Source organism: Triticum urartu, chromosome 7A (assembly GCF_056163025.1).
Source record: "Triticum urartu cultivar PI428250 chromosome 7A, HENAU_Tu73, whole genome shotgun sequence".
NCBI lineage: Eukaryota > Viridiplantae > Streptophyta > Magnoliopsida > Poales > Poaceae > Triticum > Triticum urartu.
This window is the reverse complement of record NC_141879.1, coordinates 270,881,066-270,953,154: the sequence shown is the minus strand read 5'-3', so window position 1 is coordinate 270,953,154 and position 72,089 is coordinate 270,881,066. Positions and strand designations below refer to the sequence as shown.

Genomic DNA, 72,089 nt, shown 5'->3' with positions numbered 1-72,089 from the left:
TAAGTAATATGATTAATTGAACTTTATTTATCATGAACTTAGTCCTGATAGTATTTGCATATCTATGTTGTAGATCAATAGCTTGTGATGTAGCTTCCCCTTTATTTTTTTGATATGTTCCTACAGAAAAATAAATTGAAAGATGATAGTAGCAATGATGCAGACTAGGTCCGTGATCTGAGGATTATCCTCATTGCTGCACAGAATAATTATGTCCTTGATGCACCGCTAGGTGACAGAACTATTGCAGGAGCAGATGCAGACATTATGAACGTTTGGCAAGCTCGGTATGATGACTACTTGATAGTTTAGTGCACCATGCTTTACGGCTTAGAACCGGGACTTCAAAAATTGTTTTGAATGCCATGGAGAATATAAGATGTTCCAAGAGTTGAGATTGGTATTTCAGACTCATGCCGGTGTTAAGAGGTATGAGACCTCTGACAAGTAATTTGCCTACAAGATAGAGGAGAATAGCTCAACTAGTGAGCATGTGCTCAGAATATCTGAGTACTACAATCACTTGAATCAAGTGAGAGTTAATCTTCCAGATAAGATAGTGATTGACAGAGTTCTCTAGTCACTATCACCAAGTTACTAGAACTTCGTGATGAACTATAATATGCAAGGGATAACGGAAACGATTCCCAAGCTCTTCGCGATGCTGAAATTGGTGGAGGTATAAATCAAGAAGGAGTATCAAGTGTTGATGGTTAACAAGACCACTACTTTCAAGAAAAAATGGCAAAGGGAAAGAAAGAGCAATTCAAGAAGAATGGCAAGCAAGTTTCCACTCCCATGAAGAAGCCCAAAGCTAGACCTAAGCCTCAAACTGAGTGCTTCTACTGCAAAGGGATGGTCACTGGAAGCGGAACTACCCCCAAATACTTGGCGGATAAGAATGATGGCAAAGTGAACAAAGGTATATTTGATATACATGTTATTGATGTGTACTTTACTAGTGTTCATAGTAACCCCAGGGTATTTGGTACCAGTTCAGTTGCTAAGATTAGTAGCTCAAAACAGGAGTTGCAAAATGAACAGAGACTAGTTAAGGGCGAGGTGACGATGTGTGTTGGAAGTGATTTCAAGGTTGATAAGATCACCATAGCATACTCCCTCTACCTTCGGGATTAGTATTGGACCTAAATAAGTGTTATTTGGTGTTTGCGTTGAGCATGAATATGATTAGGTCATGCTTATTGCGATACGGTTATTCATTTAAGTCAAAGAATAATTGTTGTTCTATTTACATGAATAAAACCTTCTATGGTCTTACATCCAATGTAAATGGTTTACTGAATCTCGATCGCAGTGATACACATATTGATAATATTGATGCCAAAAGATACAAAGTTGATAATGATAGTGCAACATATTTATGGCACTGCCGTTTAGGTCATATTTGTATAAAGCGCATGAAGAAACTCCATGCTGATGGGCTTTGGAATCACTTGATTATGAATCACTTGATACTTGCGAACCATGCCTCATGGGCATGATGACTAAGACTCCGTACTCTAGAACAATGGAGCAAGTCACTGACTTATTGGAAATAATACATACTGATGTATGCGGTCCGATGAGTGTTGAGGCTCACAGCGGGTATCGTTATTTTCTAACCTTCATAGATGATTTGAGAAGATATGGGTATATCTACTTAATGAAACACAAGTCTGAAACATTTGAAAAGTTCAAAGAATTTCAGAGTGAAGTGGAGAATCATTTGGCCTTCATTTAAAACAATGTGGAATAGTTTCACAACTCACGCCACCTGGAACACCACAGCATAATGGTGTGTCCGAATGTCGTAACCATACTTTATTGGATATAGTGCGATCTATGATGTCTCTTAACGATTTACCACTATCGTTTTGGGGTGATGCATTAGACACAGCTGCATTCACGTTAAATAGGGCACCATCTAAATCCGTTGAGACGACACTATATGATCTATGGTTTGGCAAGAAACCTAAGCTGTCATTTCTTAAAATTTGGGGTTGAGATGCTTATGTGAAAAAGCTTCAACCTGATAAGATCGAACCCAAATCAAAGAAATGTGTCTTCATAGGATACCCAAAGGAAACTGTTGGGTACACCTTCTATCACAGATCCGAAGGCAAGACATTTGTTGCTAAGAATGGATCCTTTCTAAAGAAGGAGTTTCTCTTGAAAGAAGTGAGTGGGAGGAAAGTAGAACTTGATGAGGTAATTGTACCTTCTCCCTTATTCAAAAGTAATTCATCACAGAAATCAGTTCCAGTGATCCCTACACCAATCAGTGAGGAAGCTAATGATGATGATCACGAAACTTCTGATCAAGTTACTACCGAACTTCGTAAGTCAACTAGAGTACGATCCGCACCAGAGTGGTACGGTAATCCTATTCTGGAAGTCATGTTACTAGACCATGACGAACCTGTGAACTATGAGGAAGCGATGATGAGCCTAGATTTCGAGAAATGGCTTGAAGCCATGAAATCATAGATGGGGATCCATGTATGAGAACAAAGTATGGACTTTGATTGACTTGCCCGATGATCGGCGGGCCATTGAGAATAAATGGATCTTCAAGAGGAAGACGGACGTTGATAGTAGTGTTACTATCTACAAAGCTCGAATTGTCGCAAAAAGTTTTTGACAAGTTCAAGGTGTTGACTACGATAAGATTTTCTCACTCGTAGCAATGCTTAAGTCTGTCCGAATCATGTTAGCAATTGCCACATTTTATGAAATCTGGCAAATGGATGTGAAAACTACATTCCATAATGGATATCTTAAAGAAGAGTTGTATATGATGCAACAAGAAGGTTTTGTCCATCCTAAAGGTGCTAACAAAGTGTGCAAGCTCTAGCGATCCATCTATAGACTGGTGCAAGCGTCTCGGAGTTGGAATTTACGCTTTGATAAGGTGATCAAAGCATATGGTTTTATACAGACTTTTGGTGAAGCCTGTATTTACAAGAAAGTGAGTGGGAGCACTACAGCCTTTCTGATAAGTATATGTGAATGACATATTGTTCATCAGAAATGATGTAGAATTTTCTGGAAAGCATAAAGGAGTGTTTGAAAGGGATTTTTCAAAGAAAGACCTCAGTGAAGCTGCTTACATATTAAGCATCAAGATCTATAGAGATAGATCAAGACGCTTGATAAGTTTTTTCAATGAGTACATACCTTGACAAGATTTCGAAGTAGTTCAAAATGGAACAGTCAAAGAAGGAGTTCTTGCCTGTGTTGCAAGGTGTGAAGTTGAGTAAAGACTCAAAACCCGACCACAACAGAAAATAGAAAGAGAATGAAAATTCATTCCCTATGCCTCAGTCATAGGTTCTATAAAGTATGCTATGTTGTGTACCAGACCTATTGTTTACCTCACCATGAGTTTGGCAAGAGGGTTGTAGCGATCCGACCTCAAACGGTCAAATCTCTGTGCATAAGTGTCATCCCTGGATCGGTAATGCTGACACACATAGTACTTGAAGGATTTATAACAGAGTTTCAATCACACACTTATTACATCGAATGTCTCATAAAAGAGTACTTATTACAATAATATGGCTGAAGGCCATCTAATGAAGATAACAACTGAAGGCTTTGAAGGTAAAGAGAGTCCATCAACTCCAATGGCATAGTTGAGTGCAAGACAACGACCTAGCGCACCTTCCTATTCGTTTGAAAAGTTTGTAACATAATACGTTGCAGCCCGAAACGGGTCAGCACATGGAATATGCTGGCAAAATAACATTGTAGAGCAATGAACATGTAACAGCTACAACTATATGCATATTTGGCTGGTGGGGGCTCTATGGTTATTGTTGTAGAAAGCTAATTTTTTCCTACAACAAAGGAATAAATTTTATTTACTACAAAGTTTGTTGAAAACATTGACAAGGTTCCTCCAACTCAATCCCAAATTAATAATCATCAACCCAACAAATTAATTATTAGAGTGATGAGATCAAATTAATAATTCAAGTACCAGATACTCAAGATGTCCATAACTGGGGACATGGCTAACCATGATTTGTTTATACACTCTGCAGAGGTTTGCGCACTTTTTCCCACAAGACTTGATCTCCTCCGTTGGATTTCTCGCACTACATGGTGTTTGAGAAACGGATGACCGAGACACAGTCTTTCAGAAGCATTAACTCTTTACTCTGGGTAGACAGTACCACCTACATCCCCTACATCTACTAGCCTACCACTGAAAGAGGTCACACAACTTAGTCAACTATGCCAGAGCCCATAATGGCTTCTGGCTACACACGGAAGTTTCCAGCATGAATAATCTTATGATCCCTTTGAGCCTGGGTGGAAAACCGTAGGATGATCACACGGGTACCCCGGGATATCCCAGGACAATACTGGATTGCTCCAGGTGCCCAGACAACCACTAGGTGCTCCAGGGTGCCTCAACCAATCCATCCATATGTGTATTAAAGTAGCCACCTTAAGTTTAACCATTAATTAAAACTCTCACATCTGTCATGGATCACTCAAACCAAACCACGTCTACGAGCATAGCATAGTAATAAAAGCATAACATAGAAGGAACTCCCGAGGTTTGAAAATAAAGGCAATAGGTACTACCTCATCACTACTTCCTGGTACCCACAAGTATTCAAGTCCTAACCATGCAATGTTTGCGGATTGAGACTAATGCATAAAACTGGGTAATAAGAGGTATGATCAAAGTGTTACTTGCCTTGCTGACGATCTACAAACCCTAGAGACTCGTAGTAGCACGCTTCGCACTCCGAGAATTCTATCGCAAACAAACAATAGAATACATAAGCACTCAAGCATAGATGCAAGGGTAAAACTTAGATGAGGAAGTCCAAACTGAAAGTTCAACTGAAGAGCTTTGATTTGCAAAAAGAATCAATCAAATCGGAGCTATGAAACTCAAACTACGATCAAAAGAAGTTCGAATTCAAATCTGCTTGAAACCATTTTTTATTTGTCCAAATCATGTTCAAGTTGGTTAACTAGAAAGAGGAGTTCGAGACGAACTTTTTGGCATTGGTTTCACTAGATTTGGACGAACGGTCAAAAAGTAACGAGGGTTTGAAAATCAGGGGCTAATCTGTGATAAAAATAATCGCGGATAGGTCCCTGGCCGAAAATAAAATAAAACAGAAATAGCCTAACAAAGGAACGTTCGCTATCATATATGAATGAACGAACGCGTTCGCGAACAGATGCATTCAGGCGAACGTTCGCAAAATAGCGAAACCAAAGAAAACTGGGAAAGCCCTAACCCTAAAAATAAAACCGATCTAAAAATAAAACCGAAAAAAACCGGGGTGGTTTTTACCGGTTCACGAGAAAAACCGACGGGTTGGCGGCTCCGGTGGGTCGCGGCTCCGGCGGGTCGGGTCGGCGTGGGGCGGCGTCGTGGGCGGCGCGGCAGGCGGCGGTGATAGGCGGCGCCGAGGCACGGGGCTGCTGCTGCTGCTTGGACGGCTGCGGCGGCTGGCGGCTTGGAAGGAGAGGGGGGCGGGTGGCTCCTTATAAAGGGGGGCGAGGCAGCGGCTTGGGCGAGGGGGCATCGGCCTCGGGAGGCGTGCCCGAGTCGGACACGGCTGGTGGCGGTGAGGCGGCTCCCGCGCGGGGGAAAGACGGCGGCCTGCTGGTCCAGCTGGGCTGGGCGCGGCCCAGTTCGGTCGGCAAGAAGAGATTTAAAAAGATCCCGCAGAAGAAAAATCCTAATAAAATATAAAAAATTCTAAAAATGCCAAAAACAATTTTCACCATCTAAATAAAATATTTAGAACAAGGTGAACATTTTTCTGGCCTAAAAATGTAATTTTGAAAAAAATGCATATTTTTCTAATTCAAATAAAATAGCAATAAAATTCCAAATAAAATATTTATTTAATTTTAATATTTTTCCTCCAATATTCCCCTCTCATTTTGGAGAAGTCATTCTATCTCCTCTCATTTATTTTTAATATTGGAAATATTTCGGAGAGAAACATTATTAAAATCAAAATGATCGTCTTTCAAATTTGAGAAAATTCAAATATGAAAATAATGAAATCCCCAACTCTCTCTATGGGTCCTTGAGTTGCTTAGGATTTCTGTGATCCCAAACAAAATGCCAGAAAAATATGATATGCATATGATGACCTATGTATAACATCCAAATTTGAAAATTGGGATGTTACAAACCTAACCCCCTTAAGATGAAGCTCGCCCTCGAGATTCGGGTTGGCTAGAAAATAGGTGTGGGTGGTCTTCCCGTAGCTCTTCTTCTCGCTCCCAGGTGGCTTCATCCTCGGTATGGTGGCTCCACTGAACTTTGCAAAACTTGATAACCTTGCTGCGTGTAACTCGGCTGGCAAACTCGAGAATCTTGACAGGTTTTTCCTCGTCAAATCACTATCCAACTGAATTGCTTCCAGGGGCACTGTATCTCTTAGAGGAATATCAGCCATCTCTGCATGGCACTTCTTCAACTGGGAAACGTGAAACACATCGTGACTTCCGGACAATCCTTCGGGTAATTCAAACTTGTAGGCAACCTCTCCCATTCATTCCAAAACTCGGTACGGTCCTACAAATCTCGGGGCTAACTTTTCCTTAGCTCCAAATCGTTTAACTCCTCGCAGAGGTGACACGCGAAGATATGCTCTGTCTCCGATCTTGTAGACTACCTCCTTGCATTTGGAGTCTACATAACTCTTCTGTCTGGACTGGGCTACTTTTAGTCTGTCGCGAATCAACTTAACCTTCTCTTCAGACTCCTTGATTAGATCCGTTCCAAACAACTGGCGATCTCCAACTTCATACCACATTAATGGTGTCCTACACCTTCTTCCATACAAGGCTTCAAAAGGTGCCATCTTCAAACTAGCCTGATAACTGTTATTGTATGAGAACTCTGCGTAGGGCAAATTATCATCCCAACTAGATCCATAATATAAAGCACAAGCTCTCAACATGTCCTCCAGAATCTGATTGACTCGCTCTGTCTGTCCATCTGTCTGCGGATGAAAGGTTGTACTGAACTCTAGTCTGGTACCCAAAGTCTGGTGCAGCTGATTCCAAAACTTCGAGGTAAATTGTGTCCCTCTATCTGATACGATGGTCCTCGGAACTTCATGCAGACATAGGATCCTGGTCATATATATCTTGGCCAACTTTGCACTTGTATAAGTGGTCTTCACTGGGACAAAGTGAGCTACATTGGTCAAGCGATCAACTACTACCCAGATTGAATCATATCCCGATCGGGTCCTGGGTAGTCCGATGATGAATCCATGCCAAGCTTGTCCCACTTCCATTCGGGTATCGGCATAGGCTGCAGTAATCCTGCTGGCTTCTGATGTTCTGCCTTCACTCTCTGACATACATCACACACTGCTACGTACTCGGCAATATCCTTCTTCATACCTGTCCACCAGAAATGCTCCTTCAAATCCAAATACATCTTGGTTTTTCCGGGGTGAATCGAGTATGGCGAATCATGAGCTTCCTGAAGTATTAACTTCCCGATCTCAGCATTATTGGGCACATATATACGATCCTCAAACCATAAGGTCTCGTGCTCATCCTCACAGAAACCCTCGGCTTTTCCCTTACTCATTTTTTCCTTTATCTCAACAATTTCCTTATCATCCTTCTGAGCTTCCCGAATCTTTCCCAATAATGTAGACTGAACCTCCATTGTTGCCACAAAACCTCTTGGAACTATCTCCAAACGAAGCTCCTTGAGATTCTTGACTAACTCCCGCAGTAATCCTCCGCATACAAGGGTATTGGCATAGCTCTTTTGGCTCAAAGTGTCTGCTACGACATTGGCCTTCCCTGGATGATAATGCAACTTCACATCATAATCCTTTATGAGCTCCAACCATCTCCTCTGCCGGAGATTCAGCACCTTCTGCGTGAAAATGTACTTCAAACTCTTGTGATCCGTGTACAAATCACATCTATTTCCAATCAGAAAATTTCTCCAGGTCTTGAGCGCATGCACTACGGCTGCTAAGTCCAAATCATGGGTGGCATAGTTCAACTCATGCGGTCGAAGCTGTCGTGAGGCATATGAAACAACTCTTCCATCCTACATAAGTACTCCTCCAAGTCCTAAGCGAGAAGCGTCGCAATACACTTGGAAATCCTTGCATACTCCCTCCGTTTCTTTTTAGTCCGCATATAAGGTTTGGTCAAAGTCAAGCTTTGTAGAGTTTGACTAACTTTATATTAAAAAATATAAACATTCACAATATAAAATCAATATTATCAGATGCACCATGAAACATATTTTCATACTATATAGTTTTAGTATTGTAGATGTTCATATTTTTTATATAAATTTGGTTAAACTTTGTGTAGTTTGACTTTGACCAAATCTTATATGCAGAGTAAAAAGAAACGGAGGGAGTATATCCGGAAGAATCAGCACTGCGGCTGTAACCAAATGTTTCTTCAACTCCTGAAAACTGGCATCACATTCATCCGTCCATTTAAACTTAGTGTCCTTCTTCAACAACTCATCCATAGGCTTTGCAATCTTGGAAAAATTCTCAATGAACCTCCGATAATATCCCGCGAGTCCTAGAAAACTGCAGATCTCCCCAACTAAGGTGGGTGCCAACCACTCAGTTACAGACTGAACCTTGGTGGGGTCTACTTCTATACCTTCTCCTGATATAACATGTCCAAGAAATCCAACTTCCTTCAACCAAAACTCACATTTTCTGAACTTTGCATATAGCTGATGTTCCGTGAGCTTCTCGAGAACTAAACGCAAATGCTCCTTGTGCTCCTCTTCATTCTTCGAGTATACCAAAATATCATCAATGAACGCCACAACAAATTTATCCACGAACTCCGTGAACACTTTATTCATCATGCTCATGAAATAGGCAAGGGCATTTGTCAATCCAAATGACATGACCATGTACTCATATAGCTCGTACCTTGTGGTAAAAGCTGTCTTAGGTATATCTTGTTCCCGAATCTTCAACTGATGGTATCCTGATCGCATATCGATCTTGGAGAATACTTTAGCCCCTTGCAGCTGGTCAAACAAATCGTTGATCATCGGTAGTGAGTACTTGTTCTTGATCGTCACTTCATTCAATGCACAATAATCAACAACCATTCTCAAAGATCTGTCCTTCTTCTCTACCAAGAGCACTAGGGCTCCCCATGGTGATAAACTTCGTCGGATGAAGCCTTTCTCCAATAACTCTTTAATCTACTTCTTAATTTCCTCCAGATAATTTGCGGGCATCCGATACGGTCTCTTCGATATTGGTCCGGTGCCTGGCAACAGTTCTATCAAAAACTCTATGTCTTGATCTGGTGGTATGCCTGGTAGTTCCTCTGGAAATATATCCGGGTAATCCTTCACAACAGGCACTTATTCTTGAACAACTCCCGAGAGAGAATTTACTTGGGTCCTCCTTGGCGCATGCCTAGACACATACTTGATCCTTTTTTCCTCCAGGGTGGTGAGTAAAATTTTCTTACTAGCACAGTCGATGTTTCCTCCATACTTCGATAACCAATCCATGCCTAATATTATATCCAATCCTTGGGGCTCCAAAATTATTAGGTCTGAGGGGAAAACATGACTATCAATGGTTAAGGGTAACCGATCACACCGTCGGCTGGCCATATACTCTGCTCATGGCAAACTTACTAACATGGGTGACCTAAGGGCTATGGTTGGCAATTTAAACTTTTCCACAAATCCCCTTCATATGTATGAATGCGATGCACCAGTATCAAAAAGAATGAGTGCAGCAAATGACTTAATCAAAAACTTAACGATCACTGCGTCAGGCTGATCTTCAACCTCCTCCATGTTGATGTGGTTCACCTGACCTCTGGTGAAGGGATTGGGCTTCTTCCCAGAGTTTCCATTTCCATTCTTTGCTTCAGGACATTCAGTGGCGTAGTGTCCAGTCTTCCCGCACTTGAAACAAGTAATGTGACTTAAATCCTTCCTGGCGGGTGTTGCTGGATTGGAACGGTTCTGTCTGTTGCTTCCTCCATTCCCATTACGATTCTTGGGGCCACTGTGATTGTGCGAACTCCCTCCATTGTGGGTATGGCCTCCATGATTATGAGTGTGTCCTCCCGAGTTCGGGGTAAAACGAGGCTTCTGCTGAGCTCCAGAATTATACTTCCCTTGTCCATACTTCTTTTTGGGGCTCTCTATCTGTTGTTGCTTGCCTTCAATCATTAGGGCCCTATCTACCAAATCCTGGTAGTTATTGAATGTTGCCACCATAAACTGCATGCTCAGCTCATCATTCAGCCCTTCCATAAACTTATCCTACTTCGCGGCATCTGTGGCCACATCATTTGGGGCATAGTGAGCTAACTTACTAAACTCATCCACGTACTGCCCCACAGTACGGTTTCCCTGGCGTAAGTTGCGAAACTCACGCTTCTTCATGCTCATAGCTCCAGTTGAGACATGTGCAGTACGGAATGCTTGTTAGAACTGATCCCAAGTGACATTGGCCATGGGAAAAGTGGCAGTGTAATTCTCCCACCATGAGGTTGCTGGTCCATCCAATTGATGTGCGACAAAGTGCACCTTCTCACATCTGTGCAACCGCGGTGGTCAACTCCCTTCCAATCCCGCGGAGCCAGTCATCGGCAACAATTGGCTCAGTGCTACTAGAAAACACCGGCGGATTCAACCTCAGAAAACGGGCTAAGTTGTCAACTGGAGGTGGCGGCGGTGGGTGGTTATTGTTGTTGTTGTTGTTGTTTCCTTGGTTCTGGACTAGTAGCTGCATCAAGGCATTTTGTTGTTGGATCAACTGAGTGAGCTCTAGTGGGAAAACAAATCTGGGGTCACGTCTCGGAGGCATCTGATAGGTTTAGAGGGGAGAGATTAGAATAGAGTGGGGTCTAAGGGGAAAATCACTACCCATATGCGCATGAGACAAACACATTCATATCACACCACTCAATTCAAACAAGGTCATACGAGCAATCTAACTATCGTTACAAAATACTCGGACTATTCTATATACATGGGGGTATACTGCTGATAATATGGTGGTCGACTAGAAATTTTGATCGGAAGAAGATTCCATGATATCTGCTCCAACTTCGTCTTCATAGTCATCATCACTATCGGGGTCGGAGTTGGTGTCATCGATGATGATGTAGTCCTCGGGATGATCGTCATCTCCTCCTGGTGCGGGGTATCCCATGAATACTCCTAGCTTCTTCTTCAGGTATTCATTCTTCTCAAGTAGAACTGCAATTTCCTCTTCATATCCATCGCTTGTAGACTTGAGTTCCTGTTCTAGCTCCATGTTCCTGGTCATCACCTTCTTCAGGTATATCATGCTGGCGCACATCTGGTTCCCCTGACGACGAATGTGCTGGTTCAACTCCTGGATGTAGGCTGCAATGAACTTGTCCTTCCTGGTGCAAATCATCTCCCATTGCTCATCTCGACGTCCACATATCTGGTAGATGGTGTCCTTAATATCATTGCGGTAAACTTCGTTGATGCGTCCCATGGTGATGTGAGCTACCATGCTCTTTCCTAGACTCCAGGTTGGTGCATCAAAGGAAAACTATATGGGCTCGGTCACTGGTATGAATGTTCTTCCTGGAACATGTACTCGAATGGTCCAACGCTCTTCTTCCGGTAGAGTGGTGGTGTAGGTCCCGGTGAAGCTTGGTATTCCGATGTTCAGGTATCTAATGGCCTCCTTCAAGTGTCGTACAAAAGGGGTGCCTTCATCCGGTTGAGCAAACTTGTTCCTTGAATCTGCCATCTATAGAGTGGAAAGTGGAGAAGAGTCAGAAATGAGTAGAGAAGAGTGACCTATGGCTCATCTTAGTGGTCGCGTCCTACAGTCAGCGTGGGCTCTGATACCATCTTGTAGCGATCCGACCTCAAACGGTCAAATCTCTGTGCATAAGTGTCATCCCTGGATCGGTAATGCTCACACACACAGTACTTGAAGGATTTATAACAGAGTTTCAATCACACACTTATTACATCGAATATCTCATAAGAGAGTACTTATTACAATAATATGGCTGAAGGCCATCTAATGAAGATAACAGCAGAAGGCTTCGAAGGTAAAGCGAGTCCATCAACTCCAACGGCATAGCTGATTGCAAGACAACGACCTAGCGCACCTTACTCTTCGCCTGAAAAGTCTGCAACATAATACGTTGCAGCCCGAAACGGGTCAGCACATAGAATATGCTGGCAAAATAACACTGTAGAGCAATGAACATGTAACAGCTACAACTATATGCATATTTGGCTGGTGGAGGCTCTATGGTTATTTTTGCAGAACGCTAATTTTTTCCTACAACAAAGGAATAAATTTTATTTACTACAAAGTTTGTTGAAAACATTGAGAAGGTTCCTCCAACTCAATCCCAAATTAATAATCATCAACCCAACAAATTAATTATTAGAGTGATGAGATCAAATCAATAATTCAAGTACCAGATACTCAAGATGTCCATAACCGGGGACACGGCTAACCATGATTAGTTTATACACTCTGCGGAGGTTTGCGCACTTCTCTCCAGAAGACTCGATCTCCTCCGTTGGATTTCTTGCACTACATGGTGTTTGAGAAATGGATGACCGAGACACAGTCTTTCAGAAGCATTAACTCTTTACTCTGGGTAGACAGTACCACCTACATCCCCTACATCTGCTAGCCTACCACTGAAAGAGGTCACACAACTTAGTCAACTATGCCAGAGCCCATAATGGCTTGTGGCTACACACGGAAGTTTCCAGCATGAATAATCTTATGACCCCTTTGAGCCTGGGTGGCAAACCGTACGATGATCACACGGGTACTCCAGGATATCCCAGGACAACACTGGATTGCTCTAGGTGCCCAGACAACCACTGGGTGCTCTAGGGTGCCTCAACCAATCCACCCGGACGTGTATTAAAGTAGCCACCTTAAGTTTAACCAATAATTAAAACTCTCACGTCTATCATGGATCACTCAAACCAAACCACGTCTACGAGCATAGCATAGCAATAAAAGCATAACGTAGAAGGAACTCCCAGGGTTTGAAAATAAAGGCAATAGGTACTACATCATCACTACTTCCCGGTACCCACAAGTATTCAAGTCCTAACCATGCAGTGTTTGAGGATTGAGACTAATGCATAAAACTAGGTAATAAGAGGTATGATCAAAGTGTTACTTGCCTTGCTGACGATCTGCAAACCCTAGAGACTCGTGGTAGGATGCTTCGCACTCCGGAAATTCTATCGCAAACAAACAATATCATACATAAGCACTCAAGCATAGATGCAAGGGTCAAACTCAGATGAGAAAGTCCAAGTTGAAATTTCAACTGAAGAGCTTCGATTTGCAAAAAGAATCAATCAAATCGGAGCTACGAAACTCAAACTACGATCAAAAGAATTCCAAATTCAAATCTGCTTGAAACCAATTTTTAATTTGTCAAAATCATGTTCAAGTTGGTTAACTGGAAAGAGGAGTTCGAGACGAAGATTTTGGCATTGGTTTCACTGGATTTGGACGAACGGTCAAAAAGTAACGAGGGTTTGAAGATCAGGGGCTAATCTGCGATAAAAATAATCATGATAGGTCCCTGGCTGAAAATAAAATAAAAAGAAAAAGACTAACGAACGAACGTTCGCTATGAGAGACGAACGAACGAATGCGTTTGCAAACAGATGTGTTCGGGCGAACGTTCACAAAATAGCGAAACCGAATAAACCCGGTAAAACCCTAACCCTAAAAGTAAAACCGATCTAAAAACAAAACTAGAAAAACCGGGGTGGTTTTTACCGATTCACGAGAAAAACCAGCGGTTCGGCGGCTCCGGCGGGTTGGGTTGGCGTGCGGCCGCGTCGCGGGAGGCGCGGCGGCAGAGCAGTTATGACCCACAAGTATAGGGGATCTATCGTGGTCCTTTCGATAAGTAAGAGTGTCGAACCCAACGAGGAGCAGAAGGAAATGATAAGCGGTTTCCAGCAAGGTATTCTCTGCAAGTACTGAAATAAGTGGTAACAGATAGTTTTGTGATAGGATAATTTGTAACGAGCAACAAGTAACAAAAGTAAATAAAGTGCAGCAAGGTGGCCCAATCCTTTTTGTAGCAAAGGACAAGCCTGGACAAAGTCTTATATAGAGAAAAGCGCTCCCGAGGACAGGGAATATCGTCAAGCTAGTTTTCATCACGCTCATATGATTCGCATTCGGTACTTTGATAGTTTGGTATGTGGGTGGACCGGTGCTTGGGTACTGCCCTTACTTGGACAATCATCCCACTTATGATTAACCTCTATTGCAAGCATCTGCAACTACAACAAAAGTATTAAGGTAAACCTAACCATAGCATGAAACATATGGATCCAAATCAGCCCCTTACGAGGCAACGCATAAACTAGGGTTTAAGCTTCTGTCACTCTAGCAACCCATCATCTACTTATTACTCCCCAATGCCTTCCTCTAGGCCCAAACAATGGTGAAGTGTCATGTAGTCGACGTTCACATAACACCACTAGAGGAGAGACCACATACATCTCATCAAAATATCGAACGAATACCAAATTCGCATGACTACTAATAGCAAGACTTCTCCCATGTCCTCGGGAACAAAAGTAACTACTCACAAAGCATAAACATGTTCATAATCAGAGGGGTACTAATATGCATATAGGATCTGAACATATGATCTTCCACTAATTAAACCAACTAGCATCAACTACAAGGAGTAATTAACACTACTAGCAACCTACTAGCACCAATCCCGGACTAGGAGACAAGGATTGGATACAAGAGATGAACTAGGGTTTTGAGAGGAGATGGTGCTAAAGATGTTGATGGAGATTGACCTCTCCCGATGAGAGGAGTGTTGGTGATGACGATGGCGATGATTTCCCCCTCCGGGAGGGAAGTTTCCCCGGCAGAACAGCTCCGCCAGAGCCCTAGATTGGTTCCGCCAAGGTTCCGCCTCATGGCGGCGGAGTTTCGTCTGAGAAGATGGCTTGTTATTTTTTCCCATCGAAAGACTTCATATAGCAGAAGATGGCCACCGGAGGGCCACCAGGGGGCCCACGAGGTAGGGGGCGCGCCCAGGGGATAGGGCGCGCCCCCACCCTCGTGGGCAGGGTGTGGCCCCCCTGGTGAATTTCTTCCGCTGAGTATTTTTTATATATTCTGAAAACGTCTTCCATGAAGTTTCAGGACTTTTGGAGCTGTGAAGAATAGGTCTCTAATATTTGCTCCTTTTCCAGCCCAGAATCCCAGCTGTCAGCATTCTCCCTCTTTATGTAAACCTTGTAAAATAAGAGAGAATAGGCATAGGTATTGTGACATAATGTGTAATAACAGCCCATAATGCAATAAATATCGATATAAAAGCATGATGCGAAATGGACGTATCAACTCCCCCAATCTTAGACCTCGCTTGTCCTCAAGCGAAAAGCCGAAATCAAAAAATATGTCCACATGTTTAGAGATAGAGGTGTCTATAAAAATAAAATACGTACATGAAGGCATCATGATCATTCTTAGAACAGCAACTTATATAATTCTTGCCATATGATTTTTTATGCTAGAGTAATAATTCAGTCACAATTTCAAGTATGAATCGCAAACTTCATTGAAAACTAACAAACTATAATCTCAGTCATTGGAGCAATTGCAATTTATCATAACATAGGAAAGAGTCAATATATAAGAGCTTTTCAACAAGTCCACATACTCAACTATCATATAGTCTTTCACAATTGCTGACACTCACGCGATACTTATGGGTATGGAGTTTTAATCGAACACAGAGAAAGATATGGGCTTATAGTTTTGCCTCCCAACGTTTTACCTCAAGTGTAATGTCAACGGTAATAGTTCATGAAAACTCACATCCAATTAGCCATATATACCAGGATCTTTCCAACATACTGTGCTTGCCAAAGGATAAAATGTAAAAAGGAAGGGTGAAGATCACCATGACTCTTATGCAATGTATGAGATAAAAGTAAAAGAGAAGCCCTTCGCAGAGGGAAGCAGAGGTTGTCATGCGCTTTTATGGTTGGATGCACAAAATCTTAATGCAAAAGAACGTCACTTTATATTGCCACTTGTGATATGGACCTTTATTATGCAGTTTGTCGCTTTTATTTCTTCCATATCACACGATCGTATAAAGTTTACTTTCTCCCACACTAATAAGTCATACATATTTAGAGAACAATTTTTATTGCTTGCACCGATGACAACTTACTTAGAGGATCTTACTCAATCCATAGGTAGGTATGGTGGACTCTGATGGCAAAACTGGTTTAAGGGTATTTGGAAGCACAAGTAGTATCTCTACTTGGTGCGATGAATTTGGCTAGCACGAGGGGGAAAGGCAAGCTCAACCATGTTGGATGATCCATGACAATATAATTTATCTCAGATGTAAGAAAACATAACCCATTATGTTGTCTTCCTTGTCCAACGTCAACTCTTTTAGCATGTCATATTTTAATGAGTGCTCACAATCATAAAAGATGTCCAAGATAGTATATCTATATGTGAAGACCTCTCTTTCTTTATTACTTCCTATTAATTGCAACGATGACCAAAACTATGTTTGTCAACCCTCAACAACTTTTATTCATCATACTTTTTCTATGTGAGCTCATTACTCTCCATAAGACTCACATGATCTCTTTGTTTCTTTTTATTTCTTTCTCTTTTCTTTTATTCCCTTAGGATCATGGCAAAATAATCAAGCCTTTGACTCAACACTAATCTTTATTATATAGCTCACGGACTCGATTACATAGAGGAATTATAAAGCAAAACTCACGACTAGATCATACTAAGAACTTTTATTCTACTAGATCAAGATATTACCAAAAGGATCGAACTAAGAAAAACGGTAAAGATAAAAGTGATGGTGATACGATATCGGGGCACTCCCCCAAGCTTGGTAGTTGCCAAGGGGAGTGCCCATACCAGATACTCAATTCTTCTTTGTTGGTGGAGACGGTGGTGATTTTGTTGATGGCGTAGACTTGTCGTCCTTCTTCCAAGGCATGGGCTCACCATCATAGAAGGATGACCGAGTCTCCTGGAACCTCATATCTGCAGCCAAACTCATCCTCTTGAATCTATATTCATACTCACAGTTTTGATTTTGTAGGTCATAGATCTGGGCTTAGAGGTGCTCATTTTTCTCATGAAGCTTGAAGATCGCCTCCCCAATGTCCTTGACGTCCAGCTTGTGGTTGTTGGTGAACTCCGTGATCATGATGTGATCGGAATCGAGTCCACACTCCACCATCTCCTGACACTTGAAAACTTCTTGCTCCAATGCCTCCAGCCTTGCCTCCGTGCTTCCGGTCTTCCTTGGTCCCTCAGCATCGCATATGTGCAACAACCCCTCACGCATCTCAATGGTTTGAGGGTGTTGCAGCACTTCTGCGAGGTAGGGGTTGATGACCTTCTCGAAGAACTTGTCCTTGGGGGCGCTTGAAGACGACATGACGACCTGGTCTGTCAGAAAAACAACTCGAAACAAAAATAGGAGATTTTTGCTTGATACGGGAGTCAAAACCTCCGGGAGATTATATAATGAATTTTTACCAAACAAAATACGTGTCGTGTACGAAAACGGAGTCCGGAGAGCGCACGAGGTGCCCACGAGGTAGGGGGCGCGCCCAGGGGGTAGGGCACGCCCTCCACCCTCGTGGAGCCCTCGTGTCCTTCCCGGACTGCTTCTTATTTTTCTATTTTTCTAAATATTGCAAGACGGAGAAATATTGCCTTAAAAACTGTTTTGAAGTCGGTTTACTTACCGTACCACATATCTATTCCTTTTCGGAGTCTGAAACATTCTGGAAAGTGTCCCTTATGTAATCCTCCGGGTTTACGGTTTCAACATTTATGGGATTACCTGAGATATAATGTTTGATTCTTTGACCGTTCACCACCTTCGGATTTGTGCCTTCGAAGTTGTTGATTTTTATGGCACCGGAACGGTAGAACTCCTCGATGACATAAGGACCTTCCCATTTGGAGAGAAATTTTCCTGCAAAAAATCTTAAACGAGAGTTGTATAGTAATACATAATCACCTACATTAAACTCACGCTTTTGTATCCTTTTGTCATGCCATCTTTTAACTTTTTCTTTAAACAACTTGGCATTTTCATAGGCTTGGGTTCTCCATTCATCAAGTGAGCTAATATCAAATAACCTCTTCTCACCGACAAGTTTAAAATCATAATTGAGTTCTTTAATAGCCCAATATGCCTTGTGTTCTAGTTCGAGAGGTAAGTGACATGCTTTTCCATAAACCATTTTATACGGAGACATACCCATAGGATTTTTATATGCAGTTCCATAGGCCCATAATGCATCGTCAAGTTTCTTGGACCAATTTTTTCTAGATCTGTTAACAGTCTTTTGCAAAATTAATTTGAGCTCTTTATTACTCAATTCTACTTGACCACTAGACTGAGGATGATAAGGAGATGCAATTCTATGATTAACATCATATTTAGCAAGCATTTTACGGAAAGCACCATGAATAAAATGTGAACCACCATCAGTCATTAAATATCTAGGGACTCCAAATCTTGGAAAAATAACTTCTTTGATCATTTTAATAGAAGTGTTATGATCAGCACTACTAGTTGGAATAGCTTCTACCCACTTAGTAACGTAATCAACAGCAACTAAAATATGTGTATATCCATTAGAGGAAGGAAAGGGTCCCATATAGTCAAAGCCCCAAACATCAAATGGTTCAATTACGAGTAAATAGTTCATAGGCATTTCTTGACGTCTACTAATATTACCAATTCTTTGACATTCATCACAAGATAAGAAAAACTTATGGGCATCCTTGAAGAGAGTAGGCCAATAAAAACCAGATTGCAATACCTTATGTGCGGTTCTATCTCCAGCATGGTGTCCTCCATAAGCTTCGGAGTGACACTTGCGTAGGATCTGTTCCTGTTCATGCTCAGGTACACAACATTTAATAACACCATCTACTCCTTCTTTATAAAGATGTGGGTCATCCCAAAAGTAATGCCTCAAATCATAGAAGAACTTTTTCTTTTATGGGTATGTGAAACTAGGTGGTATAAACTTAGCAACAATGTAATTAGCATAATCAGCATACCATGGAGCAGTATGAGAAGCATTTATGACATTAGTTTCTCATCAGGAAAGCTATCATCAATAGGAAGTGGGTCATCAAGCACATTTTCTAACCTAGACAAGTTGTCTGCAACGGGTTTCTCAGCTCCCTTTCTATCAACAATATGTAAGTCAAATTCTTGTAGCAAGAGAACCCATCTAATAAGTCTATGTTTAGCATCTTTCTTTTCCATGAGATATTTAATAGCAGCATGATCAGTGTGAATAGTTACTTTAGAATCAACAATATAAGGTCTAAACTTATCACAAGCAAATACAACTGCTAAGAATTCTTTTTCAGTGGTAGCATAATTTCTTTGAGCATTGTCTAGGGTCTTACTAGCATATTGAATAACATTTAATTTCTTATCAACTCTTTGCCCTAGAACAACACCTACAACATAATCACTAGCATCACACGTAATTTCAAAGGGTAAATTCCAATCAGGTGGCTGAATAATAGGTGCAGAGATCAATCTGTTCTTAAGTATTTCAAATGCTTCTACAAAATCATCATTAAAAACAAATGGTATATCTTTTTGTAATAAATTAGTCAGAGGCCGAGAAATTTTTGAGAAGTCCTTAATGAACCTCCTATAAAATCCAGCATGACCAAGGAAACTTCTTATACCTTTGATGTCCTTGGGACATGGCATCTTTTCAATAGCCTCAACCTTGGCTTTATCAACCTCAATACCTCTTTCAAAAACTTTGTACCCCAAGACAATACCTTCATTAACCATAAAGTGGCACTTTTCCCAATTCAAGACAAGATTAGTTTCTTCACATCTCTGCAAAACTCGATCAAGATTGCTCAAGCAATCATCAAAAGAAGATCCATAGACGGAGAAATCGTCCATGAAAACCTCACAAATCTTTTCACAAAAGTCAGAGAATATAGCCATCATGCATCTTTGAAAGGTAGCAGATGCATTACATAGACCAAAAGGCATATGTCTATAAGCAAAAGTACCAAAAGGGCATGTAAAAGTAGTCTTTGATTGATCTTTGGCTGACACAGGTATTTGAGAGAAACCAGAATAACCATCTAGAAAGCAAAAATGTGTATGTTTGGATAATCTTTCTAGCATTTGATCGATAAAAGGTAAGGGGTAATGATCCTTTTTAGTAGCCTTATTTAATTTGCGGAAATCAATTACCATCCTATAACATGTAATAATTCTTTGAGGGATCAATTCATCTTTATCATTAGGAACAACAGTAATACCTCCCTTCTTAGGGACACAATGGACAGGGCTTACCCACTGACTATCAGCAACGAGATAGATTATACCTGCCTCAAGGAGCTTTAGTATTTCCTTTCTTACCACTTCTTTCATTTTAGGATTCAGCCGGCGTTGATGATCACGAACTGGTTTAGCATCTTCTTCCAAATTAATTTTATGTTGACATAGAGTGGGACTAATGCCCTTAAGATCATCAAGAGTACACCCAATAGCAGCACGGTGCTTCTTCAGAGTTTTCAATAATCTCTCTTCCTCATGCTCTGAAAGGTTAGCACTAATAATAACAGGATATATCTATTTCTTATCAAGATAAGCATATTTGAGAGTATCAGGTAACGGTTTAATCTCAAACACGGGATCACCCTTGGGTGGAGGAGGATCCCCTAGGATTTCAACAGGTAAATTGTTTTTCAGAATAGGTTCATGTTTAAAGAATACTTCATCTATTTCCCTTCTTTCATTCATAAACACGTCATTTTCATGGTCTAGCAAATATTGTTCTAAAGGATCACTAGGAGGTACGGCAATAGAAGCAAGACCAATAATTTCATCCTTACTAGGTAATTCTTCTTCACGGTGTTGTCTACTAAATTTAGAGAAATTAAATTCATGAGTCATATCATCTAAACCGATAGTAACAACATCCCTTTTGCAATCTATGGTAGCATTAACAGTGTTCAGGAAGGGTCTACCAAATATAATGGGACAAAAGCTATCTTGTGGGGAACCAAGAACAAGAAAATCAGCAGGATATTTAGTTTTCCCACACAATACTTCAACATCTCTAACAATTCCCATTGGTGAAATAGTATCTCTATTGGCAAGTTTAATTGTGACATCAATATCTTCTATCTCAGCAGGTGCAATATCATGCATAATTTCTTTGTATAAGGAATGAGGTATTGCACTAGCACTAGCACCCATATCACATAAACCATGATAACAATGATCTCATATTTTAACAGAAATAACAGGCATGCCTACCACAGGTCTAGGTTTATCTTTAGCACAGGGTTTAGCAATTCTAGCAGTTTCATCACAGAAATAAATAACATGCCCATCAATATTATCAGACAAGAGATCTTTAACAATAGCAATATTAGGTTCAACTTTAACTTTCTCAGGAGGTGTATATGTTTTAATATTGCTTTTACGAACCACAGTTGAAGCTTTAGCATGATCCTTTATCCTAATAGGGAAAGGTGGTTTCTCAACATAAGCAGTAGGAACAATAGGATCATTATAAGTGACAATCTTTTCTTCAACTTTAATAGGTGCAGCTACTTTTACTTCTATGGGAGGATGATATTTAAACCACTTCTCCTTGGGGAGATCAACATAAGTAGCAAAAGATTCACAGAAAGAAGCTACTATCTCAGAGTCAAGTCCATATTTAGTGCTAAATTCACGAAAAATATCGGTATCCATAAAAGATTTAACACAATCAAAACTAGGTGTCATACCTGACTCCTTACCTTTGTCGAGGTCCCAATCTTCAAAGTTGCGTTTAATTCTTTCCAATAAATCCCATTTGAATTCAACAGTCTTCATCATAAAAGAGCCAGCACAAGAAGTATCAAGCATGGTGCGATTGTTATCAGAAAGCCGAGCATAAAATTTTTGAATAATCATTTCTCTTGACAGCTCATGATTGGGGCATGAATATAACATTGATTTAAGCCTCCCCCAAGCTTGAGCGATGCTTTCTCCTTTGCGAGGCCAAAAATTATATATGTAATTGCGATCACGATGAACAAGATGCATAGGATAAAACTTCTGATGAAATTCCAATTTCAATCGAAGACCCCATATCATCACATAGCCTATACCATGTCGATGCATCTCCCTTCAAAGATAAAGGGAAGACCTTCTTATTAACAACATCTATGGGTACACCTGCAAGCTTAAATAATCCACAAACTTCATCCACATATATTAGATGCTCATTAGGATGTTTTGTTCTATCTCCTAAAAAGGGATTAGCTAGCAGTTTTTCTATCATACCCGAAGGAATTTCAAAGCAGACATTTTCATTTTCATTTTCAGTAGGTTCAGTAGGTTGAGGAGCAACTCTTTGCTCTACTGGTCGGGGTGAAGATACCCCGAACAAGCCCCTCAGAGGATTACTTTCCACAGTAACAAGTGATAGTAAATTTCAGCACACTATATAATTTTTTTTACCAAATTCCACCTACCAAAGGCGCTTCACTCCCCGGCAACGGCGCCAGAAAAGAGTCTTGATGACCCACAAGTATAGGGGATCTATCGTACTCCTTTCGATAAGTAAGAGTGTCGAACCCAACGAGGAGCAGAAGGAAATAATAAGTGGTTTCTAGCAAGGTATTCTCTGCAAGTACTGAAATAAGTGGTAACAGATAGTTTTGTGATAGGATAATTTGTAACGAGCAACAAGTAACAAAAGTAAATAAAGTGCAGCAAGGTGGCCCAATCCTTTTTGTAGCAAAGGACAAGCCTGGACAAACTCTTATATAGAGAAAAGCGCTCTCGAGGACACATGGGAATATCGTCAAGCTAGTTTTCATCACGCTCATATGATTCGCGTTCGGTACTTTGATAGTTTGGTATGTGGGTGGACCGGTGCTTGGGTACTGCCCTTACTTGGACAAGCATCCCACTTATGATTAACATCTATTGCAAGCATCTGCAACTACAACAAAAGTATTAAGGTAAACCTAACCATAGCATGAAACATATGGATCCAAATCAGCCCCTTACGAAGCAACGCATAAGCTAGGGTTTAAGCTTCTGTCACTCTAGCAACCCATCATCTACTTATTACTCCCCAATGCCTTCCTTAGGCCCAAACAATGGTGAAGTGTCATGTAGTCGACGTTCACATAACACCACTAGAGGAGAGACAACATACATCTCATCAAAATATCGAACGAATACCAAATTCACATGACTACTAATAGCAAGACTTCTCCCATGTCCTCGGGAACAAAAGTAACTATTCATAAAGCATAAACATGTTCATAATCAGAGGGGTACTAATATGCATATAGGATCTGAACATATGATCTTCCACTAATTAAACCAACTAGCATCAACTACAAGGAGTAATTAACACTACTAGCAACCTACTAGCACCAATCCCGGACTAGGAGACAAGGATTGGATACAAGAGATGAACTAGGGTTTTGAGAGGAGATGGTGCTGAAGATGTTGTTGGAGATTGCCCTCTCCCGATGAGAGGAGTGTTGGTGATGACGATGGCGATGATTTCCCCCTCTGGGAGGGAAGTTTTCCCGGCAGAACAGCTCCGCCAGAGCCCTAGATTGGTTCCGCCAAGGTTCCGCCTCATGGCGGCGGAGTTTCGTCCGAGAAGATGGCTTGTTATTTTTTCCCATCGAAAGACTTCATATAGCAGAAGATGGCCACCGGAGGGCCATCAGGGGGCCCACGAGGTAGGGGGCGCGCCCAGGGGGTAGGGCGCGCCCCCACCCTTGTGGGCAGGGTGTGGCCCCCCTGGTGAATTTCTTCCGCCGAGTATTTTTTATATATTCTGAAAACGTCTTTCGTGAAGTTTCAGGACTTTTGGAGCTGTGCAGAATAGGTCTCTAATATTTGCTCCTTTTCCAGCCCAGAATCCCAGCTGCCGGCATTCTCCCTCTTTATGTAAACCTTGTAAAATAAGAGAGAATAGGCATAAGTATTGTGACATAATGTGTAATAACAGCCCATAATGCAATAAATATCGATATAAAAGCATGATGCAAAATGGACGTATCAAGCGGCGACGTCGAGCGGCGCGGCAGGCGGCGGTGACAGGCGGTGGCGAGGCGCGGGGCGGCTGCTGCTTCGGCGGCGGCGGTGGCTGGCGGCTTGGGAGGAGAGGGGGCGGGGGGCTCCTTATAAAGGGGGGGGCGAGGCAGCGGCTTGGGCGAGGGGGCACCGGCCTCGGGAGGCGTGCCCAAGCCGGACACGACTGGCGGCGGCGAGGCAGCTCCCGCGCGGGGGAAAGACAGCGGCCTAATGGGCCGGCTGGGCTGGGCGCGGCCCAGTTCGGTCGGCCCGAAGAGATTTTTTAAAGATAAAAATCCCACAGAAGAAAAATCCTAATAAAATATAAAAAATTCTAAAAATGCCAAGAACAATTTTCTCCGTCTAAATAAAATATTTAGAACAAGGTGAACATTTTTCTGGCCTAAACATGCAATTTTGAAAAATGCATATTTTTCTAATTCAAATAAAATAGCAATAATATTCCAAATAAAATATTTATTTAATTTTAATATTAGTCCTCCAATATTCCCCTCTTCTTTTGGAGAAGTCATTTTATCTCCTCTCATTTATTTTTAATATTGGAAATATTTCAGAGAAAACATCAAAATGATCCTCTTTCAAATTTGAGAAAATTCAAATATAAAAATAATGAAATGCCCAACTCTCTCTGTGGGTCCTTGAGTTGCTTAGGATTTCTATGATCCCAAACAAAATGCCAGAAAAATATGATATGCATATGATGACCTATGTATAACATCCAAATTTGAAAATTGGGATGTTACAAGGGTACAATAGTGATCCAGGAGTGGATCATTGGACAATGGTCAAAATTATCCTCAGTGGAATAAGTACATGTTTCTCGGTTATGGAGGTGACAAAAATTTCGTCGTAAAGGGTTACGTCGATGCAAGCTTTGATACTGATCCGAACAACTCTAAGTCTCAATCTGGATACATATTGAAAGTGGGAACAATTAGCTAGAGTAGCTCCGTGCAGAGCATTGTAGACATAGAAAATTTGTAAAATACATACGGATATGAGTGTGGCAGACCCGTTGACTAAATTTCTCTCACAAACAAAACATGATCACAGCATAGTACTCTTTGGGTGTTAATCACATGGCGATGTGAACTAGATTATTGACTCTAGTAAATCCTTTGGGTATTCGTCACATGGCGATGTGAACTATAGAGTGTTAAATCACATGACGATGAACCATTGGTGTTAAATCACATGGCGATGTGAACTAGATTATTGACTCTAGTGCAAGTGGGAGACCGAAGGAAATATGCCATAGAGACAATAATAAAGATGTTATTTATATTTTCTTATATCATGATAAATGTTTATTATTCATGCTAGAATTGTATTAACCGGAAACTTGATACATGTGTGAATATATAGACAAAACAAAGTGTCTCTAGTATGCCTCTACTTGACTAGCTCGTTAATCAAAGATGGTTAAGTTTCCTAACCATAGACAGGTGTTGTCATTTGACGAACGGGATCACATCATTAGGAGAATGATGTGATGGACAAGACCCATCCGTTAGCTTAGCGTGTTAATCGTTTAGTATTATTGTTATTGCTTTCTTCATGACTTATACATGTTCCTATGACTATGAAATTATGCAACTACCGAATATCGGAGGAACACTTTGTGTGCTATCAAACGTCACAAGTAACTGAGTGATTATAAAGATGCTCTACAGGTGTCTCCTATGGTGTTTGTCGAGTTGGCATAGATTGAGATTAGTATTTGTCACTCTGTGTATCAGAGAGGTATCTCTGGGCCCTCTTGGTAATGCACATCACTATAAGCCTTGCAAGCAATGTGACTAATGAGTTAGTTGCGGGATGATGCATTACGGAACGAGTAAAGAGACTTGTCAGTAACGAGATTGAACTAGGTATGATGATACCGACGATCGAATCTCGGGCAAGTAACATACCGATGACAAAGGGAACAACATATGTTGTTATGCGGTTTGACCGATGAAGATCTTCGTAGAATATGTAGGAGCCAATATGAGCATCCAGGTTCCGCTATTGGTTATTGACCGAAGATGTGTCTCGGTCATGTGTACATAGTTCTCGAACCCGTAGGGTCCGCACGCTTAACATTCGATGACGATTTGTATTATGAGTTATGTGATTTGATAACCGAAGTTTGTCCGGAGTCCCGGATGAGATCACAGACATGACGAGGAGTCTCGAAATGGTCGGGAGGTAAAGATTCATATATTGGAAGGCTATATTCGGACATCGGAATGGTTCAGAGTGATTCGGGTATTTTTCGAAATACTGGAGAGTTACAGGAATTCGTCGGGGGAAGTTAATGAACCTTATTGGGCTTTAGTGGAGAGAGGGAAGAAGGGCCATGAGATGGTGCGCGCCTCGCCCCTGCCCAAACCGAATTGGACAAAGGGTAGGGGCACGGGCCCCCTTTTCTTCTCCCTCTCCCTCCTTTCCTTCTTTCCCACTCTGAAAAGGAAAGGGAATCCTACTAGGACTTGGGAGTCCTGGTAGGACTCCCTACACTTGGCGCGCCCCTAGGAGGGCCGACCTTTCTCCATCCCTCCTTTATATACGTGGGCAGAGGGCACCCCAAAGGCACTCCAAGATTTGTCTTAGTCATGTGCGGTGCTCCCCTCCACAGTTACACACATCAGTCATATCGTCGTAGTGCTTAGGCGAAGCCCTGCGCTGGTAACTTCATCATCACCGTCGCCACGCCATCGTGATGACGAAACTCTCCCTCGTCTCAACTGGATCAAGAGCTCGAGGGACGTCATCGAGCTGAACGTGTGCTGAATACGGAGGTGCCGTACGTTCGGTACTTGAATCGATTGGATCGTGAAGGCGTTCGACTATATCAACCGCGTTACTAAATGCTTCTGCTTTCGGTCTACGAGGGTACGTGGACACACTCTCTCCTCTCGTTGCTATGCATCTTCTAGATGGATCCTGCGTGTTCATAGAATTTTTTTAAATACTACATTCCCCAACAGTTAACACGTGGGGCCCGCTAGTCAGTTCTTTCTTCTTCCTCTAAAATTCCCCATGGAGATCTCTGGTGGCTTTCAATGGCAGGCGAATTGAGCTAGCTAGCTCTAATAGCCAGGCTCCAATCGACTTTTGCTTCGGACGAATCGAGCTAGCTAGCTCCAATTTCCTCGATGTAAAATCGCGGCCGAACATGCAGCCGGGCGTGAAGGGCGGAAGGACTAGCCGCAGAACTCCCAGCCTTGGCCATGGCGCGGTCGTCGCAGATGACCACGGATCCGTCCGCCGCCACGACCTAGGACAGCTTGGCCGGAGGCGCGGATGCCAGCTTCGAGCGCAGCGGAAGCCATGGCCAGGTCACGGAGGCCAGCGCGCAGCCATGGCCAGCTCTCCCGGAATGGAAGCTCGTGCGGAGGCAAGCTTCGAGCGCGGCGGTCGCCGGTGAGCTCGCTCGGCGACGCGGAGTCCAGCCAGCGCGGCGGCTAGCTTGCTCGGCGGTGCGACGGCAGCTCGCCCACCGCCGGCCGGCGACACTACGCATACAAAGTATTTGTAGAAATGTCCCAGTGAACACATGGGTCCTATCTGTCATAACGGTCAACATAACGGTCAATCTAGCGGTGTTGACTATTATTATCATGTCAATACTTACGTGTGGGCCAGCCTTTTCATAATCACGCTTAAACGAGTTGAATCGGCCATTTTTCTGATTTGGTAGTTTTTAGGCAAAGATTAGAACAAAAGTGATAGTTTTTCACATAAATTTGTAAATTGATTGTTTGTAGGCACGGTTTCACGAATTGTAATAGTTTTTTGCTAAATACCCGTTTCTTTCAGATCTCGGGTGCCCCCTCTAACCATCGGCGGAGGTCGCCGGGAATACCTCCGTCGCTCCTAAACCCGCCCGGATCGACGTCAAGAACGTGACGCTACGACACGACAGGGTAAGCAGCACCGCATATTTCAAGCATCTGAGCTTTCATGCGACAAAACTGACAGAGCTATATTCAATTCAGCGACCACGGTCACCCTCGGCAATGGGAAGTTGGCTTCGTTCTGGCTATCTCCATGGATCACCTCCCCAACCCTGGCCACTTTGTTCCCAGACTTGTTCAAGCGCTCGAAAGGAAAAAAACAAGTGTGTAGCCGATGCCCTTGCAGACGACTCTTGGGTTCAAGATATCAGACTCCGCTCCAATGATGGCCTTGTTCACAGTTTCCTGGTCCTCTGGAGGGCACTGCGGACAGCAAACCCGGTGTTGCATCCTCACATCGAGGACAGGATCACATGGTGCATTCAGAACACTGGCACATACAGTGCAAAATCAGCATACAAGTTGCAATTCAGAGACTGCATGAAGACGGACAACAAACAACTCATCTGAAAAACTTGGGCACCCGGAAACATCAAAAAAAAAATCTGGTTGCTGCTCCGAGACCGCCTATGGTGCAATGACAGATTGCAACACAGAGGATGGGAAAACGGATATTTCTGTTCTCTCTGTCGAAGAAACTTGGAGACCTCAACTCACCTTTTCTGGGAATGCCTAGTTTCTAGAGCAATTTGGAGACAAATAGCAACCTGGACTGACTGTGGCAAGCTTGCTCTCTTTTCAGAAAACATAGATGACACCTCCACCTCCGCCCAAAGGATACGCAGCATCCTCCAACAGGCAAGACCGAGGCTCAGAGAGAAACTTAAAACGACAATGTTGCTAGCTGCATGGCACATCTGGAAAGAAAGAAACAACCGCACTTTCAGACATTAGGCAAGCCAAGTCTGCAATGTGGTTGCTGCAATCAGGAGAGATGCAGAAGGCTGGAAGCTGGCAGGAGCTAAATGTCTTGAGACACCGCTGGGTGATCCAGGCTAGAGTCATCTCTTTTCCCAGTTAAAGTGGAGGCACCTGTGCCCCCGCGTTCTTGTAAACCACCATGATCACTTGATCATGAACATATTTTCCGCTATCTCTCTGCTTAATATATGAACGCCGGTGATACACCGGTTCTTTCAAAAAAAAAAGCAGCACCGCACATTTCCTTCTTCCTTTCGGAAGAAATCGAATCCGGCGGTTGGTTTTTGTCCCGAGTGAAAAAAGAAAAAATGAAACCAGCGAGTGCCCGCTGCTCCGGTGTTAGATTGGTTTCAATTTTTTTTTTCTATGGCTGGATTTTAACGTTGAACGTCGGTGCTCTGAAATTTATTCGACTGATTCTGCATGTCAAACAGCAATATGGAGCAGATACAATTCATCCTCGACATCTTCAGTGAGCACCAGAGTTGTCACTTGACACCATCATGCATAAAGATTTCAAGGAATTGATTTATGCTGAGTTTGTTCACACGAATGCTTGCAAGTAAAATGAATACAAGAAAAGGAATGATTCAGATTGAACAGAAACAAATGTTGATCACTAGAGAGAAGAGACACGAACAGCCACTGAAACCTACTGCCACGGGAAGGGCAGAGATGGCGGGGCGCCGTCCGACGAGCCTTCACCGCCGACATGAAATATCCCATTGTAGTTCAAGTCATTGTTGTCCGAGCTTAGCACATTGTTCAGTTGCTCATTCTCCACCGCGGGGCAGGAAAATCCGGTCGCTGAGACGGTGCCGGTGGAAGCCTGGGTGCGCGAGAACCAGGACGAGCTGCTGAACTGCAGGTTGGAGAACAGAGGCTGGGCAATGGGGATGTGTTCAGTCTGCTGGACCATCTGGCCAACATCGATACCGGAGGAGTTTGCCGGAGCTGACAGAAGAGAGAGAGCACAGTCCGAGTCGAGCACCGGAGTCAGCCCATCAGAGAACATCTTGCTGCTGCTGCTGCTGCTCTCGGGAGGAGCTACCGTCTTGAGGAGCGGCTGGCACACTGAAGGCTCAAGTGCCACACCGGTGGCAAAGTTTATCTCGCCTTCCTGCAGGAAAGGAAACCGCCGTCCTTCTTTGGCGTAAGTCGACGCAGATCCACCAAAATGCTGCCTGCTGCTGATGCCCAGAGGGAGTTGATGTGCGTAATAGGGGTTCTCCTCGGTTTTAATGATCCCTTGCCAGTTTTGCTCCGGTCTTGGAGTTGGAAATGATGAAAACCTTGTTCCTGGGTTTCACAACAATGTCAATTGGTTGTGGCAAGAAGATGATGGAACTGCCACAGATACATATGGAGATAGAATGAGTAAATTCTTTCTTCAGGCATTATGGAAAATTGATACTCCCCCTGTTACTTAATGTAAGACGTTTTTGCAGTTCAAAATTTGACAAGCTATATGATCATGTAGCTTGTTAAACATTTACTCTTGGCAGGAATCTATATGATCTTACAGAACCTAGAAGCATCTTGCTTCAAGCACTAGGGCACTAATTGTGAACAAGGTAAATAGTGGCTTTTTTCCTAATGAACTAGTAAAACTTTTACTCTATTTATTTACACTTCATCCAACCTCCATGAATATTACTTCAATTAATTAGGTATGTTTATGGGTAAACTAAGGTGCTATCCTTGTTCGTTATGAATACTAATCCCACGTGCGACTATTTTATAGAAGGAAAATTGCTGAATAAGGTACAAATGTGCAACATGAAGTAACAGGCTACGGGGTAGGTTACAAGCTGCAAGGTACCGAAGAAGGTCAATGCAATAGGTCAACATGCTAGGTGAGTCATGATTTACAATATGTCTGACAGACAATTCCATATTTCCAATCATGTATTTTTTTTCGAAAAGGGGGGACTCCCCGGCCTCTGCATCAGATCGACGCATACGGCCAACTTTATAGATAAGCAAAAAGGTTCAACAAAGTCTTAAAGTCTCGAACGAAGGTAAAGGAAAGCTCACAAAGAGCCAAAAGGCCAAAAACAAAACTAGCCAAAAGAAAAGCCACAACCGGCTGGCATAGAACTTGTTAAAATATAGAGCAGTAGTGAAAATGTAACCTTGTTGGCTCGTCATAAAACTTGCAGAATTCATCACATCTGGCTGCGGTTTCCTGCGGCGACGGTTGTGCCCATCAAGGCGCTTTCTACAGCTGCGTTTGGTCTCATCAAACTCCGTAAGCAGGTGAAACCTAAGGAAATAAAGTTCATGATCAAGACACAAATTATTGCTGATGCATGAAGGATTAATATCAGGTCACAACACGAGGAAATTAAGCTAATGCAATGCTGAATAGTAAACTGTAATAACATGCTGAAATTTGCTCTACAAACATCTCATTTTTTGTGTGTTTCCAGCTACTTTCAAAAGCATAGCCACCGTTACAAATACTGAATAAGCAATACCTCAAGAGTTTTCCTGTAAAAATAAAGAGATACTAATATCAACTCCCAAGTATCTGAAAGGGATTTAATAAAACGACAAAGTGTTCCATAACTTAAAACATTTATCTGAAACATAACAACACACTGTTATCCTTGACGCTTTCTGTAATGCTGGGGTGTCATGCGCCTTTTTTTATTAAAGAACACAGCAACTAAGATTTTAAATAGGCAGCCCGGTGCATGTAGCTCCCGCTTGCGCAGGGTCCAGGGAAGGGTCCGACCACTTTTAAGATTTAAATAGGATGTAGCTTTTTTCCTTAGCTCTTAAGTCTTAAGAAACAATATTGCTAGTCTTTGTTGAAAACTAAATAAGGTATTCCTTGTCCTAGGATGACTTTATAACAAGATAAGATGCTCCTAGGTAGTTAGACACGTGTTTCGAAGTATAAAAATATGCTCTCGCTAAATCACCAAAACATATTGTCAGAATACTTAACATTCTTCACACATACTGTTGGAATATAAAATGTACAGTACACAAAGGGACCACTTAATTCATCTGTCAATCACTCCTTTCAGTGCTTGGGAGCCTTCATCTTTGATAAAAATATTGCACCTGTGATTTGTCAACAGCAGACAAAAATATTGCTATGCCTGTTGAACATGGACCACAGTATAGTGTGTCTGTAACCATATGTCTAGAAGGATGCAAGTCTGCTGGGCAATGCGCGCACTTAATTTATAAAGTCTGCACTAACTGCCGGATCAATCAATGATTGGAAACTGTCCCCACTGGGTAAGATATTCATGTATCAAGGCAATAACATGATGAGGAACACATTAGCAGCCCATCAAGTTATAAAGGTATAAAGGTAGAGGTCCATAGAATCACCTGCTATGCTCAGCAAGATTACAATGAGAATAAACACAACTGTGCTTTAAAGTGGACCAAGATACGAAAATATTGCAAATGTAAGAAATAATGCAAGAGACTACAACCCGAAATAACAATACTATGGATGGTTCAGGTTTCGAGTTGAGGATATACAGTAAGACTATCGATTCTACATTTGAAAAATGGAGAACTGAATCTCTCTATTATTTTTCCTTACATAAAAAAATGTGACAAATTTGATCCAATTAGTTCTGCTCATAGAATGTGATTATCTCAGTCTTCTGGCTAATGCATGAAAACAAATACAGCGAAGCTATCCTAGAAGGATTTGCAGAAGTGCAACTCAGACAAAAACAGAGTCAAGTGGTCCCAAAGCACCTGAAACAAGCAAATTATCATATGTTATTTCGCTGACACTAACGTTTGAGATATTATCACGATATAATACCCTTCTTTTTCTTTTCTGATGACGACCGCACGATGCTTAATGACCTAGAAATGCTATCCCCACAACATAGACCATGAAACATTAACATGATAAGTAGGATTTGACCCCTGCACATTCAAGAAATTGTTTATCTTAATTAAAAGAACTTGCGATAAGGGCTCCCATGAAGTCCAAAGTCCAAACTGATCAGGATGCAAGAGCCTAGAGATCTCATTTTTCTCATGCTCGTCAACCGAATCGCTAGATCAGGCTATATGGGTTGGTGTCGCCTTTTAATATTTAAGATACATCATTTTCAGCTGGCACTACCATTTATATTTTTGCGGAAGTTGACACTACCATTAACCTTTTAATGAAACTAAAACATGAACAACTTTCAGGCCCTCGGCTGGTTGCAAGCCTGGCCAGCCTTAGAAAATACTCCTCCTATATCGTACAGAAATGGCTCGAGTCATCCACACTGCACGCACAGTCTACAAGTCCACACTGCATTTTGCAGAGTAAACACTTGTGTAGTAGTACTATAAACTTTCTAGGTTTGGGAGTTAGCATGGCCTTTTCCATTGACACAGAGGGCTCGGATGTGGTAGGCCAGTTCTTGCCGCCGCGTGATGAATGGAGCAGGCCGGATATACCTGCCATGTTTAAGTAATTGACAGTCCCAGACCCACACAAAACATGCTGTCGCGGCCAGGAAAGCACAAGAATGCACATGGATCCACCTATTTTGCACATGAAAAAGGAGGCGCGGGCAAATCATATCAGGCGTCCGTCCGGCCGTCCGGGTTATCATCGATCACGAGGCGGCACGTTGCTGAACTCGATATCAGAACAGTGTCGCGCACCGAGAAAAACAACTCCAATTAACACGGAACAGATTTAACACGTCAAATGCAAATCGGACAGATTCAGTAGGCTGATCGATTGATGATCATTGGGTGCCGATGTGATCTTGATCTTTGGCAGATGGAGAGCAAATGTAGCTTTTTGTGCAGTGCTGAATTCTCATGAATGGGGCCAGGATTCAGAAAAGGTGGTGGGGCGATTCAGAGCAGTGCAAAAGCTGTGCTGATAGGAATTGATGATGGAGGAGCAAATTGGTGCAGTCCAACAAGCTCTGAGCAGCGTAAAAGCGGTAGTAGGAAAGAAAAAAACGAAAGAAAAAGCGTCGCAATAATTCAGGTAACACAAGCTGCCATGATAAATGGTGACAGGAGCAAATGAGAGGCCAGGCATGGTGCCGGGAAAGGTAAAGGAGTGCATCCTCGATACGAGACAGGCCGAATTGTGCTCAAAAAAAAGGAAAAACAAACTAATAATGTCACGGTGGTGAATTGATCATTGATCGACTCATGGATGGACGATGAAGGGGAGTGGATGAGCGAAGAGAATGATGATGCAAAAAAAGAAAGAAGAGCTACGATTTGATTCAAGTAGCGTACTTGGTTGGAATTGGCGGGTGAAATGATTACCTGCTGCACTGTTGGCAGAAGCGCATCTCGCGGCCGGCGACGGTGACGACGGGGGTCTTGGAGTGCGCCTCGCACACCTTGTGCCGGCGATGGTAGTCGCGGCACCTGCTCAGGTCCGCCCTGCACCCGTCCACCGCGCACGACGGGCACTGCTGCTGCCCCGCGCCGCTCCCGCTCCCGCCTCCCCCTCCCGACGACGCGCGCGGCCGCTTCGCCGCGCTGGGCGCCGAGGACGGCGCCTCGGCCGGCGCCTTGCCGAGGCCGCGGCTGTCCGGAGCAGCGCCGCACTCGCCGAGCCCGCCGAGCTTCAGGTCCACGGAGCACTCCTGCCGGCCGGCCGCATTAGCAATGCCACCGGCCGACGCCTGCCCGCCCGCCGCCGGCGCGTCGCCCTCCAGCTCGGCGAGGTCCCATGCGCCGGGCGGCATCTTGAGATCCCAGTCCATGCCGCGATGCGCGCTCACGTAGCCGGCCCTGGCGCGCGGAGGACACGTACAGCGCAAGCCAGCCTCAGCTCAGCTCAGCTCAGCGCGGTAGGCCTAGTAGCTATAGCTCCCTAGTTATGTCCGAGCTCTCCCTTTCATCTCCCGCACACCCACACAGGCAACTCGGGTCGCTGTCTGGAGCTTGTGCGTTCGGGCTCGGCCTCGCCCCTCGCCCTCCCCCCTGTCCCTCTCATTCCGGGCTGCCGAGGCTGTTGTTTTGCAGGCCGAGCCGAGCCTAGCAGTACCGTCTCTAGGCTGCCACCTACTGGCTAGCCAGCGCTGGATCTGCGGGGTTAATTGCGCACCAAACAAAAGATGTCAAATAAAAACAGCGCAGACGCGGCAGCAATGGCGGAGAGAGACGGAGCTCGCTCGTCCGACGCCCAGGGAGGGTGGCACGAGCAACAAAGATATGGGGCAACAATACAAGCAAGCTGGGGCGCTGTCAGTACAAGTACTTGCACCTAGAGAGAGAGGGAGAGAGAGAGAGGTGATTTGTGTCGCTGGGGTTGCAGCCATTCAATCCCTGACAGGCATGGCGACGGGCCATGTTCGCCTTTAACACTGCCATGGAAGGGTCGTGCTACAATTATTGGGGGTTTGGTTTCGTTTGGTTTCAGCACCTACTATTGTATCGCCCTTTATTTATTTCTTTTCACCTTTCTTCTTTTCCTAGTATTATTGTTAGTACGTAGTACGCGGGAGAGATCGTCTCGTCTGATTGTATAAATGGAATTCGATTTGGCCAAGTGCTTGCTATCTGAGGAGAGCATGCATGCGATGCATGTTTATCAGAAACACCAGTTGCCCTAGCAGGTGGTAGCAGCCTAGCCTAGGTAACCACTTCCTTTCTGCATGCCTGAAGAGGTTAAAATAACCCACGCATCACTAAAGCTAACCAGGCCGACCACAGGTTGTTTCCTTGTTTGGCAGTGCGCGAGCCACACATTTGTGGCGTGCTATAAATAAAAATACATTGTGGGCTCTCTCTTAGTGCCAAGCTTGCACTTGCAGGCATTACTCTAGCCTGGTCTAGAAACAAAACGGAGCTGTTCCTTCCTACTACTACTAGTGTAGTGCTGTTGTTTTCATTTGTTTTATTAAGAGTCAGTCACACGTATAATCATATTATAATGCTACAACCGGACGTTACCCCGAGAAATGGATGCATTTGATGATGGGAGCCAGGAAACAAGACCTCTGAGCGACATGCTGCTTGTTTGTTTGCTCTTTTTAGGTCTTTGGTTCAGGATAGGCGATGATAATGGGTGACACATTGCGACTGGCGAGAGAGAGATACTACTACGTGTGAAAGTGCCGTGGGAGCATGATTGGCCATGCATGTGGAGTCCATCTTTGCTGCTGCCTCCTTTTTCTTTATTTCTGCGGCATTTCGAAATGACAATTATTCGCCCGCTTTTTGAACGGACGCTAGCTAGCTAGAGTAGAACCGAAGGCCCCAAAGTCTTTGCATGCGACGGTGTAGTAAAACTCGAAATAACGTCGGGTGTACGTGGCGGTAAATCTTGAGACGGGAAATGCCACGTGAAAATGCACGAGCAGGCAGGCAGATGTCAGAGACGCGGCCGGCTATGCTGTCTGCGTACCGTGGTTTGTGATCTGGATGTCAGTACTACCTAGCTTTGCAATGGCGGTACGTACGTGGTGGCGCGACCGGCATCTCCTCTCCTTCCACCTTCTGCTCGGGCCTCGATCGTACGTGCATTCGTACAAGTACATCCGAGGCTGCCGGGGCCATGCATGCGGCGCCGCGCCACCTCCGCGGGCAGACAGAGCAGTAACAACATGCGACAGCCTCTGCGGCGCCCGAGCGCGACGCCGACGTGCGGTCTGGTGCCCTGACCCGCCGCGGGGCGGGGGCGCGACGGCGCCGTACTCCGGCACTCGGCTTGGCGCTACCTCTCCGCTCGCTCACTCCCGTAGTCCGTCCTAGGTACGCGCCAAGACATGCGGCAGGCGACGCATGTGTGTGATCAGCGGCGTCCTGCGTGTGCCGGCCGGCAGCGCCAGCGCGCCCGCGGGGGCCCGGGGCCCGCCCGATCCGGGCCGGCGATTGGACGCCCGGCGGTCCTCGCGTGTCTTGGCACCGTTGCTCATAAATCCCCAACATATGTGTGTGCGTGCGTGTGCGCCCAAGGCTGGCAGCAAACATGTGGATGGATGGACGATTGTCGCGGTGCGGACAGCGGAAGGCTGATCGTGGGTTTCGATTTTCGAATTCGGCGGGCACCGAAGTATTCACTGTGGATCAAGTTTCTACCGCTCACCATTAAAGTCAGATGCCTCCAGTGTAAGACTCTAGTAGATCCTCTATATCCTCATCGGCCCGTAAAATTCCGGCGATTTTACAGTTTTCATCCTTTTTTTGCCCGAACAGGTCCGCTAAAAGTCTGACCGGACGTAATTTTTTTACAGGCGGCCCGCAAATTTGCCTGTCTGCTGCTATATGTATCGAGCCGGGGTGTTTTACGGTTTGCGTCCTAGATAAGCTCAACCGCAATCCACCCCTCCTCCGCCGTCTCCTTTCCTTTCTCTAGTGAGCAATTTCGCGCGTTGGTTTTTTTCTTTCTCGTGGATCCATGGGCAAAGGTGCTCGCGGGCGTGGCGGCCGTGGCAGGTCACTACCAGCAAGCTCGCCCGGCATGACGTGGAGGCCGGCAGCTCCAGCCGGTCCACCATCGAGTCGTGGCGGTCTAAGCATGCGCGCGAACACGGTCTCCTCTCCCGCAGCAGCAGCCAGAGTGCGTGGGCTGACTTCCACGAGCTCCACGAGGTGTTTTTCCCACACACACCAAGAAGCACCTGGAGGCGGATGAGGAGCTCCTCGCCGCGGAGCGTGCGGTGGAGGCCAGAGAAGAAGGCGCCGTCGACAGGCTCGCTGCCGCAAAGAAGGACCACGCCTACGCCCATGCTTGCCGCAAGTCCGCGGAGAAGTTTTACCTCGGCCTCAACAGCTGAGTCGGTCGTCCCTAGATTTATATTTGTAGTTTGTTCTATGTTTTAAGCTATGTATGAACTCCGGTTGTGTTGAACTTTGTAGCTTGAACTAGTTTTAAAATTTGAAGTATGTTTTATAGCAGATCTGTTCTGCTAGGACACCTTCGAGTTCCGGCAAAATCAATTTGTAGAAGATCTGCTAGAGTTGCTCTAAGGGCATCTTCGATGCTAGCCCCTAAAACGGACACCTCATATGTCCTTTGACACGTTCATAACATGTTCGCAGATAGGGTGCAAGAGAGTGTCGTCCAAAGTAATCATAAAAATTCCCTATTTGTCCCCTGACCCGGGCACCACGAGGGAGTGCCTCCGAGCCTGCACGGAGCATGACGTTGCCGCCGACGCTGCATAGCTAGATGGCGGCATAGCTGTACCTCGAGGTTGTGCCCGACGTCGCCTCCCAGTTGTCACGGGCGTCCCACCACCGTCCTATCGCCGTCCACATCGTCTTCCCGGTTGCCTCGGCCGCCCAAGCTGTCTCGGCCGTGCCACGTCATGCCTCAAGTGCGTGGAGCAAGAGAGAGGAGATCGAGAGGGGCAGGATGCATGTAAGGGCATATTCAATGCCAGCCCCTGAAACGGACACCGCAAATGTTCTTTGACACGGGACACATTCGCGGATAGGATGCCCGCAAATCATCTATTTGTTTTTGGCCAAAATACCTTTTTTTATTTCACCGTGGAGGTCCCACCTAGATTGTATTCATTTGCCTATAAAACTTTGTAGCCTAGGTAAGTTCCAGTGAACCAGGGGTACATGGGATACAAAGAGAAGAGATAAAGTAGAAATAACACACACTGACGACACAGCTAGCAGGGGAGAACAAAGAGGGAAAACACAACAAAAGGCACCACCGGTGTAATCGAACGGCATCGGCCAGTCGAGACCAAACCACGACACTGCACCATCCTCAATCAAAAGGCTCCAGACATCTGAGACTGCACGACAGTGCGACACCGCATGTGTCATTGGGCACATTCTATGGGTCACACAAGGCCGAGACAACACCACAACACTTGCGTGCCACCAACATAGCCGAGGGGCATCGCCTAGAAAACCAAACCACGGCACTGCACCATTGATGTAGTCACCGTCGTGCATCCGAGACTGCAAAATGCCCCGACACCACTTGTGTCAGGGGTACATTTGGAAGGGCACACGACGCCGAGATGGCGCCACAACACCTATGTGCCACCAGCCTAGTCGCAGGGCACTGGATAGAAAGAGACACACCAAGAAGCAATTGAGCACGAACACCACGATGAAGAACACAATGCCAACATCAACCCCAAGCTGGCTGCACCACCACTGTCATCACCCACACTCCACCGCCAACCACATGAGTCGTCGATTACCACCAATAGTCATGGTCTTCAAGACGACGCCTCCAATGAGGTAGTGAAGTTCATGACGTCATTGTTGCCCGATCTAGCAAAACTAGATCTTGGGCTTACACCTGGTGACACCAAACTCAAGGGATTTAGGTGAATTGGACTCCTTAGCAATGCCTCCACAGAGGAGAACGACACCAAATTGGCTCCTCGTTACTGGCATCAACAGAAGTTTTTGCAAGGATTTCACCTGGAGCCAGGCACGACCACATGACCTCAAAATCCAAAGACCTGATACACCTCCGGCCGCCACAGTAGGCCCTGAGAGGTAAGATGAGCACCCCTACTGCACCACGAGAAGACTACGCAAAGCACCATCGCAGTGGATCCTGGACCCCCCTGAAACCGGCAGCTAGTACCACCAGCCCTCATGCGCGGAGAGATGGGAGGGATGCAGGAGAACGTTGCCGCCTGCTTGATCTAGGGCGACACAGGGCACTAGGGGCTGCATCGGCTGCGCACAGCGCGCCGCAAGCCCCCACATCCATGCCGCTGCAACACGACACCGTTGTCGAGTTAACGAGCAACCCCGCGCCCTCACGCCCGAGGCACTGCACCCACAAGCCTCCGCTCGATGGCAACCATCACAGCTCCGCGCCCGTGAAGTGTAGCCCCATGTCACCACCGAGAAAGCCGGTAACTGCCGGATCCAGGCACCAGCTCTCGAATCGACGGGCCAGCCAGCAAGTGACTTCCGCCCATGCCAGAGAGCAGCTCGTTGAAGCGAGGAGGGTCCCCGCCACTGCCGTCGGTCGCGTGGCTTTGCCTTGCGACGTCCTCCGGCAGCGGTGAAGGGGGAAGGTGGATGGTTGCCGGCAGCGGCAGCTAGGGTTGACGTGTCCGCCCAATTCACCCGTACGGGGCGGGGCGTTTTTTCCCCTCTGCATCAGCAACTTCAATACTAGATTTCGGACATACGGACTGGTTTGCGGACATTTGAAGGCCCCCGCTAAATGACAAAAATAATCCGTACAGTGCCGTCTAAGCATATACGAGAGTTTTGACTTTTAAGGGTCTACTCTGAAGATGTTCTAAACATCCATCCACGAGTAGCACAAACTCTTACCAGTTAAATTCTGATGCTCACCTGTACACACACATCGGCTAGCTTAGTAGAAAATTAGTGGGATTTACGAATCTGTTTATGTTTTTCGTTTTTTTTTTAAAAAATTCATCTATTCATCTTCAATCATGACAGTATAATAAACATTAAAAATAGTAAAAATTATATTTATATTCATAGATTACCTAGCGACAATAGAGAGGCAAGAGTCTTTATTAATGGTAGTAATAGAAAAGAATTTTTACATTGGTGCTTATATTTTCTGAATTTACTTATTTCAGGACTTTCGAAGATATGCGTTCAATGCGAGGAGACGTTTCCGTCGACTACGAAGGCGTCTGTGGCGACTTTATCAATTTCAAGATGATGTGCCGGCTCAGTCTCTCGGAGATGCTCATAGTGATAGGGTGTATGTGCATGTGTTCATAGGAGTAAGCATATGTGCACTTGTATAAATGTCTATGTTTATACTTTGTTTTCATAAACTTTTCCGCAACCCAATCAAGCCATCGTGGTTTTGTCAACATCTGGCATGATCAGTGGTTCACCATCACATACACATAGAGGGACAACCAGAACTTTTATGAAATTGTGCACGCACACCACCGCTACACATGGGTGGATATTAGGTGATACCACTACCACCTAATACATGCTTGCATGCTACAAATTTTGAAAAGGCACATTTAGAATTGATTTTTTTGATAAAGGACTTTTCATTGAATAGATATATCGAGGTGATACAATCATATTGAAAGAAAGCCCAGCCTCTGCATAGCTAGATGCACATAGCCAATAAGTCCAGAGCACCCTAAAAATAAAATAATTCGATACAATGCCAAGCAATAAAACGTGTCCATCCTAAGAAACGGTAGATTCTATCCGTAAATCACACCGCCATCCATGTGGGTAGAAAATCTCCCTGGCCGTACGCTCCAGCCGTGTAGACGCCATCATAAAAAGGTCCCTGTCCTCCGGCTTCTGCAGGATAGACCACATATGGAGCCATCGTGTACAAACATGGATAACCTGCATAGGAGATGAGACACATTTATTGTTAAAAACCACATCATTTCTGGTAAGCCACATTGCCAAGCATAAGGCTGCCGCTCCCACAAGAATATGTGCAGAAAATTGTTTATCAATACCCCGCAACCAGTTACCGAACATATTCCGTGCACTACGTGGTGGGTATAAATTCGAAGCTACTTGGACCATGGCCCAAACTGCCCGAGCGAACTTGCACTCAAAAAATAAGTGTTTGATAGTCTCGTCATGTTGGCAAAAGACACATGTCTTGGATCCGTGCCAGTTTCGTCGTGTGAGGTTATCTCTAGTTAGGATGACTCCTTTGTTTAGAAACCAAAGGAATATCTTCACTCTTAGAGGGATTTTTAGCTTCCACAATTTTCTATTATCAGCTGGAACATCACAATGGACCATTGCATCATACGTGGATTTGACCGAAAATCTGCCATTCTGATGCAAGTTCCATCGAAAAGTGTCCGGCTCATTTGACAATTGAATGTTCTCCAGGCGAGTGAGTAATGCATTCCATGCTGTCAGGCGAGTGCCCAAAAGATCCCTACGAAAAGAAATATCGGGGTTTTCTTGTCCTAAGACTTGTTTGATCGTGACGAATTTGTGTCTAACAATCCGGTACAAGCTCGAATATTGCACCATTAATGAGCTGTTCCCTAGCCAGGTATCTTCCCAGAAACGAACCTGAGAGCCGTCCCTAACCGAGAAGGTCTCAAATTGAAAGAAGAATTTCTTGGCCTTCATGACACCACTCCAAAAATGTGAATCCCCAGGTTTTCTATTTAGTTGAGAAATGGCGTTGGATCCCACATACTTGTTGAGAATGATTTCCTGCCATACTCCATTCTCAGTGAGTAGTTTATAAACCCACTTGCTGAGAAGAGTGATTTAGAATTGATGGATGTTCACAAGACATATGGTATAAACCCTAAAAAATTCAGATCAAAATTCAAAACATACATTGACAAATAAAAAAGACAAATCTATATGTGAGTAGTGTCATTTCTGACACTGTTCATGTTTTGTCTTTTTTTGACACTATTCATTTCAGACTTATCATTTTTATCTCAACAGATACTTTGAATTTTGATCTGATCTTTTTAGGGGTTATAGACATATTATGTCTTGTGAACATCCACTAATTTTTTCAGAATTTTTCGAAGCATCTAAATGTGATTTTTGAAAAGTTGTATCATGGTAGCATATAAAGGATGGTATCATCTGATATTTTCCCCGTCACACACGTACACCCGCACAAACACATCTCTCAATACACGTCTAGAATCGACGATGATCTAACTATGAAAAGAGAATTCGTCTGCACGCGGTGATACATTTCAACCGATTGTAGGTGTAGCAATAATAACCATTGCCAAAAATCAATGCGTACGTGCGAAACAAAATCTGCCGTGGACGCGTGGGAAACGGAATCGATCCCTACATATGATGGTCCAGCTAACTTGCGACGCCGTGCACCACCCTTGCAAGAAATGCAAATCTAAAAGTACTACGTGCGAAAGCACGTACGTCGCTAATAAGCTGGTACCACCGGCCAGTGAGTTAAGGCACCGTGGGCATTACATGCGGTCCGTCGATTCATTCAACGGCGCTACAGTGCCAGGGTAAGTGCCACCTTGCCCAAAAGTTGGTTCCTCTTCCTTGAGGAACCGGCCGGGTCAAGCAATAACTTCGCCGCCGGCCGGTTGGCCGTGAAGCCATAGCTTGTCCGTGCACGCGTGCAGTGCGCCAATGCAAGTAGTAATATGCTACTTTTATCAAGGGGCTCGTACGTACTAGATCCTGGAATCCAAAGTTGGTCACCTTACATGTTAATTAAGGATCTTTGCGTACGTGCATGCATGCATCTGCATACATGGTAACAAGTTAACCCCCCTTGCGCGGGTCCTTGCACTTCGTCTTCCCTAACCGGACCGATGTGATCCACAATCCTTCCCCGTCTCAGCTGGGTGAGATTGTAGTTTTCTTTGATTTTGTCTGGTCTGGCAACAAGAGGGGAGTGAAAACCCACAAGTTCAGACCGTAGATAGGGTATGATTCGCGTGTGTGCCTGGTGTCTCTCCTTTAGATTGTGAGAGTAGCAGCAGCTTTAATAAGTTTGCATCAGCTCTAGTTCTGTGAAGCCGTAGAAAAACGAATACAAAAGAGGAATAATTACACCCGGTCTGAAACCAGGTGGTGTTACTTTTCCGCTTCTACTGAACCTATTTGCTACCAATACCAGTCGTTGATGGTCTTCTGGACCATCCCAGTGACACCAATGGTGGTTTCAACAAGTGGGCGGGTTGTGTCTCCCAACCCCTTACCCGTTTTGGTCGTCAGGTATAGACCCATAGTGTTGTGGGTGATGTCGGTGGGACAACTGACGGAAACATCACTTCGGCCTTAATTCTCTAACTTTGGCTTCATTATGGCCGCGTGTAGTCTTGTGTTATCGGGAGCTGTGTGTGTGTGGGGGGGGGGGGGCAGCCTAGGACAGGGATCGTTGGTTTTTCTTTTCACCAAGAACGACGGTCCACCAGAAGGTGTATGGATGAGACGTAGTTGTAGGTTGGGTGGTTTCGAGCCTCTGATTCATCTTCGCGTATTCGCGGTCTAGTGACCGCAGAAGAAGTGTCCAACTGGTAAGCTATAGTGGTTTTGGCCTCACTACTCATGTCGGGCTACTTAATCGACGTATAAAGCAAAATCTTGCAATAGTGTCATGATGGATCTCATCATGGCGGGCGCTCTACTTCTTCCTCTTTGACATCGCTTACGCACATAGCCAATAGAAGGGCACAGTGGTCGATGGTGAAGGAAATATGCCCTAGAGGCAATAATAAAGTTGTTATTTATATTTCCTTATATCATGATAAATGTTTATTATTCATGCTAGAATTGTATTAACCGAAAACTTAATACATGTGTGAATACATAGACAAACAGAGTGTCCCTAGTATGCCTCTACTAGACTAGCTCATTAATCAAAGATGGTTAAGTTTCCTAGCCATAGGCATGTGTTGTCATTTGATGAACGGGGTCACATCATTAGGGGCAGCCTAGGACAGGGATCGTTGGTTTTCCTTTTCACCAAGAACGACGGTCCACCAGAAGGTGTATGGATGAGACGTAGTTGTAGGTTGGGTGGTTTCGAGCCTCTGATTCATCTTCGCGTATTCGCGGTCTAGTGACCGCAGAAGAAGTGTCCAACTGGTAAGCTATAGTGGTTTTGGCCTCACTACTCATGTCGGGCTACTTAATCGACGTATAAAGCAAAATCTTGCAATAGTGTCATGATGGATCTCATCATGGCGGGCGCTCTACTTCTTCCTCTTTGACATCGCTTACGCACATAGCCAATAGAAGGGCACAGTGGTCGATGGTGAAGGAAATATGCCCTAGAGGCAATAATAAAGTTGTTATTTATATTTCCTTATATCATGATAAATGTTTATTATTCATGCTAGAATTGTATTAACCGAAAACTTAATACATGTGTGAATACATAGACAAACAGAGTGTCCCTAATATGCCTCTACTAGACTAGCTCGTTAATCAAAGATGGTTAAGTTTCCTAGCCATAAGCATGTGTTGTCATTTGATGAACGGGGTCACATCATTAGAGAATGATGTGATGGACAAGATGACGATGCCGTGTACCTAGGATAGGGCAATGGACCTGATCTAAGCACCCCTCCCAAGGACACTGCCCTACAGTCAAAGAAAATCAAATGACAACAAATCCTACCGACTGGAATCACCTGATACACGTCCACTCGACCAACATCTCCACTCGGATATCCCGATTCCATTCGACTAGTATATCATCACTCCACCGTACATGAATCACTCGGAGTAAAGGTCTAAAGTCACTCCAGATAGCAACAGTCAGGCTTTCACTCCGCATCATTAATGATCAGTTATATGACTTTATTACTGGCGTTATCAGAAACGCATCATCTTTATGTACATTGAACCATATGTAATGGGGGATGGCTAGGGTCCTGGCGCACTCTATATAAGCCAACCCCTCCTCTGGGACAAGGGTTCGCACCCCCTGTAACTTCACGCATAATCCAATCGACCGAGCCTCCAGGCACCGAGACGTAGGGTTGTTACTTCCTCCGCGAAGGGTCTGAACTCGTACATCTTGCATGCACAATCTCACCATAGCTAGGATCTTGCCTCTAATTCCTACCCCCTTTTCTACTGTCAGACTTAGAACCACGACAGTTGGCGCCCACCGTGGGGCAGGTATCTTAGTGACTTTCCGGTGAGGTTGTGATTTCTCCAAGTCCTTTCATCATTGTTTCCGGCGGAGGTTTGGCTGAGGGTCACAAGATCCGTCTCGGTGCACTCGTCTTCGTCGTCGACGACTCCGCTTGCTTTAGGAAGCTCCTCTTGACGTCGAGGCGCTCCCCGTCTGTGGGGCGACGCTCTTCCGCGCGTGCGTTCGTGGCGTCCTTCTGCGGCAGCCATCGGCTCAATATCGGTCGGCTCCCGCGGTATCTTCGCTCCCCGTTGTCGCCGTCACAAGCGATCCGGTCGGTCGTGGCTCTAGCGGTGGGGGAAGCATGCAGTGGCACGTCAGTCCGCCACCCCTCAAGTCGCGGCAATCGAGCCCGACGAATCTCTCTACGGCCTGTTCGACTGGCTCCGTCGAGACCCTGTCCGAGTGTGACAACAGCGACCCCGCGACGGAGGTCCTGATGGTCGACACGCCACGCAGCCCGCCTGGCATGTGTCGCAACGGCGGCGACGATGGCGGCGGCGATCCGTCGCGTGTTCATGAAGAATATCACCCCGAAACTCTCTCTCTCTCTTCTCAGCAGAGAGAGGAACTTCACCGCCGCAATCTGGAGGCCCTCCACACACCCGTTGTCGGGGAGACCTCTGAGGATCGGGCCTTGGAGGCGGCGCGATTGGCTACTTTGGCTGAGCGCACTCGGCTGGAGAACCTTCAGCGTGCACTCGACGACCGCGTTCGGCGGCAGATCCCTAAATCCAGTTGACGGCAGCAGCAATTGTTCCCACCGAAACCACAGGTATACCGCACTCCGATCCAGAACCTTACAGTTGCGGCCCGCATAGCAGAATCTATTCAGCCGTCCTAGTCGGAAGCTGGTAGAGGTTTGATACAGATCAGAGCGCTGCTCCGAGCAGCAGGGGAGCAGAACACCGCAGTGTCTCAGTCGCGTAAGAGAATTCATAGCAGGTCTATAGTAGCTGACACCATTCAGTCGGCTCACAGCCCAAGATTGCCTCCGTAGCGTGAAGGGCGAGGGCATCGCCAGGGGCAGTACTTGGGTCGGAATCACGAGCAACACAATCATCGGCTCAACCGTGATGACCGTCGTCGAGTGCCTACGCCCCCTCCGAGGGGCGAATCGTATGTGCCCCGACATTATGATGATAGGCGCCCGTACAGCGAAAAGCGGAGGAGGCTAGTCGACCCAAGGGAACCAGGGTTTGATGCAAGGTTTGGTGGGCAGGAATCGAGCACACAGAGAAGGGCAAGACAGAGACCGCCCGATTGGAAGCAGAGTGCATGTTTCTGGTCCCGAGTGTTTTAGCAGAGCCATCATGGCTGCAGAAATCCCTCCCAACTTCAGGTTGGCGACTGGGGTCAGTAAGTTCACTGGTGAATCAAAGCCTGACACCTGGCTTGAGGACTACCGAGTAGCTGTGCAGATCGGTGGAGGAAACGATGAAGTTGCCATGAAGCACTTTCCCCTAATGCTTGAGGGGTCAGCTAGAGCTTGGTTGAATTAGTTGGCTCCAGGCAGTATTTTCAGCTGGGAAGAGTTAGCCTGAGTGTTTGTCAGAACATTTGAGGGCACATGCAAACGACCAGCGGGATTGACAGAATTGCAACATTGCGTGCAAAAACCGAATGAAACTTTGAGGGATTACATCCAAAGGTGGACCACTTTACATCACACTGTGGAGAATGTGTCTCATCATCAAGCAGTTTGCACCTTCACGGAGGGCGTTCGGTATCGGGAGCTCAACCTGAAATTCGGTCGGGCAGGAGACATGTCTCTGACCCGAATGATGGAGATAGCCACTCGGCACGCAAACGGCGAAGAAGAAAACCTACTCCGCAGTGGCAAGAGCAAACCAGCCGGCCAGGACACTGGAGGAGGTAATTCCAATCGGAAGCAGAAGCGCAAAGCAGAACCTGCGGCGCTTGGAGAGGTTGTAGTTGCAACCCAAGGAAAATCTAAAGTAAAACCTAAAGGGCCCTGGACCCCTAAGAAGCTGAAAGATTCAACCTGGAACAACGTGTTGGATTTACCATGTCACATTCACATCAAGAAGGATGAAGAGGGTAATCTTATCTATCCCAGGCATACCACTCGACAGCGTCGAGTCCTTATACATCAATTCCGAGAAAAGCAACCCAGTGAGAAGGAGAAGGAATCTGATAAGGATGAGGATAAGGAAGAGGATGATGAAGGATTTCCCAATATCAATTCCACTTTGGTGATTTTTGCAGATGTTGAAAGCAAAAGGCGACTGAAGGTCATCAACAGGGAAGGAAACATGGTTGCTCCGGCAACGACGACGTATCTGAAATGGTCAAAAAATTCTATCACATTCGACCAGTCAGACCACCCGCCGCACGTTGCAACCCTTGGGAGGCAAGCGTTGGTGGTCGACCCAGTCGTTGGGGGCACCCGATTGACCAAAGTCTTGATGGATGGTGGCAGCGGATTGAACATTTTGTACGTTGAGACACTCCGAGGAATGGGCATTCCAATGTCCAAACTCAGCGAGAGCAACATGCGATTCCATGGAGTTATACCGGGAAAGAAAGACGATTCACTCGGCCAGATCACTCTTGATGTGGCTTTCGGCGATTCAAAGAATTATCGTAAGGAAAAGTTGACATTTGAAGTCGTGGATTTTCACAGCGCCTATCATGCTATCCTGGGCAGAACGGCTTATGCCCATTTCATGGCTCGACCGTGTTATGTGTATCTCAAACTCAAGATGCCTGGCCCTAGGGGCGTGATCACAATCACTAGTAATCGGCTGCGAGCAGAGGAGTCCTTCCAAAAGAGCTCAAAGATTGCCGATGAACAGATGGCAACAATAGAAATGGAAGAATACAAGAAGACAACAGATCCGAGTGATTTGTTGAGAGCTAAGAAGCCTGCTTCAGAGTCTGCATTTAAGTCGTCTGGTGAAACAAAACCAGTTCATATTCACCCAATTGATCCCAATGCTGCTCCGACTCATATATCAACAACACTCGACAGCAAATAGGAAGAAGCGCTCATCCAGTTCCTCCGTGAGAACTGGGACATCTTCGCATGGAAACCTTTTGACATGCCAGGTGTACCCAGGGGACTAGCTGAGCACCATTTACGAGTCGACCCAAAAGCAAGACCCGTCAAAGAGCACCTCCGACGGTCCGCCGTGGAGAAGAGAAAGGCAATTGGCGAGGAAGTGGCTCAGCTTCTGGCAGCTGAGTTCACCCGAGAGATTTACCACTCCGAGTGGCTCGCCAATGTCGTCATGGTTCCCAAGAAAGACGGTTCACTCCGTATGTGTATTGACTTTAAGCACATCAATTGGGCCTGCCCGAAAGATCACTTCCCTCTCCCTCGCATCGATCAAATAGCCGACTCGACTGTGGGATGTGAGCGATTGTCCTTTTTGGACACGTATTCAGGGTATCATCAGATCTGACTGTATGGACCCGATGAAATAAAAACAACTTTTATCACCCCATTCGGGTGCTTTTTCTATGTTACCATGCCCTTTGGTCTCAAGAATGTTGGCACCACATTCATGCGCATGATACAGAAGTGTCTGCTTACTCAAATCAGTCGGAATGTGGAGGCGTACATGGATGACATCGTGGTTAAGTCGCGTAAAGGTTCCGACCTACTGACTGACCTCGCTGAAACCTTTGCCAACCTGAGAAGATATGATATCAAGCTTAACCCGTCAAAGTGTACAATCGGAGTTCCAGGCAGGAAGTTACTCGGTTTTCTCATTTTCGAACATGGGATCGATGCTAACCCAAAGAAAGTTGGCGCAATACTCCGAATGAAAAGCCCTGTGCGCATACACGATGTTCATAAGCTCACTGGTTGTTTGGCCGCCTTGAGTCGATTCATCTCTCGACTCAGTGAAAAGGCATTGCCTCTTTACCGATTGATGAAGAAATCTGATAAGTTCGAGTGGACTCTTGAAGCTGACACAGCTTTTGCAGAGCTCATAACCCCGCTTTCCACCCAGCCGGTGCTCGTTGCTCCAATCCGCAAATAGCCTTTACTGCTTTATATTGCAGCCACTCGACAAGTTGTCAGTACAGTACTCACGGTCGAGCGGGAAGAAAAAGGTAAAGCCTACAAGGTTCAGCGCCCAGTGTACTATATTTCTAAAGTCTTAACTCTGTCCAGCAGAGATATCCGCATTATCAGAAGCTTGTATATGGAATTTACTTGACTTCGAAGAAGGTGGCGCATTATTTTTCAGATCACTCTATTACAGTCATCAGCGATGCTCCATTGTCAGAAATTCTGAACAACAGAGATGCAACTGGTCGAGTGGCAAAGTGGGCGATTGAATTCCTTTTGTTGGACATCAAGTTTGAGGCAAAGAAAGCAATCAAGTCCCAGGCAATAGCAGATTTCCTTGTCGAGTGGATTGAGCAACAGCAGCCGACTCAAGTCCACTCGGAACATTGGACTATGTTTTTTGATGGATCCAAGATGTTGAATGGTTCTGGCGCTGGAGTAATTCTGGTATCCCCACGAGGTGACAAACTTAGTTATGTCCTTCAGATTCACTTTGATTCCTCCAACAATGAAGCTGAATACGAAGAACTTTTGTACAGGTTGTGAATGGCCATTTCACTCGGCGTCCGTCGCCTAATGGTCTATGGTGACTCAGATTTGGTGGTCATTCAAGTGATGAAGGAGTGGATGTCAGAAGCCCAGCTATGACCGATTATTGCAATGCAGTAAGAAAGCTAGAAAAGAAGTTTGAAGGGCTAGAGCTCCACCACATTCCCCGACTGAAGAATCAAGCAGCGGATGACCTGGCAAAAATAGGTTCCAAGGAGCGCTCCCACCCCCACCCCGGCGATCTCCACCCCCTTCTGGCGATCTCCTCCACTAGCCACTAATTTCTAGTTCCCTTCCAGTGGATCTCTTCGGCGCTCCGAGATCTACACGTTCATACCCATCTTCAATGGGTTCCATGGAGGGTTCCACCCTTGGCTTGGACTTCTCCAAGGGTTTGGCCTTTGCGGAGAAGGTTTTCAAATCTACGGGCTTTTCGGTACACCCCATGGAGGACTCCGACATCTTCACCATGGTGGTTTCATTTGGACGCCACAATTTTCGTTTGAACGAAGATTCTGTGGCTGGGGCTCTGGAAGCAGCTATTGGTGGTTCAGGCATTGATTTCATGGTGTTTTTGATAAAGGACAAGGTATTTGGATTTCAAGTCTCTTGCAAGGTTGTTGCCATGATTATTCTTCGCCTTCAGTCTTTTTCTTGCGATCAATTCAAATGTTACTTTCATCTATGGAGTAACGGTGGTCCTAATTGGAGTCGGGAGTTCAAGATCTGGAATTTGGAGTGTGATGCTGAGTGGATCCTAGTGAGTCCCTCCAAGAGACGTGCTGCACTTGGGGTTTTAGCCCTGCGTTCTAAGCCATCTAAGTCTTCCTTCAAATCTGCTCATTCAATTGGCAAAAAGCTCTCATTTGTAGTTTTTCAGAGCTATGGTGCTTGCCAGGATTATCGTTATCCAGCTACGGAAAGTTGCATTCGTGATATTCAACAGGCGGGATACTCAATTTCTTCTCATGAGCGGGTTATTATTCGTCCAACATTGCCGGCGACTCTCCGGTGGACGTCGGCGAGACCATCTATCTCGTTTGGTACAGTGCATGATCTTAGACCCCACGCTGATCGCACGCCACCCATCTCGGGCGGGAATTCTGTTCCTTTGAATGAGGACGTGTCGGGCCATGTTGGGCCCGCTTCTGTGGCCTCGGAGGGCCTTGATCAGTCATCATCCTCCTCTGAGGTGAGTCGGGCTTCGCCGGTTTCCTTTGGGGAGCTGCTGGATATCCCCTCATCTCAACAAACAAGGGATGATTTTGATAACTTAATTTCTGGTATGGTTGATGAAATTTCTACGTGTCAGAAGTGCCTTGAAAAGGGTCACTTCGCTTCTGCATGTACATCTACGCTTTGGTGTATCTCCTGCCTTCGGTCTGGTCACGTCAAAAAAGATTGTAACAAATTTGCTAGAATCTTGGGGCTCGTGTGGCAAGCCAAGCCCGTTAACGCTCCATCTTCCGAGGCGCGCTGCGAGAATATCTCTCTGACAAATCCTTTACCAAACTTGGACCTCCCTTGCACTTCCGCATTTACACCGTCGTCCAGTTCCATCAGCCCCGGCCCCAAGACACCACCGACCTCGCCGCCTGCAACCCCCCCACCCTTGCACTCGCCGTCTTTGGAGGCGGAGCTCCCGACTCCGATGGCCAACTTCCATCTAGATCCCCTGCGGTACGTACCTGCTGGTCACCATATCGTTGATGGTGGAGAAGATCGTCTGCCGCGAACCTTTGTGACGCCACATATCCCAATTGTGCGCCGCCATGAGGAGTTCATGCTTGCGGAGGTAATGCCTATTCCTCAACCAGATGAGATTGGTGCTGCTAGAGAGGAAGTAGTGCAGTGGTTGCAAGGGCATGGTGTTCATGTTCGGTCAGCCCAGCCTTGGGTCCGGTCTGTTGGGCTTTTTGAGCTTCGAGATGCTGCCGTCAGATTTTCTTTGCTGCAACTTCCGCCTCAGTCGCTGGGTAATGACCGTTTTGTGCGATTTATGAAGCATGACGAGGGGGAAAATTTTAGGGGCGTTCAGGGTTTGTGCCAGGGACTTCTTATGTTCCTTGGTATTCCGCTGGACCTTCGCAACACTGAATGCATTAGGGCAGCTGTGAATACTTTTGGCAAATTTCACCATTGGATCAGTGAGGACCCCTATTTGGTTTGCTCTTTGGTTTTTGCTTCATTCCCAGAGGATATTCTTGTGCCACGTGATGTAGTCTTCATGGATTTTGCGGCCTATGGTGGGGCGCGGGTTTCTTGGACTGCGCCTCTATACATTTTGGGGGCGAACTTTGCTGAGCAAATGCCCCAGGATGAAGATTGGATGCCCATCAATGGAAATCCGCATCCAGTTCCGGGTGTTCCTTTCCCTGAGTTACCCCTGTTTAACCTTCCTGCCTACCCCGCCTTGGGGTGGAATGCAGTCCCTCCTCCGCCGCCAGAGCCTGTGATCATTGAAGTGGCTGAGGACAATTGGGGAAATGGCCAAGACAATGCTGAGCCTAAACTTGTTCAAGATCAAGAATCAATGGTGGTGGATCTCTCTGCCCAACCAAGCTCTGCTACTGACCAAGATCCACCCGTCATTGTGGTGGAGGATGATCTATCTGAAGCAACTGTGTTGCCTGTAGTCAATGAAGATGTAGCAAACAATTGGGCTATTGTGGTGTATCAGCCTCCTGTTGTCACGGAGGAGATTGCTCTCCTTGCGATTCCTTTTGGGCCCCCTTTGCCCCCGGAGATGATTTGGAGGTCTTTTGAGAACCTTCTACAAGCTCCTGTAGCTTTCTCTGTGCCCAGGCCAGTGCTGCTGCAGCCTTTGTTGCCGGTTGTTCTATCTAAGAGGAGCTGGGATTTGGCTTTCAGCAATTCGGACCTGCCACGACTTACATGGAGGGAAGAGGAGACAGCTAGGCCAGTTGCCAGGGCGCTTTTTTCTGATCCTGTTGATGTGCAACCTGTGCAGGTTCCCCCTTCTGCTGCGGTTAAAGCTCGCAGGCCCCGAAAGACTCTGGCGCCAACTCCAATTGTCGACACCACAGTTCGACGCTGCACCAGAAGCTCGGCCCAGCGTGATGGTTTCAAGCCCACATTCCAAGAGCTCGCACTACAGCCCAAGAGAAAGAAGCCCAAGGCCAAGCCTTTCACGGCCCACATGTATGAAGAGCCTGCTTATGATGAAATTCCTCCTGCAACCCCTGTCAGTAGACTCCAAGAAGTTGGAGACGAGCTTCAGATTGATGCTGCTCTGCTATCTGTGGATGCACTTATGGTGGACCCACCTGCTGTAGCTTCGCCTTGATACAATGATTAGAGTGTCCCTGGCATATTGGGTTTCGCAAGCCCTTAGCTTTGCTTTATCTTTATTTTTTTGGCAATTTTCTGCTTCTGGAACCTTGGTGCTTGGTAATATTGGGACAGACTAGACTGTGCTCTGTTAGACATGTGGTATTGTGTGCCATGTGGTTTCTGGTCTTTATCTTTTGCTATAATGAGTAATACTTGTAGAAACTGGAATGTTCTGTGTTGGAATGTAAGAGGTCTGAACTCTGAAGCTAGACAGAGAGCTGTTAGGCAGAAAATTGAGGAAAGCCGATGTTCAATAGCTTGTCTGCAAGAAACAAAATGTGCTTCTTTTGACTCTAGGACAATCAAATCTTTCTGCCCTAAAAGATTTGACTCTTTTGTCTGTTCTCCTTCAATTGGAGCCTCTGGTGGAATTATTGTTGTCTGGAATTCTACAGTTTTTAGTGGCATTATAATTGAAGTAAAGCAGTTTGCTGTGGTTGTTCAGTTTACTTCCAGGCAAAATAATGAAACTTGGACTCTTGTGGCTGTTTATGGCCCTTGTCAGGGTGTAGCCAGGGACAACTTTGTGGATTGGTTATACAACCTGGTCATACCTATCAATGAGCACTGGTTGCTACTTGGCGATTTCAATTTCCTCCGATCTGTGGATAACAGAAACTTACCTGGGGGGGACATAAATGACATGTTCATTTTTAATGAGATTATTGGTCACCTGGGCCTCCTTGAGCTTCCAATCAAAGGCAGATCCTACACATGGTCCAATATGCAGGACACCCCACTTCTTGAGCAGCTAGACTGGTTTTTTACTTCTGTAGATTGGATTTCCGATTACCCCATGACTGAAGTTCTGCCCCTGGCTCGGACTGCATCCGATCATGTGCCTTGTTTAGTGTCCATCAAGACTTCCATTCCAAAATCAAATATCTTTAGGTTTGAAAACTATTGGATTGAACTGGAGGGTTTCATGAACTGTGTTGAATCTTCTTGGAAGCAGCCCTCTCGGAAAACACACATAACTGCTAAAATTGCAGACAAATTTAAATGTTTGAGAATGTGTCTTAAGAGATGGCAAATGAATATTTCCAAATTGAGGTTATTGATTAGCAAATGCAATCATGTCATCTTCCTTCTGGACGAATTAGAGGAATGGAGGCCTCTCTTTATTCAAGAGAACAATTTCAGAAGAATTGTCAAAACCCATCTGGAAAAGCTCCTGCACTTACAGTTTCTGTACTGGAAGAAGCGATGCTCTATCCGGTACTTTAAGGTGGGGGGAGAAAACACTAAATTCTTCCATGCTATGGCCACTGAGAGGCACAGGAGGAACTCTATAGCTAGTTTAAGACTACCTGACGGAACTGTAGTCTCTGATCACTCCCAAATGGCTGGCATTCTCTGGAGTTGTTTTAAGAATAGAATGGGCACCTCTAGAGGGATTGTGATGGGCTTTGATTTGTCTACACTTATCTCTCCAGTGTCTGGCCTTGAGGTGCTCACTAGGCCTTTTCAAAAGGAGGAAATGGACAATGTGGTCAAGCATATGCCTGTGGATAAAGCACCTGGTCCTGATGGATTTAATGGTTTGTTTTTTAAGAAATGCTGGAACCTTATTTCTGGGGAATTTTATGAGCTAGCTCAGGCTTTTCATGAGGGAGTGGCTGTCTTAGAAAACATCAATAGTTCTTTTATTACTCTTGTGCCCAAAAAACTTTCTCCTGAGGAAGTGGGTGACTTCAGACCTATCTCCCTCACTAGTATGGGGCTTAAATTTTTGTCCAAAATGGCTGCAAATAGATTTCAAGCAATGATTATGCAGTGCATCCATAAGAACCAATATGGTTTCATTAAGACCAGAACAATACAGGACGCCTGGGTTGGACTTTTGAATACTTGCATCAATGCCACCAGTCAAAAAGGCCAATAGTAATCCTCAAATTGGATTTTGAAAAGGCTTTTGACTCTATTGAACATGAAGCTATCTTTCAAATACTTAGATATAAGGGCTTCAATGATAAGTGGATTCTTTGGATGAAACAGCTTCTTACCACTGGTACTTCTTCTATTCTGCTCAATGGAGTCCCTGGGAGGAAGTTTGTTTGTAAGAAAGGAGTTAGACAGGGTGACCCTGTATCTCCCCTGCTATTTGTCATAGCTGCTGACCTGCTACAAACAGTCATTAATGATATGTACAGGAAGGGACTTCTGCATTTACCCATACCCTGCCATGATACAGATTACCCTGTGATCCAGTATGCAGATGATACTCTGATCATCCTCCCTGCAGACAAGGCACAACTACTGGCTCTGAAAGATATGCTACAGGTGTTCTCTCAGTCCACTGGTCTGGATGTCAACTATCAAAAGTCTTTTATTATTCCAATCAATGTTGACAATGCTGTAATGAAGGATTTGGCAACTGCTTTTGGCTGCAAAATTGGTACAATGCCTTTTACTTACCTGGGATTACCTGTGGGGACCACAAGACCCAAAATGGTAGACTTCATGCCACTGGTTGACTGTATGGAGAGAAGAATGACTGCCAGTTCTTCTTTCCTTAACCAAGGAGAAAGGCTACAGTTTCTAAACTCTGCTCTATCCTCTTTACCAGTTTTCTTTATGGGTAGTCTTGCTCTCCCAGCTGGTATTCTGAAACAGTTGGAAAGAATTCAAAGACAGTGCTTGTGGAGAAAGCATAGAGATGAGCCAGCCCCATCTCTGGCTGCTTGGGAACTAATATGTAGGCCAAAAACAAAGGAGGTCTTGGTATTCTTAATCTGGGGGTTCAGAATGTGGCTCTCCTCCTCAAGCATGCCAGTAATTTCTTGAACAAACGAGAAATTCCTTGGGTATCTCTAGTTTGGGATTCATATTATTTTGAGAGAATGCCCCAGGGAACAAATGATTGTGGCTCCTTCTGGTGGAGAGATATTTGTAAAGTCATGCAGCATTTTAGGGACTGCTCCTGGGTGCAGATCAATGAAGGGGACACTGCTCTATTTTGGTCTGATAACTGGGACCTTGGCTCTGAAACATCTAGTTTGCAGGCAAGATTCCCAAGGCTTTTCTCTTTTGCCAAGGACCCCTGGGTCTCAATTAAGGATATTTTTAATACCCATGATCTGCACCAACTCTTTCATCTTCCCTTATCAGCTCAAGCTTTTGATGAGTTAAATCTGATAAAGGATTTAATGGACTCACACAGAAGAGACCCCAGCTCGAAGGACTGTTGGTTCTGGCAGGGATCTTCCAAGTTTTACAAGCCCAAGATGTTTTACTCACACTCCTTTCAGACTGAGTCCTTCAATCCTTTGCTCTGTTGGATATGGAAATCCTCCTGTACTCTCAAAATCAAGGTCTTTGCTTGGATGCTTGTTATGGACAGGTTGAACACCAAGGATATGGTTCAGAGAAGACACTGGCACATGGAGGATGGTGTCCACTGTAGGCTATGCCCTTTGCAGGCTAGGGAAACCAGGGATCACTTGTTCTTCAATTGCAATTTCAGTGTAAGGGTCTGGAATTATCTGCAAATTGATTGGTCTGCTGGCACCTCCATGATTGAGCTGGTTACTCAGGCAAGGAGAAGTTTTGATAGGCCTTTCTTCTCTGAAGTGGTATTCATTGCTTGCTGGCATATTTGGATCATCAGAAATGCCAAAGTGTTCAGAAATGAGAGGGTAAGTTTCAATAAATGGAGGTTTGCTTTCAGGCAGGATATTAGCCTCATGCAGCACAGAATCAGAGCTACTTACAAGGATGACCTGCTCAAGTGGATTTCTTACCTCCCCCCTTAAGCTAGTTTGGTAGGGCTTTCTTTTTTCTTCTTTCTTATAACCTGGTTACTCCTTGTAATCAACTTGTTGTATCTGTTGTTTTTCAATAAAGTTTTGATCTGCTGTGGGTGTTTTGACCCACAGTTCCCAGTCAAAAAAATAGGTTCCAAGCGGGAGCCCATTCCCAACAATGTGTTTTTGGAGCATCTTCACACACCATCAGTTCAAGAGGATCCCTTCACAGAAGAGCCCCCGCAACCTAAGAGTTCTATTGATCCAACTGAAGTTGAAATCCCAGCCGTGGTCGACCTAGTCATGGAAGTTCTGGTCGTCATTCCCGACTGGACAGTGCCGTATATCGCATATATTCTCAGGAAAGAGCTGCCAGAAGACGAAGATGAAGCGTGATAGATTGTCCGTCGCTCTAAAGCCTTCACCGTGATAGGTGGTCGACTGTACAGGGAAAGTGTGACTGGAGTTGCCCAACGATGCATTACCCCAGAGGACGATCGAATGATTTTAAAGATATCCACTCGAGGACCTGTGGTCACCTTGTGTCCTCTCAGACAATCATGGCCAAAGCATACCGAGTAGGTTTTTACTGGCCGCGGGCAAATGAAATGGCAAAGGAAATAGTTGACAAGTGTGAGGGCTGCCAATTCTACTCCAACATGTCTCACGAGCCTGCTTCAGCCTTGAAAACCATTCCACTTGTCTGGTGATACGTCCATTTTGCATCATGCTTTTATATCGATATTTATTGCATTATGGGCTGTTATTACACATCATGTCACAATACTTATGCCTATTGATACATCCATTTTGCATCATGCTTTTATATCGATATTTATTGCATTATGGGCTGTTACTACACATTATGTCATAATACTTATGCCTATTCTCTCTTATTTTACAAGGTTTACATAAAGAGGGAGAATGCCGGCAGCTAGGATTCTGGGCTGGAAAAGGAGAAAATATTAGAGACTTGTTCTGCACAGCTCCAAAAGTCCTGAAACTTCACGGAAGATGTTTTCAGAATATATAAAAAAATACTCAGTGGAAGAAGTTCACCAGGGGGCCACACCCTGTCCACGAGGGTGGGGGCGCGCCCTACCCCCCTAGGCATGCCCCCCCACCTCGTGGGCCCCCTGGTGGCCCTCCGGTGGCCATCTTCTGCTATATGAAGTCTTTCGATGAGAAAAAAATCAGAAGCAATCTTCTCGGACGAAACTCCGCCGCCACAAGGCGGTACCTTGGCAGAACCAATCTAGGGCTCTGGCGGAGCTGCTCTGTTGAGGAAACTTCCCTCCGGGAGGGGGAAATCATCACCATCGTCATCACCAATACTCCTCTCATCGGGAGAGGGCAATCTCCATCAACATCTTCATCAGCACCATCTCCTCTCAAAACCTTAGTTCATCTCTTGTATCCAATTCTTGTCTTCAAGTCCGAGATTGGTGCTAGTAGGTTGCTGGTAGTGTTAATTACTCCTTGTAGTTGATGCTAGTTGGTTTAATTGGTGGAAGATCATATGTTCAGATCCTATAAGCATATTAATACCCCTCTGATCATGGACATGAATATGCTTTGTGAGTAGTTACGTTTGTTCCTGAGGACATGGGAGAAGTCTTGCTATTAGTAGTCATGTGAATTTGGTATTCGTTCGATATTTTGATGAGATGTATGTTGTCTTTCCTCTAGTGGTGTTATGTGAACGTCAACTACATGACACTTCACCATTATTTGGGACTAGAGGAAGGCATTGGGAAGTAATAAGTAGATGATGGGTTGCTAGAGTGACAGAAGCTTAAACCCTAGTTTATGCGTTGCTTCGTAAGGGGCTGATTTGGATCCATATGTTTCATGCTATGGTTAGGTTTACCTTAATACTTTTGTTGTAGTTGCGGATGCTTGCAATAGAGGTTAATCATAAGTGGGATGCTTGTCCAAGTAAGGGCAGTACCCAAGCACCGGTCCACCCACATACCAAACTATCAAAGTACCGAACGCGAATCATATGAGCGTGATGAAAACTAGCTTGACGATATTCCCATGTGTCCTCGGGAGCACTTTTCTCTATATAAGAGTTTGTCCAGGCTTGTCCTTTACTACAAAAAGGATTGGGCCACCTTGCTGCACTTTATTTACTTTTTTTACTTGTTGCTCGTTACAAATTATCCTATCACAAAACTATCTGTTACCACTTATTTCAGTACTTGCAGACAATACCTTGCTGGAAACCTCTTATCATTTCCTTATGTTCCTCGTTGGGTTCGACACTCTTAGTTATCTAAAGGACTATGATAGATCCCCTATACTTGTGGGTCATCAAGACTCTTTTCTGGCGCTGTTGCCGAGGAGTGAAGCGCCTTTGGTAGGTGGAATTTGGTAAAGAAAAATTTATATAGTGTGCTGAAATTTACTGTCACTTGTTACTATGGAAAGTAATCCTCTGAGGGGCTTGTTCGGGGTATCTTCACCCCGACCAGTAGAGCAAAGAGTTGCTCCTCAACCTACTGAACCTACTAAAAATGAAAATGTCTGCTTCGAAATTCCTTCGGGTATGATAGAAAAACTGCTAGCTAATCCTTTTGTAGGAGATCGAACAAAGCATCCTGATGAGCATCTAATATATGTGGATGAAGTTTGTGGATTATTTAAGCTTGCAGGTGTACCCGGAGATGTTGTTAAGAAGAAGGTCTTCCCTTTATTTTGAAGGGAGATGCATCGACATGGTATAGGCTATGTGATGATATGGGGTCATGGAACTACAAACGATTGAAATTGGAATTTTATCAGAAGTTTTATCCCATGCATCTTGTTCATCGTGATCGCAATTATATATATAGGTTTTGGACCCACGAAGGAGAAAGCATCGCTCAAGCTTGGGGGAGGCTTAAATCAATGTTATATTCATGCCCCAATCATGAGCTCTCAAGAGAAATGATTATTCAAAAATTTTATGCTCGACTTTCTGATAGCAATCGCACCATGCTTGATACTTCTTGTGCTGGCTCTTTTATGATGAAGACTATTGAATTCAAATGGGATTTATTGGAAAGAATTAAACGCAACTCTGAAGATTGGGACCTCGACAAAGGTAAGTAGTCAGGTATGACACTTAGGTTTGATTGTGTTAAATCTTTTATGGATACCGATGTTTTCCGTAAATTTAGCACTAAATATGGACTTGACACTGAGATAGTAGCTTCTTTCTGTGAATCTTTTGCTACTTATGTTGACCTCCCCAAGGAGAAGTGGTTTAAATATCATCCTCCCATAGAAGTAAAAGTAGCTGCACCTATTAAAGTTGAAGAAAAGATTATCACTTATAATGATCCTATTGTTCCTACTTCTTATGTTGAGAAACCACCTTTTCCTGTTAGGATAAAGGATCATGCTAAAGCTTCAACTGTGGTTCGTAAAAGCAATATTGAAACTTCTACACCTCTTGAGAAAATTAAAGTTGAACCTCATACTGCTATTGTTAAAGATCTCTTGTCTGATAATATTGATGGGCATGTTATTTATTTCTGTGATGAAACTGCTAGAATTGCTAAACCTTGTGCTAAAGATAAACCTAGACCTGTGGTATGCATGCCTGTTATTTCTGTTAAAATAGGAGATCATTGTTATCATGGCTTATGTGATATGGGTGCCAGTGCTAGTGCAATACCTATTAGCCTATATAGAGAAATTATGCATGATATTGCACCTGTTGAGTTAGAAGATATTGATGTCACAATTAAACTTGCCAATAGAGATACTATTTCACCAATGGGAATTGTTAGAGATGTTGAAGTCTTGTGTGGGAAAACTAAATATCCTGCTGATTTTCTTGTTCTTGGTTCCCCACAAGATAGCTTTTGTCCCATTATATTTGGTAGACCCTTCTTGAACACTGTTAATGCTACCATAGATTGCAAAAAGGGATTTTGTTACTATCGGTTTAGATGATATGACTCATGAATTTAATTTCTCTAAATTTAGTAGACAACACCGTGAAGAAGAATTACCTAGTAAGGATGAAATTATTGGTCTTGCTTCTATTGCCGTACCTCCTAGTGATCCTTTAGAACAATATTTGCTAGACCATGAAAATGATATGTTTATGAATGAAAGAAGGGAAATAGATGAAGTATTCTTTAAACAAGAACCTATTCTGAAATACAATTTGCCTATTGAACTCCCAGGGGATCCTCCTCCACCCAAGGGTGATCCCGTGTTTGAGCTTAAACCGTTGCCTGATACTCTTAAATATGCTTATCTTGATAAGAAAAAGATATATCATGTTATTATTGGTGCTAACCTTTCAGAGCATGAGGAAGAGAGATTATTGAAAACTCTGAAGAAGCACCGTGCTGCTATTGGGCATACTCTTGATGATCTTAAGGGCATTAGTCCCACTCTATGTCAACATAAAATAAATTTGGAAGAAGATGCTAAACCAGTTCGTGATCATCAACGACGGCTGAATCCTAAAATGAAAGAAGTGGTAAGAAAGGAAATACTAAAGTTCCTTGAGGCAGGTATAATCTATCTCGTTGCTGATAGTCAGTGGGTAAGTCCTGTCCATTGTGTCCCTAAGAAGTGAGGTATTACTATTGTTCCTAATGATAAAGATGAATTGATTCCTCAAAGAATTATTACAGGTTATACGATGGTAATTGATTTCCGCAAATTAAATAAGGCCACTAAAAAGGATCATTACCCCTTACCTTTTATCGGTCAAATGCTAGAAAGATTATCCAAACATACACATTTTTGCTTTCTAGATGGTTATTCCGGGTTCTCTCAAATACCTGTGTCAGCCAAAGATCAATCAAAGACTACTTTTACTTGCCCTTTTGGTACTTTTGCTTATAGACGTATGCCCTTTGGTTTATGTAATGCACCTGCTACTTTTCAAAGATGCATGATGGCTATATTCTCTGACTTTTGTGAAAAGATTTGTGAGGTTTTCATGGACGATTTTTCTGTATATGGATCTTCTTTTGATGATTGCTTGAGCAACCTTGATCGAGTTTTGCAGAGATGTGAAGAAACTAATCTTGTCTGGGATTGGGAAAAGTGCCACTTTATGGTTAATGAAGGTATTGTCTTGGGCATAAAGTTTCAGAAAGAGGCATTGAAGTTGATAAAGCCAAGGTTGATGCTATTGAAAAGATGCCCTGTCCCAAGGACATCAAAGGTATAAGAAGTTTCCTTGGTCACGCCGAATTTTATAGGAGGTTCATTAAGGACTTCTCAAAAATTTCTCGGCCTCTGACTAATTAATTGCAAAAAGATATACCATTTGTTTTTATGATGATTGTGTAGAAGCATTTGAAATACTTAAGAAAGCACTGATCTCTGCACCTATTGTTCAGCCACCTGATTGGAATTTACCCTTTGAAATTATGTGTGATGCTAGTGATTATGTTGTAGGTGCTGTTCTAGGGCAAAGAGTTGATAAGAAATTAAACGTTATTCAATATGCTAGTAAAACCCTAGACAATGCTCAAAGAAATTATGCTACTACTGAAAAAGAATTCTTAGCAGTTTTATTTGCTTGTGATAAGTTCAGACCTTATATTGTTGATTCTAAAGTAACTATTCATACTGATCATGCTGCTATTAAATATCTTATGGAAAAGAAAGATGCTAAACCTAGACTTATTAGATGGGTTCTATTGCTACAAGAATTTGACTTACATATTGTTGATAGAAAGGGAGCTGAGAACCCCGTTGCAGACAACTTGTCTAGGTTAGAAAATGTTCTTGATGACCCACTACCTATTGATGATAGCTTTCTTGATGAGCAATTAAATTTCATAAATGCTTCTCATACTGCTCCATGGTATGCTGATTATGCTAATTACATTGTTGCCAAATTCATACCACCAAGTTTCACATACCAGCAAAAGAAAAAGTTCTTCTATGATTTGAGGCATTACTTTTGGGATGACCACATCTTTATAAAGAAGGAGTAGATGGTGTTATTAGACGTTGTGTACCTGAGCATGAACAGGAACGGATCCTTCGCAAGTGTCACTCCGAAGCTTATGGAGGACACCATGCTAGAGATAGAACTGCACATAAGGTATTACAATCTGGTTTTTATTGGCCTACTCTTCTCAAGGATCCCCATAAGTTTGTCTTATCTTCTGATGAATGTCAAAGAATTGGTAATATTAGTAGACGTCAAGAAATTCCTATGAATTATTCACTCGTTATTGAACCATTTGATGTTTGGGGCTTTGATTATATGGGACATTTTCCTTCCTCTAATGGATATACACGTATTTTAGTTGATGTTGATTATGTTACTAAGTGGGTAGAAGCTATTCCAACTAGTAGTGCTGATCATAACACTTCTATTAAAATGCTTAAAGAAGTTATTTTTCCAAGATTTGGAGTCCCTAGATATTTAATGACTGATGGTGGTTCACATTTTATTCATGGTGCTTTCCGTAAAATGCTTGCTAAGTATGATGTTAATCATAGAATTGCATCTCCTTATCACCCACATGCTAGTGGTCAAGTAAAATTGAGTAATAGAGAACTCAAATTAATTTTGCAAAGGACTGTTAATAGATCTAGAAAGAATTGGTCCAAGAAACTTGATGATGCATTATGGGCCTATAGAACTGCATATAAAAATCCTATGGGTATGTCTCCGTATAAATTGGTTTATGGAAAAGCATGTCACTTACCTCTCGAACTAGAACACAAGGCATATTGGGCTATTAAAGAGCTCAATTATGATTTAAAACTTGCCGGTGAGAAGAGGTTATTTGATATTAGCTCACTCGATGAATGGAGAACCCAAGCCTACGAAAATGCCAAGTTGTTTAAAGAAAAAGTTAAAAGATGGCATGATAAAAGGATACAAAAGCGTGAGTTAAATATAGGTGATTATGTATTGCTATACAACTCTTGTTTAAGATTTTTTGCAGGAAAACTTCTCTCTAAATGGGAAGGTCCTTACGTTATCGAGGAGGTATATCGTTCCGGTGCCATAAAAATCAACAACTTCGAAGGCACAAATCCGAAGGTGGTGAACGGTCAAAGAATCAAACATTATACCTCAGGTAATCCCATAAATGTTGAAACCAATGTTATTGAAACCGTAACCACGGAGAAATACATAAGGGACACTCTCCGGAATGTTTTAGACTCCGAAAAGGAATAGGTATGTGGTGCGGTAAGTAAACCGACTCCAAAACAGTTTTAAGGCAACATTTCTCCGTTTTGGAATATTTAGAAAAATAGAAAAATAAGAAGCAGTCCGGGAAGGAAACGAGGGCTGCACAAGGGTGGAGGGCGCGGCCCCCTACCTCGTGGGCACCTCGTGTGTCCTCCGGACTCCGTTTTCGTACACGACACGTATTTTGGTCGGTAAAAAATCATTATATAATCCCCCGGGGGTTTTGACTCCCGTATCACGCAGAAATCTCCTGTTTTTGTTTCGAGCTGTTTTTCTGACAGATCCAGGTCGTAATGTCGTCTTCAAGCGCCCCCAAGGACCAGTTCTTCGAGAAGGTCATCAACCCCAACCTCGCAGAAGTGCTGCAACACCCTCAAACCATTGAGATGCGTGAGGGGTTGTTACACATCCGCGATGCTGAGGGACCAAGGAAGACCAGAAGCATGGAGGCAAGGCTCGAGGCATTGGAGCAAGAAGTTTTCAAGTGTCAGGAGATGGTGGAGCATGGACTCAATTCCAATCACATTATGATCACGGAGTTCACCAACAACCACAAGCTGGACGTCAAGGACATTGGGGAGGCCATCTTCAAGCTTCATGAGAAAAACGAGCACCTCCAAACCCAGATCTTTGACCTGCAAAATCAAAACTGTGAGTATGAATATAGATTCAAGAGGATGAGTTTGGCTACAGATTTGAGGTTTCTGTAGACTCGATCATCCTTCTATGATGGTGAGCCTATGCCTTGGAAGAAGGACGACAAGCCTACGCCATCAACAAAACCATCACCTTCTTCACCAACAAAGGAGACATAATCACATGGGTATGGGCACTCCCTTTAGCAACTCCCAAGCTTGGGGGAGTGCCCTGGTATCGTATCACCATCACTTTTATCTTTACCGTCTTTCTTAGTTCGATCCTTTTGGTAATATTTTGATCTAGTAGAATAAAAGTTCTTAGTATGATCTAGTCATGAGTTTTGCTTTATAATTCCTCTATGTAATCGAGCCCGTGAGCTATATAATAAAGATTAGTGTTGAGTCAAGGGCTTGATTATTTTGCCATGATCCTAAGGGAATAAAAGAAAATAGAAAGAAATAAAAAGAATAAAAGAGATCATATGGATCTTATGGAGAGTAATGAGCTCACATAGAAAAAGTATGATGAATAAAAGTTTTTGAGAGTTGACAAGCATAGTTTTGGTCATCGTTGCAATTAATAGGAAGTAATAAAGATAGAGAGGTCTTCACATATAAATATACTATCTTGGACATCTTTTATGATTGAGCACTCATTAAAATATGACATGCTAAAGAGTTGACGTTGGACAAGGAAGACAACGTAATGGGTTATGTTTTCTTACATCTGAGATAAATTATATTGTCATGGATCATCCAACATGGTTGAGCTTGCCTTTCCCCCTCATGCTAGCCAAATTCATCGCACCAAGTAGAGATACTACTTGTGCTTCCAAATACCCTTAAACCAGTTTTGCCATGAGAGTCCACCATACCTACCAATGGATTGAGTAAGATCTTCCAAGTAAGTTGTCATCGGTGCAAGCAATAAAAATTGCTCTCTAAATATGTATGACTTATTAGTGTGGGAGAAAATAATCTTTATACGATCGTGTGATATGGAAGAAATAAAAGCGACAGACTACATAATAAAGGTCCATATCACAAGTGGCAATATCAAGTGACGTTCTTCCGCATTAAGATTTTGTGCATCCAACCATAAAAGCGCATGACAACCTCTACTTCCCTCTGCGAAGGGCCTATCTTTTACTTTTATCTCCTACCTTGCATAAGAGTCATGGTGATCTTCACCCTTCCTTTTTACATTTTATCCTTTGGCAAGCATAGTATGTTGGAAAGATCCTGGTATATATGGCTAATTGGATGTGAGTTTTCATGAACTATTATTGTTGACATTACCCCTGAGGTAAAACGTTTGGAGGCAAAACTATAAGCCCCTATCTTTCTCTGTGTCCGATTAAAACTCCATACCCATAAGTATTGCGTGAGTGTCAGCAATTGTGAAAGACTATATGATAGCTGAGTATGTGGACTTGCTAAAAAGCTCTTATATATTGAATCTTTCCTATGTTATGATAAATTACAATTGCTGCAATGACTGAGATTATAGTTTTTTAGTTTTCAATGAAGTTTACGATTCACACTTGAAATTGTGATTGAATTATTACTCTAGCATAAGAAATCATATGAAAAGAATTATATAAGTTACTATTCTAAGAATGATCATGATGCCCTCATGTCCGTATTTTATTTTTATCGACACCTCTATCTCTAAACATGTGGACATATTTTTTGATTTCGGCTTTCGCTTGAGGACAAGCGAGGTCCAAGCTTGGGGGAGTTGATACGTCCATTTTGCATCATGCTTTTATATCGATATTTATTGCATTATGGGATGTTATTACATGTTATGTCACAATACTTATGCCTATTCTCTCTTATTTTCCAAGGTTTACATAAAGAGGGAGAATGTCGGCAGCTGGGATTCTGGGCTGGAAAAGGAGCAAATATTAGAGACCTATTCTACACAGCTCCAAAAGTCCTGAAACTTCACGGAAGACGTTTTCGGAATATATAAAAATACTCAGCGGAAGAATTCACCAGGGGGGCACACCCTGTCCACGAGGGTGGGGGCGCGCCCTACCCTCCTGGGCACGCCCCCTACCTCGTGGGCCCCCTGGTGGCCCTCCGGTGGCCATCTTCTGCTATATGAAGTCTTTCGATGAGAAAAAAATCAGAAGCAATCTTCTCGGACGAAACTCCGCCGCCACGAGGCGGAACTTTGGTGGAACCAATCTAGGGCTCTGGCGAAGGTGTTGTGCCGGGGAAACTTCCCTCTGGGAGGGGGAAATCATCGCCATCGTCATCACCAATGCTCCTCTCATCGGGAGAGGGCAATCTCCATCAACATCTTCATCAGCACCATCTCCTCTCAAAACCCTAGTTCATCTCTTGTATCCAATTCTTGTCTTCAAGTCCGGGATTGGTGCTAGTAGGTTGCTGGTAGTGTTAATTACTCCTTGTAGTTGATGCTAGTTGCACTACAAAAAAATACACTTCCGTGATGATACGTGTTTGTCACAGTAGGTCGCGTTTTTTGTCATGCATGTACATCCATGACGATTTTATGACAGAATCAAGATAGTCATACCTGTGTTGTCGTAGAAGTGTTCCATGAAATTACCAAAATTATCGTCACGGAAGTGTCCACTTCCATGACGATAAATCGCGCGTCACAGAAGTGCTTTCGTCAAGGGTGACCGTGGCATCCACCGTAACGGAACGCCGTTAAGCTATCGGGTCGGGTTTTGGATCCGATAACCTGTTAACAGCCCCGACTAATGGGGATTTTCCACGTGTAAAATCATCATTGGCTGGAGGAGACACGTGTCAGGTCCACGTTGGCACAGGTGTCACTCATCCAATGGGCAAGACGTGCCTATGATATGTTGACACGTGGACCGGCCCATCAAGTTTAAATGGGCCGGCCCAACTGAAGGCCCACAAGATTTTGCGGACCATAATGGGCCGGCCCAGCTAAAGGCCCACGAGATTTTGCGGACCATAATGGGCTGGCCCAGCTAAAGGCCCACAAGGTTTTGTGGGCCTTAATGGGTCGGCCCAGGTAAAGGCCCACAAGATTTTTGTGTGCCATAATGGGCCGACCCAGGTAAAGGCCCACAAGATTCTTGCGGATCATAATGGGCCGGCCCAGCTAAAGGCTCGCGAGATTTCGCCAACATTAATGGGCCAGCCCAGCTGTAGGCCCACAAGATTTTGAGGACCCTAGTAGGCCGGCCCATTAACTAGCTGCCATGTTTTGGGCCAAATACCGGCCCATATTTGATCCCGTCCATTAATGTCCTGCCACGCTCCAGGCCTAATAGTGGCCCATATGAGATCCGGCCCGTTAAAAGCCTACCACGTTCTGGGCCAAATTACGGCCCAGATCAGGTCCGGCCCTTTAAGAGGCTTTGGGCTCAATTATGGCCCACATCAGTTTCGGCCCGTCAACTGGACACTATGCTTTTGGGCCCACTTGCTAAAGGCCCACTTAGTAATTCGGCCTGATAATAGTTTTGGCCTGTTAAGGGCCCGTTTAACATTTCGGGCCTATATTAATTTCGGCTTGTTAAAAGCCCGTCATATAGTTGGGCCTAACTACAACTCGGTTTGCATCCGGCCTGCTCGCAGCCGATATCTGATTGGGCCAAACAAGGACTGAGACAATTTTGGCATGTTAAAAGCCCGTGATTTGATTCGCACAATCATGGGCCGGGGTTCATTTCGGGCTGCTGCTGGCCCGTGAGCTATTCGGCATGTTTCAGGCCCAACCTACATCGTGATTGCATGACGGCCCGATTATGTACCGTAATTTTACGGTTTGGCCGGTTTACTGCAGTAAAATAACTGCAACATCGTGAATAAGAAAAAACCTAGACTATACAATAAAGAAATTACGGCATATTACATCCACTGGGCCTCAAAGTTCGCCACTATGATAATAAAGCACAAGCAGACAGCAGATTACATACACTAGGCATCAAAGATTGTCACCAGTGCAAATAAACACGCCGACAAAATAATATACAAAACCGACAGAACTTCAATAGAGTTCAAGAAATGTTAGCCCTGCTGGGGAGCTGCAGTGCAAGCAGCCGAGCAAGATGATGAGACTGCGCTTGTTCAACACTTATATCTTCCTCACTCTGAAAGATAAACAAGCAGACAAATGACAGGTTTTGCACATAAAAGTATCAATGCTGACAATTCATCACATTTCTTACTGACGAATAAAGTGACACAGTTTAAAATTGCATTAACACAATATGGTATTGTTTAGGTCAAGACATGGCAGGAAATGACATTGTGAAGGAGTTGGCAGCTTCACGACACCACTGGATTACAAATCAAGAACTCATAAGTGTCACTGGTTAGTGTGCTGTCAATTTATACCATTTCAGATTGGCAAATAAAGAGACGGTTTAAATAATAGTAGAATGATATGACATTGTTCATAGTTAAGACATTGCAGAATATGACATTGTGCTGTAGTGGGTAGGTTCACCACACCACTGGATTACGGATGAAGAACAGAAGCATACATGCAGTGCAAAAGAAGATCACTTGCTCTGTATAGTTTAATTTACATGGTATGAAGAAGGAACTTGGTTGTACAACTGAAAACTTAAATTGAGAAAGGACAAACTTTTGTTTATGAACTACATAATAAACTTTAAACAAGGAATTTGATGCAAACACCAAAAATAAACAGCTGTTGCAGTCATGCCCAACCAAATATATACAACAAAGTTTGAAGGCTTGAGATGGACAAACTTACATTATTGGTGAAGACAGGCTCTATAAAGGCCTTGTCCATGCTGATGGGGGGGGACAATTCAAGAAGTTTACCACAGAATCTTCTTCAAAAGCATTGCCTTTATTCTACATTTTGTTAAGAGTAAATATAGATGTGATAATATACGAAAAAATGGAGAATATTTAAGATAAGATGAAGAGTGATGCTACATAACCAAGTAGCTATAAATGTAAGTGCAGCGACACAGACAAGAGGTACAGCCAAGAGCAATGCACAACTAAACTTCTTCAATACAAACCTTATGATAAGAGTAAATATAGATCTGATGTGTAGAAAATGGAGGGCAAAGGAAAATAAGCTGCAGAGTGATGGTACATGAACAACTACCTGTCATTATAAGTACACTGATAAAGGACAACATGTACTTACAAGAACAATGCAGAGCTAAAAAAACATTGGCATTGGATATATTCTACACTAATGTAACCATTCATATAGATCAGATAATTTGGAGCGAACAATTGATAAGCAAGCTATCATGCATACTGCTGTCACATAATGAACCAGGTATGTATGCAAGTACAGTGATACAGGACAACAGGTACTAACAAGAGCAAAGCAGCGGGCAGCATATTTGTGATATCTTGTCGTTCTTGTCAAACTGGAATTCTTCTTCGAGCAGAGTTCCTGCAAAAAAGATCCGTAAGGCACATGCGGAAAAGTAGAAGTTCAAATTGTCATGTGATTTCATAGACAGTACCTCATCCTGGGAACAAGACCAGTGCATAACAAGGTTTTTCCATTCAATGTCTTCTAAATTTAGCACAGGAGACTTCACCGGAAATTCGTTTATAGACTTGCCATCAAAGTGTGATTTCCTCAGGTAACACCGATACTGCTGCAATGCTTCCTTGAAAAGCACAAGCAAGCTTTGCTCGTCATGACTATCCAGATTGACCCTCTCCTAGGTACACCAATGTAATGTAAATCATTGATGTGTTCAATCAGCAGAAAACAGGAAAATAATAACCATGAATAATAGCACTTACACGTAAGTTAGACAGGAAGATGTGAAAATGGTGTTTGTCTTCACAATAATCTTCCCATGATGGGAATATATGCACGTAGTCCCTAACAACATTGAAAGCATTGTCTTTTAAACTAGAAATAAATGGAATGGGGTTCCAATCTGCAGGAATTGGCCGTCTCTGCAGTTGGGATAGGTCTTTGGCCGGTGGACTTTCTATACTTTTTGCTGGAGTGGGATTTTTCTGTAGTACAGCTGGTGCTATGGCAAATGAAATCGGTATACCTTTTGCTGGAGTGCAGGTCCTGTGTGGTGGGGCTAGTGGTGTGGCCAGTGAAGTATGGGCACAGTCTGCTGGAGTTGGTCCTACGTTTTGTGTCACTGGTTGTACAACCAATATAAGTGGGGTGCTGTCTGATTTCTCCGGCACCACCACGTTTTTCAAGGACTTTGCTGGTGCTCCTTCAGGTTTGGAAATCACCCTCTTCCTTTTTGATGTCTGATGCACAAGAACAACATTTGAGTGGAAAAACATGGTATGATGATAGATGGAATATGTATTGATAATGGATGGGCATGGCATCTCGACATATATGATGAGTAAACTAAGCAGATGGCGGTGTAACGAAGTAGAAGAAATGCAAGACAACATATGCAAGATACCCGCAATCAATAAAACATTGCCAAATTAGAACATGCACCTTGATGGGTGAACAGGACAGGCCATCTACCTTTGACTCCTCGAGGTTAGAATAGTCATTAGGATCATATTCTGAACAAGAATCAATAGGTGGGGAGCGTATGAGTTTCATTGCATCCAGAATGGCACTCAATGCCTTAGTGCCAATTTTGTAAGCCATTGCAGTGTTTAGCTTCAAGAGTGGACTGCTGCTAGTGCGACACAAAGCAGCTACACAGATCATAGTGTAGATATAACGGGAAAACCTTAAGCATCAGAGTAAAATTAGCAAAGTGGAACTTGCTAGAATATATGTGCTAGTATTGCCGGTACGGCTAGAAAGGCTTCGGATACCATCTCTCTTCAAGTGAAGGTGCGGTACTGTTAATATTAGTGTAACTCTCAAAGGCGACACAGCTCACCGCATTTCCTTGCTATTCTTATAGGATTCAAGTGGACAGGCCACTACAAATCCTATTCCTATGTTTACAAGATCCTACGAATCAAAGAGGCTCAAAGTGTCCATCACAACCGACCGTATAGACCTCTACACTACAAATGTCCCTGCTCATCTTCAGTACAAGGAACATACTGTACTACTATCATACTCCCTCCGTTCCAAAATATAAGTCTTGGTAGAGATTTCCACTATGGATCACATA

At 44.1% G+C, this 72,089-nt stretch overlaps 1 protein-coding gene across 1 annotated transcript; it reads right to left on the bottom strand.

Moving 5' to 3' along the window:
- Nucleotides 1-29,457: 29,457 nt before the first annotated feature.
- Nucleotides 29,458-35,258, bottom strand: LOC125528908 (squamosa promoter-binding-like protein 16). Its single transcript, XM_048693327.2, has 3 exons — nt 34,224-35,258; nt 31,085-31,215; nt 29,458-30,248 (listed from the first exon to the last, which is right to left on the bottom strand). Exons 1-3 carry the CDS (start codon nt 34,667-34,669, stop codon nt 29,602-29,604), a joined length of 1,224 nt encoding a protein of 407 aa, XP_048549284.2. The 5' UTR covers nt 34,670-35,258; the 3' UTR covers nt 29,458-29,601.
- Between the last annotated feature and the right edge of the window lie 36,831 nt (nt 35,259-72,089).

What these genes read in the sequence shown, in the direction of transcription:
- LOC125528908 (XM_048693327.2), bottom strand. Translation starts at nt 34,669, where the DNA reads ATGGACTGGGATCTCAAGATGCCGCCCGGCGCATGGGACCTCGCCGAG. An exon ending in TTCTGCCAACAGTGCAGCAG is followed by an intron (nt 31,216 to 34,223) that starts GTAATCATTTCA and finishes TTATTTCCTTAG; the next exon opens with GTTTCACCTGCTTACGGAGT. An exon ending in TTTTATGACGAGCCAACAAG is followed by an intron (nt 30,249 to 31,084) that starts GTTACATTTTCA and finishes TGTGAAACCCAG; the next exon opens with GAACAAGGTTTTCATCATTT.